Raw genomic sequence first — 70847 nt, 5'->3', positions numbered from 1 at the left:
GATGTGGGACTCGATCCCAGGACCCTGGGATCATGACCTGAGCCGAAGGCAGACGCTTAACGACTGAGCCACCCAGGCGCCCGACAGCATGCTTTCTTATCACCAGATATTTATTAATTTATTTTGTTAGTCATTTAGTCAAGTCAATAAAAATATATTGATTGCCTTCTCCATGCCAAGGTACTAGGTGGGGGATACTACTGCCTGGGCTTTGATCTGCTGCTAAATGAATGATAAGATATCATTTCAAAACAGACAGACCTCAGTCAACCTGTTAAGTGCCTGATTCTGAAAATCACCATTGCCTGGACAGTCCTGTTTTGCCCCAAATTGGATCTCTTAGAAATTGATACCATATGGAGTTTACTATACTCTTTGGACTATAACTTGAAAATCTGGTTGCCCATTTTAGGACCCTGTTCTGTAGCTAGGTTAGTCCCCCATAAATTCTGGCTTCCCCTCCTATCCTCATCTCCCCTTTGCCAAGGTCCTGGCAGACTTTTCATGTAAGCTTTCTTGGTTCTGACCTTCACAACATTTATAACTTACAAAAATATCTTCATATACCCTTTCTCATCCTAGTTTTAAGTCTCAAAATAGCTATTAGAGGTAGGAGGGAGGGTTTGTTACATTTCTGTTTCACTAAAGAGGAAATTAACTCTAAGAAGTCAAATGACATTGATATTTACATAGTTAATAATTGGCCTCCATAGATCTTGAACACAGACATTTTGTCTCTTATTTCAGTGGTTTTTCCATCTGATGGGGGCCAGAGATGACTAATCTCCACTTTGAATTGACCTTACAGTTCATCTCAGGAAGCAACGAACTTTCCAGTGTGAAAGATTAATATATCAGGCCTCCCAAATAGTTTAACCCCCAAATAGTTACTTAAAAGGTATCAATATCAGATACTGTATAGGTAGTAGGATATAAACCAGTGGATGTAAATGACATATCAGATAAAGGGCTAGTATCCAAAATCTATAAAGAGTGTGACCTTGTGGCACAATGGTAGCGCTTCTGACTCCAAAATCTATAAAGAACTTATCAAACTCAACACCCAAAGAACAAAGAATCCAATCAAGAAATGGGCAGAAGACATGAACAGACATTTTTCCAGAGAAGACGTCCAAATGGCCAACAGACACATGAAAAAGTGCTCAACATCCCTCGGCATCAGGGAAATACAAATTAAAACCACAATGAGATACCACCTCACACCAGTCAGGATGGCTAAATGGGATGTTAGCAGGATGCGGAGAAAGGAGAACCCTCGTACACTGTTGATGGGAATGTAAGCTGGTGCAGCCACTCTGGAAAACAGTACGGAGGTTCCTCAAAAAGTTGAAAATAGAGCTACCCTACGACCCAGCAATTGTACTATTGAGTATTTACCCCAAAGATACAAATGTAGTGATCTGAAGGGGCACCTGCAGCCCAATGTTTATAGTAGCAATTTCCAGAATAGCCAAACTATGGAAAGAATCCAGATGTCCACTGACAGATGAATGGATAAAGAAGATGTGGTATATATATACAATGGAATATTACACAGCCATCAAAAAATTGAAATCTTGCCATTTGCAACAACATGGATGGAACTAAAGGGTATTATGCTAAGCGAAATAAGTCAATCAGAGAAAGACAATTATCATATGATCTCACTGATATGTGGAATTTGAGAAACAAGGCAGAGGATCATAGGCGAAGAGAGAAAAAAAATGAAACAAGAAGAAACCAGAGAGGGAGACAAACTGTAAGAGACTCTGAATTTTACAAAACAAACTGAAGGTTGCTGGAGGGGAGGGGATGAGGAGATGGGGTAACTGGGTGATGGACATGGGGGAGGGTATGTGTGGTAATGAGCACTGGGTGTTATATAAGACTGATGAATCACAGACCTGTACCCCTGAAACAATTAATACATTACATTTTAACTAATTGAATTTAAATTAAAAAAAAAGATGAGAGAAATTAAAAAAAAAAAAAACAAAAAACAGTGGATGTTAAGGACCTTTGAGAAACATCCCTTAAATTTCTCCCAGTCTTTTGAATATAGGCTAGCTCCTATGTGAGAATACGGTTTTTATTGGCATACACCTATCAGGGGGAAAGTTCTGTACAGGATTCCTGCAGATCCAAGCTGACTTGGCTATCTCCAGAATAGAGAAGTTATCCTCTTATATGTAGTATATGGGAGGTGTGAGTTGCTACCATCTTTCCCAGCCCTTCCAGACTCCCCTTTCTAGGTCGGGGCTGAAGGGCTGGAAATTACATTTCCCAGGCTATCTTGCTAGCAAGAATTCTTGTTTAGAGTGGTCCTCTGAGAGGAACTCACCAGAAACTGAAAAGCAAAAGAAACTGTTATCCTGTGGTGACGAGGTAGGTAGTAGATATAGGCAGAATGGAAATGTAGTTCTTGCATTGCCCTACTTTTTGAAAACGAACAGCATTTTTTTCTGAGCTTCTCTCCCCCAACAATTCTGTTTTATTAGCATTGTGTTTCTTATATTAAATCCCTTCCTGCTTAGAATTTCTAGAGTGGTATCTTTTATTTCTTGACCTAATTTTGACCAATGAGAGCACTTTCCCCATGGTATTGTAATTTTGGTAATCATATTTGTTTCTTTCTCTGGATGTTTCTTTCTCTGGTCTCTCAAAGATATGGATGTGTCTTATTCATCTTTGTATCCCAATGCTTGCAATATAAAAGGCACTCAATAAATGTTGAAAGACCACACAAAGAATAAATTTGAGTAAGGAGAGGGTGAGGTGTTTGGGAGCAAGCCAAAAAATGTATAACCTAAGTAGGGAAACCAAAATCTTCAAAGTGTTAATCTTTAAATCCAGACTTGTTTTAGTTGGTCAACTAGTTGATACAATCAGCACTATCTTGCTGAAAGAAATTCTATGCAAATAAAGCCTCTTCCTAACCAAGTTGAACCTTTTGAGAAATCACAAAAATAATGTATTTTGTACATCATGCAAATTAGCATTGATGTTCTTGTTAGGGTTAAATTCAATGGTGACACGCCTTCTCACTGAAGTGCTATAAAAGAAAGTACATATATATTGTCCAGGTTGGAGGTAGAGAGGGTTGACCCTGAGCCAAACATGAAACTCTGATCCCTAATGAACATATTAGACATCAAATACTGTGTCAGCATTTGCTTCAGACAAAGTCTAAACTAAACTGTGTCAGACATTGGGTTAAGCATTTGGGACACAAAACAAGTAAATTTTTCTCTTCTAAGAAATTTACATTGATGATAAACAGGTTAACCAATAATTACAAAATAGTGATAGAAAGTGTACAATTTAATGGGAGCATGTAGGAAAAGCAGCCAACTCAGACTGAAGAGTGAGACAGAAGGTGTTTCTTAGATTAGGGGATTCTGCAGTTGAATCCTGAGGGCTCTATAGGAGTTGGCTAATGAATAAAAGTGGTGCGGAATAAAAGAGGGAATCGCAGAGGCAGGCTCCGGGCTGTGGGCTCACGGCATGCCTGGATTCTGTGTGGGTGTGCATATATGCAAAGAGCCACAGGCCCACATCACAAAGAGCCTTGTGGACCATGCTTAGGGGCTTGGATGTAGCTGAAAGTCTATGGAGGGACATTAAATATAGATCCTGTGTTTCAGTGAAATTCTGCTCAGTTCAGGGACCCCCACCTTCATTCAAGTCCTTGCCCCTGAAATCCTCCAATTCTAGGGTGTTCCATGGGTCCATAAGCCTGATTAGATGGACATTTAAAAAGATCCCACTGGGGCGCCTGGGTGGCTCAGTCGTTAAGCGTCTGCCTTCGGCTCAGGTCATGATCCCGGGGTCCCGGGATCGAGTCCCACATCGGGCTCCCTGCTCGGCAGGAAGCCTGCTTCTCCCTCTCCCACTCCCCCTGCTTGTGTTCCTGCTCTCGCTATCTCTCTCTGTCAAATAAATAAAATCTTTAAAAAAAAAAAAAAAGATCCCACTGGCTGCCGTGCAGAAAAGGGTTTGCAGGGATCATAATTGAGAGCATGATGACCAGTTAACAAGCTGGTATAGTGGTCCAGGTGAGAGGCAATCTGGTTGATGATATGGAAACCTAAAAGAGCTGATCAGTAGATTCCAAATGGACAGATTTAGACCCTTCTTATCCTCACTTCTTTAAAAACAATTTTTTTCATTGAAAAATTTTCTGGTTCATTTTATTTCATTTTCATTTGTATTAAATAATATTTTATAGTATGATTCTCTATTTACCTGATGGTTTGGAATATATCCCTACTATGTTATTATGACAACTGTTAGCAAATGCTCTGACAATCAGGTATGATCTTGAATGTGTGTTGGGAATGGAAGAGACATCAGTGGATTTACTTGGACCTGCAATACCAAGTTGTCCTTTCTTCAAAAGTACAAAATCCTACATAGACAACAAAAGAAGCATAAAGTCAGTTTAAGCAATATATTTCTAAACTCTGTGGTTAAAAATAATTGTGGTACATTTTCCATAGGCCCAAAACTATTCTGTTGCCCCTAGAGTTCCTGTGTAGTTTGTGTTGGGCCAACAGGGCTGATCCTTCTGTGGATCCAGAAGCTTCTCTGGAAACAATTTCCTTTCCACTCTGCAAAATAATTCCTGAATTTTTTTTCCCCTATAAAAAAGACTGTTCTTTTTTAATGTCCAATTATTAAATACCTTTTTTTTTTTTTTTTAACCAGCAGTAATTTTGCATACTTTGCCTTTAGTCTGTTTTGGCTATTAGAAAACTGGAGGTCTCAGTTTCAGATAAGAAAAGGTCAGTTGCCATTTTAGATATTCAAATGTTGAATATTTGAAATATTCACCACTTTGAATATGGTGTTTTAAACAAAATGTAATTTTGGACATGAGTTAGAAAATATAATACTTTGAAAACTGAGAAACAGCTAATAACATGACAATTATTTTTACTTTCAAGTGCCTGCTTTAAAACCCACAAACCTGATGTGTTTAAATCCTGAGGAAAATATAAAACAACCACTGGGCTTCTAGCTAGTCATTTTAAATTTTCTAAATCTTGAGTTTAAGTCATTTTCTGTTTAAATTTTCTAAAGATGAACATGGAAAGTGTGAAGTGCTAGCTAGCTACTTCCTAATTTCTGACTCATTATTCTACTGGAAAATCTAACTATAAAACTGGAATCCACAGAGAAGCATTATAGATTTGTGAAACATGTTCAACAGTCAACCAACATATTAGGTGATTTCACCTTCACAAAGCTTGTTGAGGGAGGACATAGGACACCCTGGACCTTGACGATCTGGGGAGCAAGGACTTGAATGAAGTCTGGGTCCCTAAGCCCTGAGCAGAATTGCACTGAATCATAGGACCAGAAGATAAAAAGATCAGTATTGTTTTATTTTTTTAATTTTATTTGTTTATTTATTTGGGAGAGAGAGAGAGCACAAATGGGGAGGAGGGGCAGAGGCAGAAGGAGAAGCAGACTCCCCACTGAGCAGGGAGCCTGACTTGGGACTCCATCCCAGGACCCTGGGATCATGACCTGAGCGGAAGGCAGGTGCTTAACTGACTGAGCCACCCAGGCTCCATCAGTATTGTTTTAAAAGCAAGAGGTAGGTAGGTGAGGGGTGGGGGTGGTTGAGGACAGCAAGAGAGGGATTTATTCCACTTCTCCCCTTAGTCATTTCAGGACTCCAAGTTTCTTAATATTAGCAAATTCATGGATGTGTTTGCTATGATTCCTCATGCTGTAAATAATGTCTTCTCTTACTTTGATTCCTGTGTAGACCGACAGCTGGATGTCATTTTAAATATGATAAAGTATTATTAGAGTAATATTTGAAAATATCATGTTAAATCTTATTCTAACGATCTCTAAGGATTTCCCAAGTTATTACCTGTAACTCAAGATTCTTAGGTATTAACTGGATGGGAGTTTAGCTCAGAAACAGGAATTTCCTCTGTGAGTTAAATAACAAACCAGTTCAGAAGTGTACAAAGTCACTGGAAGAGACAGACTGTGGCCTAACTGAAGGTGTTGACATGATTAGAGGAAAGTGGGCCAATCAGAAGTTGGGGTAGTGACACAAAGAACTGGCAGGGTCTCAAAAGCAGACATGGTCCATTGAAGTACCATGGGCAGGAGACAGCATCCTGGATTCCTGCTGTGTAAAGAAAGAAGACTTGACCATTGGGACCTAGAGATGGGCATATCCCAGTACACAGAAGAGTGCATCTGTCTCGTGAACTCAGACACTAGCTCCCCCTGATCTGATTCCAAGCTCACCAGGCATCCTAATAAGGATTCTCATGGAGTGAGCCTCTGAGGAGGGGGTGCACTGACCAGAGGGTGCAAGTGTTTCTACCTCTTTGGTAGTAAATCGTTCTCATGTAAATTACCAATACACTAGTATATCTCTGATCTTGGTTAATATGACATTGCCTCTGGAAGATGGAGCTTTTATGCTGAAAAATGCACATAGTGATAATCAATGCCACCTGTGGGGTTGCAGATGACAAGTTGGATCAACTGCAGATGGCACCACCTGAAAGAAGACACCTGCTTTCTTCAAATGCCCCAGGTGCACGGTGTAATTGTGTTCTCTTTCCTTTGTTGTGTCTGTGAAAATAGTGCTCTTTTGACTACTACTGATTCTAAATCCTGGCTGCATATTAGATTCATCTGAACTTAAAAAAAAAATCCAATACCCAAGAGTGCCATCTCAGACCAATTAAAAGTGGACATCTCTGGACATTGGCTTGGTTTAAAAGCCCTCTGGGTGACTCCAATATGTCCTCAGTGATGAGGACCATTAGCTCAGTTACTGACAGAGAAGAACATTTTCTGGTAGGATGAGTGGGGAGAAGTTCCCTAATACATTTTAGAAAACATTTAAGGAGCATTTTACAGTTGAGGAAGCTGAGACTCAGAGAGACAGGAGGTAACTTGCTCAAATTTAAATAATTAACAGGCAATGGAGCCAGAGTTTGAACCTAAAATTTCTTTTACAAAATATCAAGTTCTTTTTATGATATCTGGGAGAATGCAGGACATAAGGAAGGAATTCTGCCAGATTCTGGTGAAGGGAGAAGGGAGACGGGAAGGGAAGGTAGAAAAGGCATCCAGAAAGACATCCCAAGAAAAGGCAAAGAGGTATAGAAATTTGCAGGATGATCTCTACAGCTGTCTTCAAAGTGTGTGCATACGACTCACTGGGGCATGGCTAGGATATGGTAGAAGTTTTTTTTTTAAGATTTTATTTATTTATTTGAGAGAGAGACAGAGAGAGTGAGAGAGAACATGAGCGGGGTGAGGGGCAGAGGGAAAAGCAGGCTCCCTGCTGAGCAGGGAGTCCATTGCGGGGCTTGATCCTGGGACTCTGGGATCATGACCTGAGCCGAAGGCAGATGCTTCACCTACTGAGCCACTCAGGCGCTCCTTGTTTTGGTTTTCTATCTCTTTTTTTTTTGCATGTTTTACAAGGTTCAGGATCCATCGATATGGTAATATATGTATATAATTTATAAAGACATAAATACACATATAATGGAGTACATTCTCAAAAAATGTTTACTGGTAGGGACACACAGTCAAAAAAGCCTGGAGTCCATTGTTTAGAGAAGATCTTCTCCACTAGGGCTACGTGCAGGCCCCCGCCTGGCCATAGGCACTGAATTACTGGCCGCAGGCAGGGCACAGACACAAGACATTCTCAAAACATTCTGCAGGTGTTGCTGGTGTGGTGATGGCAACCTTGGGTTAAGAATCATTATTCTAGAGCAGAGGTTCTTAAAGTATTGTCTGGAGATTGCTAGGGGTCCTTATGACTTTGTCAGGGACTCCATGAGGTCAAAAATTATGTTCATAAAAATACTCCGGTGTTATTTACCTTTCCTGTTCTCAGACTCTCCTAAGTGTGCAGTGGAGTTTTCCAGAGGCTCCATGACATGTAACGATATCATCGTTTTGGAAGCGAATGGAATGTTTGCTTGTAAACTCTGTGCTTTGACATTATAGTAGATATAGTAAAATATATATATTCATGTATCAAATATTCGCCAAATGAACTCAGAGGTTTCCTACTTTCTTCCTGCACCTCCTGTTGCATGCAGCCAGCTTTGGGAAAGCCATCAGGGAGTTTTGGGTTTTTTTTAATCATTTTTTTTTTAAGATTTTATTTATTTATTTGAGAGAGAAAGAATGAGAGAGAGCACGTGAGAGGGGGGAGGGTCAGAGGGAGAAGCAGACTCCCTGCCGAGCAGGGAGCCCGATGCGGGACTCGATCCCGGGACTCCAGGATCATGACCTGAGCCGAAGGCAGTCGCCCAACCAACTGAGCCACCCAGGCGCCCCAACCATCAGGGAGTTTTAATTAGAGGAGACGCATCACCAGGTCTCTGGTTTACAAACATAGGTGAGCAGTAAAGTTACGTGAGAGAGTGGGCTGGAAAGGGGAGAGTGGAGCCAAAAAGACAGAAGGAGGCTAGGGCCCGTGCCAGAGTGACAGGATAGACTCGAGGAGTGAATGTGAGAGACACTTTGGAGATACACTTTGTGAAGTTTGGATGTGGGAGGAGGGGGAAAAAGTCTAGAGTGGCTGGGCAGATAATGCCCTTTTCTGAGCATGGGAAGAAGGGGGCAGGGATAGAATATTAGGAGTTCAATTTTGGATGATATGAACTTCCACCTTTGTGTGGTATGTGGGTGACATTCGCAGAACTGGAAGCAAAGATCAGTTCCTCCCAAGTCTTGTTTCTCAGCCTTCCTTATGCTGAGGTTCTTGGCCTTTTTGGAAAATCATCCATTTCTTTGAGACTCTGAAGAAGGCCACTGATTGGCTCCATTTCAGAAAAATAATGTACATACCCTGACATAAAATTATGCGTATGCTTTATAGGCACCCCCCATCCACAGAGGCCCATCCCCGATGCTCCCTTGCTGTCCTCCAAACCTGCCCTATCTCCCTATGTGCCATTCTTCTGAGTCAGAGATAATTTGCTAATTATAAGTCACTTCCTATTTTAGAAATCCTGATGACTTATGGTCAAATGCTTATGTTCATCATGCTGATTGAAGAATTGTCATTTTTAATGCTGGGTGACAGATGGGAGGAAGAATGGACAAAAAGGGAAGAGGTGAATTTGAGGCTTTATGATGTCTCTGGGTTGGCATTCATGTAGCTCCCACAGGTTGGGACTCGATGGGACACATGGCACCACCTGGGCATGACTCTTGTCTCATTGAACCAGAATTGAATCCAAAGTACATTATAGAAGAACAAGCTAAATGGCACCGTAAGAAAGCAGTCAGCCAAATACAGAATGTAGGCCCTTCTACAGAACAAATGACCCAATTGCCCCAACAAATTAATAGGATGAAAAATGAAAAAATGTTACAGAATAAAAGAGCCTTAAGCTCTTTTATTGCCAGCAACCCAAAGCAATAGGACTATGTCTGTATAGTGGACAACCCGAGAAGTTCGAGTACGTACTTAAGTATTGGATGACACTGTGAATCATTTAGCTAGGTGTAAAAAATGGTGGTTGTAAAAAAAAACAATGATCAGTTAGAGATGCACACTCATGTATTTGTGGGTGTGAGGACACATGTAGCTGGGATTTGCTTTGAAATCGTCCAGAAAAAAAAAGGGGGGGGGGGTGAAAGATGAAACAAATTTGGCAAAATGCTGATGGTTGTCCAAACCAGATAATGGATACATGGGGATTCATTATACTCTACTTTCTTGTGTGTTAACATTTCTCACAGTAACTTAACAAAGGATCACGAATGATTTGCTAAAGCACGGTTCTAAAATCCCGCCGATGATCAGAATCTCCTGGGGAGCTTTAAAAACAGTAGATTCCGGGAGCTGCAGTCCTCCTCAATCAATCTTCCGTGGGTGTGTTTGCATTGTGTAGAAGAATATGTCATTTTACAATTTCCTAGGACTTTGGTGCTGCCGGTCCTTGCAGCCACCATGGCCATCCGTCACCTCTTCTAAGGTCCGACCCAGGAAATCTTACACCAGGCTTCCCTCCTCCCCCCTATTTCTGTCTTTCCAGGCCTCTCTCTCCTCCTCTCTCCTGCTATCCTTTTCTGCACTGCATGATGGCTGAGAGCAGGAACCTTTGGAGGGCACAGGGACCTAATGTCTCCTGGGAATGGGACGGGTGGACCCTTCCCACTCCTATGTGGGCCTCGGTGTCCCCGCGGTTGAACGATGCCCTACCCTCATGTCGTTACAACGTTCGCAAAGTTCTCTTACTACACGGGGGTGGGGCACATGTCCACTGTCCAGGTGTACCTCGAAATGAAGCTGTTTGGGAGACATGGCCTTAGTATTTGGGTCCCCTTCTCTCACCATTTGTAAACAGAAGACATCAAAATCTGTTCTTAAATAATTTATTTTTTAATATTGACTTTTGTGAAAAGTTACACATACTTAGGAAAACTTGAGAGAATCCAACAGAGTAAACAGCTCTCTATTAGGGACAACTAAATGTGCAAATTTCAAATGCTTTCTATAATAAGTATAAATAATTCCATTTTTTCACATTAAGAATGAAAATATTGATACACACAAAATATTAAAATGTTGACTTTAGAATTACTGGATGAACACTGAAGTTTATTTGAGATCTTTAGAAAAAAATGAAGATTTATGTTCAGGAAATAGACTTAGGGCACTCGAGGTGTCAAACATGTCAGGTTAACACAGGTAAAGGCTGTGTAGAGTTACAGAGTGCTCATGTTTTCAGGTCATAAGTTCCAGACCCCAAAAAAAAAAAAAAAAAATGGCAGCCTTTACCTCTGGGGACAATGTGTTTCCCCCTTTTTTTCTAGAACAGGTAGGACAGCAACACAAAGCAAACAGAAACTGCAGGCTGAGGACAGAAAGAAATTTCCTTATGCTCATGGTCACAGGGTTTTGCTGTCCCAGCGCTAAGCTGCCACTGGTTGTGAGGTCACTGCCAGGACACAGCGTTAACACAGCAAATAAAACTGTCATTAAAGGTCACATCGTCCCGGTGACCTTCTCCAATCTCATCCCGATTCCTTCCCAATCTTATCTCTAAGGAGGTAGGATATTCAAGGCGTCTGTCGACCGTGGAGAGTTTTGTTTTTTTTTTCCCCGTCTGGCTAGCAAGAGGCTCTGACCCAAGTTTCATTAAGAAGCCTGAGCTTTTAATGAATACATCTTTGATGCAATTCCTTCTTTCTTAGGGAAGACAACCACAGTACATCGAAGAGACCAAATCCCCAAGGTACTCAGGAACTCGCCTGAAAGAGGACTCAATATGAATATATTATTTCAAGAAGACACTACAGCAAGCGCTTTACCCAGAGCAGAAGAAACGTCTTCATTTAAATACCCTTGAAGTTTGAAATAAAATAAATAAAGTGAATTACATAGACACAACAGGGAACTCACTTTAACAAGGCAGCTGGTTGAGTTCATGCAAGCTGTATACAGATGGCGCCCCAACAACAACCAGAAAATAGGTTATTATTCCGTCTTCTACTTAAATCTCTAGGGCGGCATTTCAACATAAAAAAAACCCCTCATACATAATATAAGGGTACATTATAAATGTACACACTTTTATGCACACCTCAGTTCAGGCTAACTTCTTTAGAAGTGAAGACAGTGATACCCAAAAGCGTCACACATATTCCTACTAGAATATTCTGATTTTTTCCAAGGTGCATACTGTAAAGAGCAGCTGGTTTGCTTTTCAGTGTGAACTGATTCGGTCTCAGCAGCCTCAGAACCACAGTCTGTGGATGGCTCCGTGGCTGCCGTGTCCGCGGGAAACGGACGAGGCGGGGAGGGAAAGACCATTCACCCCTGACACTCTGAATACGTCCTTCCGTCCGTTCTCCCTGAGCTTCCTGAACTTGCGGCCGACGGCCTGTGGGCGCGGCGGGTCAGCTCCCCGGCTCGGAGCCCGGCGGCGTGGGGCTGGGCGGGGGTACGGCTCCGGGGTTCCCAGCCCGCCTGACCCAGCGTCTTCTCCCTTTTCTCCCGAGATGATGAAGCAGTCCCGGCACACATTCCAAGTCCATGAAGTTCCTGGCCTTCCGTGGGAGGCGAGGAGGAGGAGCCCCGGGCTGGACCGGACGCCATCCGCGGCCAGTCACTGGCCTCGCTCTCGCTCCAAGGCCACCTGGGCAGGTTGGCGGCGACCGCGACCGCGACCGCGAGCTCCTCTTCGCTCCGCCGCTGCTCGAAGCCGCCCGCAGCTCCCCGCTGCGGCACTGCAGTATTTCGGGGCTAGCACCATGCCGGCTAAGGCTCGAGGGTCCCTGGGGCCGGGCCGGCCCGCCGCATCCGTCAGCCGTACAGCTGCTTGAACTGGAAGCACTCGTTGCAGTAGCCGCTACACTTGGCGTTGCCGAAGTGATCGCAGGCGGGGGCCCGGCAGCGCTGTTTGGGGGGCTCCTCGGGAGCCGGCTCACCCCGGCGGGCCCCCGCGCCCACTCGCTGCCCGAGGTGCTGGCACTCCATGCAGAGCTCCTCGCTGCGGCAGGCCAGGATGTTCTTGCAGGAGGCCCGGGCACACTTGGGCCTGGAGGCGCTCGCCGTGCTTCGAGGCGCGTCTCTGCGCTGGCTCGACCTCTGAATGGAAAGAGCAGAGGCAACTGTTGGCCCCTTTGGTCAGGGAGAGCACCAGGCAATCTCGTCTGATGGCGCGCGTGCTACCAAGAGCGCGGTGGGGGTGGAGAGCAGCCGCCTGACCCAGGGAACCAAAGCCCCACGGGCAGTCTGGGCCCGGGAGCTCACCAAGCACGAGTGCTCCCAGTCCCACGGAGGCCAAGCGCAACCACCGAGCGGAGCCTCACCCGGAGGCCTGCGATTGCTGGTCCCGCTCGCCTCCGCTTGCGTTAGTAAGTAATAAGCTGCCCTTCTCGAGATAGAATCCCCACCCTTCTGTAAACAACAGGAGAGGCACCCATCAGCCAAAGTTTGCTTTTCTTCTATGCCGCTGTGTGGATGCACCCGTCCTCCCCCTGTCTCCTGATAAAGGAGTACTTCCTGAAGTCTGCAGCTCGCTCAACCGCCTGTGTGGCTACCACCAATCACCCCGTCTCTGTTCGGCATCTGGCTTTTTGCAGACTTGAAGAGGTTTGATTTACTCTATGGCTGACGTGATTTACTTTTTAAATGAATTCTAAAGCACACTCAGGCCATGAAAATCAAGAGTAGCTACTGCACTTCCAGCCCCGGGGGGGCCACAGTGACTTCTCCCCCCCACCCCCCTCAGAGTCTTCCCCCGAACTTGGCAGGCAGGAGAGTCTATCAGAAGCAGGGGCTCCAGCAAGGAGGGCTGGCCCAACGGGGAGGGGAAGTACCTCAAGATGTCTCACCAATTGCTCTTCGGTCCTTTTTGCTTCGTGAAATCTCTGACTCTGAGCTTCGATGAAACACTTCTGACAGTATCCTTCAAACACCGTGCTTCCCAGGGTGCCACATTCCCTGCCCAGGCAGGGGACAGCGTTCTGGAACCTGGGGGCCGTGGGACTGGCTTTCGCGGAGGCAGTGACAAAATCTAAAAGAGAGGTGGAGCTCATCAGTGCCACGGGTGGTCTCCAAGCAGAGAGCAAGACACCGCCGTTAGAGAGACAGACAAGTTCTGGATACCGGTTAGGGCAGCCTGGGCCGTGCATCCGTGAGCACGGCCTTTTCTAAATTCAGCGAAAGAAAAAAACGATAATAATGCCATTATCGACACATCTTTGACTGGACAAAGGTCTCACTGTTGAACTTGCTGCACCAGCCAGATACAGTAACAGAACAAGCAGGGACATCAACTGCCTGTCCGTCCGTCCCTCTTTCAAGTGAGAGGTTTCTAAGACCACCTGTGTTTTCTCACAGTGTCAGCGGAAACTTCCCTCTCTCCAGCTACCGCCCTTCCGCTTTGGACTTTTCTCTGTTTACACCTACGTGTCCAAAGAAGTCTTGTTTAAACTCCGCCTCACAAATGCCGGACGCTGAACGACCTACAAACTCTATCTACGAAGGGCTGCAGGGCTTTGGAAGGTGGTTTTCCCTGTCTTTGGCCTCCAGGTGACCATCCCTCTGGGCCAGCCGCACTCTCCCCCACGGCCCAGAGGGGCTGCTTTCTTGCAGCTCTGGAGCAAGACCGCCCCTAGCCCAGGGGTTTAGAAACGGGGGTTAGGAAATCCATCGTTTCACTCACGTTTGTTTTCTCTGTACTCGATGAAACACAGCGTGCAGAAGCCTTTGTTTTCTGGAGTCCCAAAATACATGCAGCCGGCTTTTCTGCACTTGCTCGTCCCCATCCTGTCCCCTGGAGTCCGCGTGGCCTGAGAGAGGCAGCCGGAGGGAGCCTCGGTCCCGGCTCTGTGGCAAGAATGTGGGGAGAGGCTCTGGATGAGCTGCGAGGGGTCTGACTTGGACCGCTGGTGACAGGAAGGAGGGACGCTGGAGTTGAGGCCCGAGGAGGGCTCTGCCGTAGTCCTTTTGAAGCAAGTACTGCAGATTCCATTAAACGTCCTGGTGACATCCTGCAGGCAGGCTCGGCACTTACCGGGGTCCAAGTGCCTCGTGCTGTCCGAGGGGTGGCCCGCGTTCAGCTGCCGGGCGTTGTGGCAGCGCTCACAAAGTCCGTTGTGCTGCACGTTCAGCGTGAAAGGGCAGCCGGGGCTCCTGCACTTCATAGCAGTGGTCTCGCTGAACAGGAAGAGGCTGGGTGCCGTCGGAGGGGCCGAATGAGGCCCCCCAGCTGGCTCCTCGGGGCTCCAGCCCACGGGCTCATAGGCCTCACCCCGGGAGGCCCCAAGGGCCATGCCAGGGAGCACCTCGGGGCCTGGCTTGGAGTGCAGCTTTGAGGATTTGCTCTGGGTCTTTTGCCGCCTCTCTGAGCACTCGTGGCACAGCGGCTGCGTGTTCACCGACATGAAGAATGGACAGTTGGGGGTTTCACACTTTATGTCCATGAGAGAAAGCTGCGGAACGGAAGGTTCCAAAGGATTCTGAGCATGCATCTCTCTCCGCTCCTGCTCGTTGTTCTCCTGCCATTTCTTGTACTCGTGCTGAACAAGTTCAAAGTAATCATCTACCAGATTTATTTCTTTGGGTAAGTTGGCTTCATCTAGCCTAAAGACCAAAAGGAAAAATATGAGACCACACACAAACACGGACACACACAAACACAGACACACACACGATTTCACATCATTAGCTCACAGGGCAAACTTTTAGAATGTGGATTATGGCAATAACTTGATAACCACTCGTTGAAATACAGGCCTATGATAGAGAGTCTGCACCTCCAATATAGCACAGTCCGATACCGCTAAGAAGATTTCACTATTTCAAAAATCACAGTCTTATTTAATCAATCTTGGCCCACCCCAAATTACTGATAATTCTAAAGAGAGGGCTATTCTGGGGATGCCTCTACACTTGGATGACTCTATTCCTCTTTTAAAAAAGTCACTTTTACTTTTTAACTTCTCTGAGATCAAACTTCTAGTAAAGCATTACGTAGGCTGTTCATTTGGGACTAGTCTACGTTGCAGTTCAAACTACTTTGGGACCTTGTTGCCTGTATCTTGCCGTTATTAATCTCAAACTCGCGCCCGGTTGCTATCAGCATGGACTGCCCCGCGCGGTGACCGAGCAGCAGACGCACCCACAGGCGCTGCCCACTGACTTCTGAGCCTCTGGCACGTGTCCGCCTCCGCTTTGAGAAACTGATCCTCCTATGCCTCCGTGGTCCCCTCTGGTCTATTTCAAGTCCTTACGAGCAGGCATCTCTCCAACATAAAGCCAGTGTTTAAGATCTGGATAGCCGCACAATGCGCACTCTGGCTCTCTCCTCCACTTTCCACGTGGCAAAAATCATACGGCTGCCACATAAACACATTCTACAACCCCGACTGTGTCTGATGTGTCTGTCCTTTCCAAGAAGCCAAGAGAAAAAGGTTTTTGTTTCCAAGAATTTTCACTTGCTAGCCTAGTACTAGGGCAATTAAAACACAACAAAACTATCCTTGGTTTAATATACTTAAAAGCCACAATTCTGACTGTCAGCATCCAGATGTGCAGGAAGGTCACCATGGAGAAATTACTCGTTCCCACGTGAAACCCAAGTTAGTACGGCCCCCGATCATCCTTTCTGTCTGACTCACATACACCACTGTGAATTTGTTTTGCACTGGAGGAAACTGGCTTCAAATAACTTTATGGTTGAGCTCTGGGGTGGCATCAGCTTATGTGGCGGAAGTACAAGCAGTTGAAGACGACAAAGGACAGAGCTGAGGATAAACTCTTACTTTGCGGCATTGATCAAATGGGTGGTGCCATGGTCCCAGCCTTGGACAGGGATTTCAATCACCATCAAGTACTCTTTCAAGAGCTTTTCCTTCATCTCGTTTTCAGAATCCGTCAAAAAGTGAACTTTTAAGTCTTCAAATCTTCCTCGCTCTCTGTTCACTAGTGGAACAGCTCGGATTTCTGAGGGAAAGAAAGAACACATAAGCGACACATGATTCTACTAAATGAGATTATGTGTGAGGCCGCATATATAATGATCACATTTCGAAAACACAGGAAGAATACAATGAAAGGGTGGAAAAGTATCACCTAGCCGCCGTCAGACTCAGATGGGAAAACAAACTACACTAAACTCTAATATGAAATGCTTTGTTCTGGAAGCTCAGAGAATATTAGGCAGCCTGGAGGCAGTGGATCTCGCTGGGTAAATCGCCACACTTCAGAGCCAGACTGATATGAGTCTGAATTCTGACTTTGCCACTATCAAGCTCTGTGACATCGGGCAAGTTACTGAGCCTACCTCTCTGAGCTTCAAAGGTCTCATCTGTAAAACAAGACTCCCAGTGCTTACAGTCCACAGGGACGCCATGAGGATGAAATGAAATGCAATAACGTCCCGAGAGCACTTTGCACCCTGCCTCTTCCACTGGAAGCTATCATAATAATAGCTAACCTGACAAGACATTTTTAGCTGCTCCATGCCAGGGCTCTGCGCACCTTACTCGGTCATACAGCAAAGGGCGGTAGTCACATGTATGCACAGATCTCCTACTTGCAACTAAGCTGTGGAAAGTGCTTTCCAAGCCATACCCAGAGATGGTGGGCACAGGAATTACCGCCACTGCATTGCTGCTGCCAATCAAGCACGTGACAGAACACTGTAGTCACATAAAAACAAGTAATAAACATAAATGAGGCTATTGCCAGAAGAGCCCGATGTTCAGTGGGAACAGGGCGTCCCAGTATCTACCAGCAGTTACAAATGCGCATCCATGCTCAGTGTACTCACCAGGTCCGCTGTCCTTCAGGGTCACCAGGGGTACAAAGTGCTGGCTGTCGTAGCCGAGAATGATGGGGTATCGGTGGCACTCCTGAGCTGGCCAGTGGAGAGGCAGGTAAATCCCGCCCACCTTCAAGGGAGCAAAATTGGAACCCGATTCCAAACTTCTCAGCATTTTGTCTGCTCAGGGAAAGAACAAGAGCAATAAGGCCCTCAGGTGATTTTCATCAAATTCCCTTCAGCTACTATTGCCCGTGACTCGGGTAGCCTCGCTTTTTCCTAAGAGCTAAAAGCATGAAAGCCGACTAGCACTCAAATACAAATAAGCAATCTGCAGGCATCTCACCTGAAATGACAATGATTGGCCTTCTGAGGATGTTGCAAAGGACAAATACGTGTATTTCTTCCAGAGAGTTATACTGAAGTCCACCTCGGGCCATGGGTGTGTCTGTGGATGCCATTTTGACGAGGCTGTCCCATTCATCGGTCCAATTCTAAGGACAAGTGGGTAAAGGGAAAATCATGATTGAATGTACTATGCATTAAAAACTCAGTCTGACTTCGCTCTACAATTATTCATTTATATAACTCAGCTTACTTTTCCCCTTTCTGGAAATCATCATTCAAATGATCACCCTTTTTTCCCCATTTTGGTTTTCTTCCTTTACTTTATTCCCCACTATAAGGCCAACTTAAAAGTGGGGGAAGATGGGGACAGCACCTGCTTTCAAAAAAATCCCTGATGAGGCCTAACACCAAAGCCCCTTATCCAAACGCGCATAAAAATTCCAAGCCTGTGACTGAGAATGGTGAGCCCCATGTCTGAATTTGATTGGCAGGCTCAGTAAAGCATGCAAAGGGCAATCACACTGGAAAGCAACCAAAACATCACAGGAAAGGCCATGAGCAGAAGCCCTTCTGCTAAAAGGAAGAGATCCACAGCTGGGAAACTGCTGCCCGGAAACCTCGCAGCGGTGACAAAAGCCTCAGGTTCATCCCACAGGGAGGTTTCTGGTGTTTTCCATGGACTATGCTTTGCTTAGCCAAGTTCATGTGACCTAGTAAATCATATGCTCCTTGAGAGCAGGGGCTGGCCCGAGAGACCCTTTCCCCACCATGGAGCTCTAGCGACAGGCACTCAGTGGGGAACAAAACATACCCGAGTGTCGTAGCAAAGCCCCGTTTCCACAAATTCCTGAGACTTAAGAGACTCCAGCTGCCAGCGGAATTTAAAGTTGCGTGTATCCGTCTCCTTGAGAGTGCTGAAGAGTGCCTTCCTCAGGACCAGGTCTGTGTCCTGAACACCCCACATATACTGAGAAGCAGCATGCATTAGGCAGTTGCCATCACCTGAGGACAGAAGCCACACACATCAAAGGCCTCGCAAAGGTTTTTTAGAATGCACTAGCCCTGCTGCCTAGTACGGGGGACCCAAAGGGGCATGTGAGAGATACAAACGGTTTACTTTCTTAGTCCAACAGCCAACTGAGAACATTTCACAAGGTGATGACAGCTTTAAGGAAAAAAAAAAAAAACCACCACACTCTTTTCACTCTTATTTTTAATGACTGACAACAACAGAGCAAAGGGGCCAGGGACTGATTATCAGGGGACCTTGGTTCTAGCCTGGCTTGCCCTAACTGGTTTAGGTGTGACCTTGGGGGAAATTCCTCCGCTTCTGAGTGTTTTTTTTTCTCTTTGTGAAATGAGGGTATTGGATTATGATCTCTAAAGTCCATCCCGCTCTAGCATTCCTTGATGTTTTGCCCAAGACACTGGCCCTATCCCTCTGTGGCTCTAGAGGGAACACACGGGGTAACATGCATAAGCCAGGAAGCTGGCTTGCTCCATTTACTAGACAGGGACGGTCTCTGGCTATGACTCAGTGGTAAATGACTTGACCATTCCACTGAGGCCTCTGGGACCTGGGAGTTTCCTCTCCTGGTTTATAAAGTGGGATCGAGAACACCACATTACCTCCTCAGCCTGCCTTTGAGCATTGGGAGAAACAGGTCTAATTTTACTCCATTAATTTGTTACTTTTACAGGTTAAAACCCACAATTCAAGAGACTGCCTTTTTTCCAACCCCCAAACAATAAACATTTGGGGGGAATGTTTGATACCAAAAAAGTCAACTCCTTAATATCTTGTGGCCAAGTGCACCACTGTTTTTATAAAGAGTTCAACTGTTTTCTTACATTACTCTACAAGTAGGGTTCATCAACATTTTTTGAAATTTCTTATCAACTCTTCAGAGTCAAACTGTAAAAAAAAAAACAAAAACAAAAACAAAACAACAAAGAAAACCCCTCAAGCATTTATATCCACAGCTCATATCCCTGCAATTCAAACATATGGAAAGATGAGCTAAGTAAGTATTCACAAGAATGAACAAAAAAAAGATCGCTCAGCCTTTTGTGTTGGCAGAAGTGTGGCAACGATTGCATTCTGTTGAAATTTCCCCTTTGCAAAATCTAGAGCAAAGATAAGGCTTTTTTTTCTTCTTCTGGTGCTTACTTTCAGTTCTTTATTGAGATGCACCAGTACAAAATTCCCTAAGCAACATCTGGAATTCCCCAGCGCTAAGTTATTTGACTAGCAATTGAGCAACAGCTATTGTACTTTTTGTTCTGGTGTGTAGACATTTAAACTGCTAAGGGCGCCCTGGACTTTCCAAGTGGGTGTGGTCAGGCTGAGCTGGAATAGGGCTACTCATTATACAAGTGAAATCGCGGCAGCCAATAGACGCTGGAATTTTTCACATCAAGTTTCAATTTTATGCCACCTACTCCCTTCCTCATTCACCGCAGTCTCATATCCTCAAATGCAAACTTGTGAATCACCCCCTGCCCAAACAGACCACTGACTTTGTAGAACCCTCCTAGAGGAGAAGGGTTAAAAAAAAAAAAAAAAAAAGTGCTTAATAAAAGCCAGAGAGTAAAAGTCCCTTTTCTATCCCCCCTCCCCGAAATATCTTTTTTTTTTTCCTTTTCCAGAATTTTAAGGAATTTTCTTGAAAGGGGGGACATAAAGAGGAGCTGAGCCCCCACATTTCTATATCCCAGAAAATGTTATCAAGATGCACTTGCTTTTGTAGCTTTATTTGTAGCATGAATCTTTGTTGACTTTAATGACATGTCTTTGCAAAACAAGTGTTTACTATTTATAGCCATTGTTTTCTTAAAGGAGTAGTTCAACCTAAAATGTCAGTTAATTCTGTTAATGATAAGAAGGTTTTCCTCTTCCTACCACATCTCTAGTTTGGCAGAATCTCTCTGTTTCCAACTCTCCCAGAGTTCACTCCGTTTCTTTTTTGTAACAAAATGGGAGACAGTTAAAACCACAACTGTCAGGAATATAAACCTCTTGATGATGACTTAACATAATTACCCACTTCTACGCATCACTTGATTTAAGGCCAAGAAAAATATAAACACTAGCTCTCCCCAGTTTTCATTCTACCTTTGTTTCTAAGAATCTGTGCTTCAAAAGTAGAGGCAAGACGTTGAAGTAATGCTCAAGACACCCCCCACCCCCAGGAACACCGCAAAATACGTATCTCCAATCACTCCACACTACCCAACTCAAAAATGGCCAAGGTTAATGTACCAACTAAGTTAATTAATACTCTTATCCTCTCTTTGTCAACAAGGATTTCTGTGCTTGGATGTATTATTTTGATCGAGGTGGTCTTAAGGAAGAACTGTTACTTATGTAAGAACCTGATTCCTGCCCTCATCTCGACTATAAGCATTTAATTGATCGTGGACAATCTACTTGCTTCTTGTAATAATTAGCAACATTAGAATGTAGGATTTTGTATCTGCATGAAATAGTGTGCTTGGATGTGGCCATGATACACACACTCTTGCTCAAAGGAAATAGTCAAAAACACAAAACAGTAAAGTTTAAAACAGGAAATAGCTACTAGTGGTAAAGGGCCATTGGGCAGATACAGAGAGATAGCAAGAAATTCAGAACCAGGGATTCCTAAAAATAATGAAGTAGAGGTCTAAAGTCTGTGCTAAAAATCTCAAGTATCTTTCTACTTCATGTCACTGGACCCAACCCAACAGAAGCTAGGTAAGGGGAAGGCAGACAAGAGCCATTCACTGGCTAAGCCCTAAAATGCCATCAATGCAAGATGTGTAAGGTCATCATTAGGAGCATTTTCTAATGACAGTGGGAAACAATAATAATACTAGTTTTCACACCACGCTCTCCTTTTGAACTTAAAGCCTTTTAATGTTTCCATTACTGGCCAGGAACGGGTATTTTACAAATGATTACACAAACAGCCACAAAAATTAGATACGTAAGTCCTCCAATGGGAGGCACGGTGTTTAGAAATGCATTCCTCAAGCCTCAGGCGGCTCTCCTCTCTAATACGCACAATTGCGAAATATCCTTCCTAAAAATACTGGCAAAACAAGCTTGCTTTTATCACATGCCTTCTATAGAGTATTCTATACTAAGGGATCTATGCTCTCAAGAGACTTGAGTCTGGGCCAGCGCTATTACTATTTAATGAATGGGGACCCAGCACCGTGGGGGCCAAGCCTTAGACAAAAGCTTCTTACCATTCGTTTTCAGTGCCACCAGCTTCCTGACTTCTCGACACCAGTTGAGCTTCTTCTGGCTTTCGAGGGAGGCCTGGATGTTTCTGTCAATGAGAGCTTTGTGGATGATCTCCCGAAATTGTGGGCAAAACTGGCAAGTTCTGAACATTTCTAGTGTGTATCGGTGCATGGATTTAAAATGGTGAATGATCCCATTGGTAGGCTTAAATATGTCTTCTGGAGTTCTCTCTCGTATCTTCACAGCTTTCCGCATGTTGCTCAAATACAAAGCCTGGGGAAGGAGTTGTTCAGCCATTGTGCTCTGCAACACCTGAAGAGGAGGGGAGAAAAACCCATTCCGTTAGCCCGGCTTTGATACCACTCCTATACACCTGCCTGCAGGAAACCCCAGTGTTTGATCTTGTCATTACCCTAATCTGTAGGCAAAAGATCTTAGTCACCTCTACTCCCAGGATACGAGCTGGCCCCCAAGATTAACTCACACTGGACTGTTGTAAGTTACATCATTTTTAAAGATTAGTCTAAACAAGAGAAGGAAGGCGGGGGGGTGGGTACTGAGGAGGAGGGGAATAACCCGTGTTTTCAGTAACGTTTGTCAGGGAGCCAAGCCTATCTGTCAGCACCAGGTACTGCACCTCATAACCAACAAACTCCCATCTGGTTCTCATGCCCCCCTGACACCGCCACTGGGTCTTAGGAGCTCTGAATGCCAGTGACGGCCACAAGGCAGCCCTGACAAGTCTGTAGGCTCCTCCCCTAAGACCACTGCTCAGCAACCCTTGCTCTCAGGCAAAGCCTTGATTTATCTCTTCTAAGCCCTCCCTCACTTCCTATACTGCAAAGTAAATGTTTTGCGAAAAATCTGGCGATTTTATGTTGTCACCTAGGCTGCTGCTTAGAGTTTCCTCTTTAGCCCCAAAGAGAAATATTTATAAAGAGCTCCTTTATAAAATGTATTATAATACTTAAAAAGGTTAAAACTGAATATGTTATAGCCAATGAAAAAGTGTATTTCCAGTAAGATGCTTTGCAATTTTAAGAGCAAACAATAAGTCTTTTGGAACCTCTCCATTGAACTTCACAACATCAGAATGAGAAATAGAATTATAACAATAACAGAAGAATAAATTTTACACTTCCAAGAGCAGGCATCAGAGTTCCATTATTCCAACTCAACTGCCAACCACATTTATTACCATCCTCCAGATACCAACATCAGATGCATTTCCCACCCTGTCTTCACCCTGAGATATTCAAGCATAATCCACTGGTGGAAGGAAATAAAAGTCTGGAAGCAGGCAAGGAAAGATGGCCAGGGGGACACTCAGGACAAATGAAGGAAGCAGGGGACAAAACACGGCATCTCCAACCCATGCCAACAGCCTGGGATGTTGTGAATTGACGCAACACGGGATCCTTGCAGTGTGGAGATGTGTGGAAAGCCAGCTGTCGTTCACAAGCCTTCGCAGGGTGCCTCACTATACATCTTGGTTTCCAAGATGAAGACAAAGATGGCTTCAGAGCACGAAGATATTCCCTAGGAAGTTTCATGGCGATTGTTAATCTCACTCCTGTATCACACTATTCGCCAGGGCAAGCTTTTAGTTGAGGAAGACCTTAAACCTATGCAAGAGTGAGAAGAGACCTAGATTTTTAGGGAAGCCACTGCTGGGTGGGTCTAGGGTCTCTTAAAGCCATTGATGAAGTGGTTTAAATTCTTGCGATGCACTCAAAGTAGAGAGGTTGGACTAGATGACCCCAAGGTTGCTTTCTGGTGACAGTTTTGGATCAGGACTCCTAATCTGCTTGCCAGTGAGGCCTGGGGGAAGTAATTCTCTGGGTCAGTTGGTAATTTTTCCTCTGCCGTCAGACATTCCCTGAAGGTGGAACTGGGCAAAATTAGAGCAGGACCACAAGCACAACGAGGGGATAAAAACAATACACCCATTTCCACTTTGTGGCATGGCCAGCGTCTCGCAATGTCACCCATTCATCTGTCCATCACTCAAAAAGCACGGCCTGACCAACCTACTGAAGGTTGAGGGCCATGCTTGACGCTGGGGCTAAAAATCCAAGATGACCTTATTCCCCGTCTGCAGCCAAGACAACAGAAGTACAGGTCCTGCTCAGGTTCCACGCCATCCTGGGCAGACAGCTTTGCCCAGACGCCAGATCTCCCAACACCTGCCCCTCGCTATTCCCACAACATCACCCCTGTGGCCGCTGGGCTTGCTGCTCTCAGACGGGAAGAGGCGGGAAGTTAAAAGATTTGAAACAAGCGAGGTGTTGCTTTTTTGTTTTTCTGAGTCTCCTATTATTCTCTTCTCACTTAAAGATCTTTCAGCCAAGACCTCAAATGGTGAGAGTTGTAAGCCCTAGGCAAGACATGCAAATGTCAGTACCAGATAGCCCAGGGTTATCTCCTTCATAGGTTTAGCCTTGCACAGATTGCAGAACCGTCTCCTTAAAAGAATCAAAACCCACCCTCCAAATTCCCAGTTCTCGTTAAGATTAAAGAATAAATGTTCCTGACCTATGACTGTAACATCCTTATAGGTACAGACATTTGCTACCACCCTTAACATTTCCTTTACATTTTTTACCTCACTGACTTTATCAGCAAATGCCTCATCGCAGTTTTGGAAGGTATCCCTTCGAAATTTCGAAAATTGTACAAAGAATCGCAAAAATCAAAGAAGCACCTTAGACAATGAGAATGGAGCAGTAACCAGCTGCTCAATAATTGGGGACACTCAGGCTATGGTCCAGAGGACTGCTGAATGAACAGCGGTGCTCCCCACATGCTGCCCTGAGACCCTTGACCAGACACCAGCTTTCCAAGGAAAGAAGATCAGACGCAGGGAGAACTGAAAACAAAGCGGTCTCAAAAGAGCTGAGCTCCTTCCTTACTTAATACCACTGCTTTCCTGAGAGGCCAGGTGGCAGGATGTGGGACGCCCCGGGGGGCTGACAAAGACTGTCAGACTGTGGGGTAGGGGCTGGGGCAGGGGCCTGCAGATCACTGTAAACTGGAGCACCCGAAAAGCAGGCCGACGACCCACTTTAACGTGCACACTTCTTCTCTTCCACTGCAGCGACTGAAGATCAGCACTGTCCCTCGACCCCACCCACCTCCCTGCACTTCACTCCCAGCGTCTGAAAGCTGACCCTGGACAGGCTGGCTGGCGGAGTCCCCCACCCGCGCCGGGTTTTGTGCCCTCCACGACATGCCACCGGCGGTGGGCTGCTGCTGCACAATCTGGGAAGAAGCCACAGCGGTTCTGCAAGGTCTACGTGTCCAACAGCATCCAGAGCTCGATTTAAAAATACAAAAGGCACGAAAAGGAGCGAAACCCCAAGGACCACCCGACCTAGGAGTCCGGAGGCTCCTCGCCAGCAGTCTGCTGCAGCTTAAGTTCTTGACAGGATTTAAAAGGAACAGCTGGCTGGAGGATTCCAGAGCTGTCACCCGAACATCTGGCGCGGCGACCGCGACTCCTAGCATTTCAAAACCTACAGTGGGCACCGACGGCCAACAAACTCCCCTCCAGGACCGCTGCAAAACCCAGGCCAGGTAGACGGGGCTAGCCCGCGAGTCGCCGCCAATTACGCATCCGCAGCCCTGGCCCCGCGGGAGCCCGTGGCAGACGGCAAGGGGACGCGGCGGTTACCTGTCCCGGCCGCGCGATCCTCCTCCGAAGTCCTCAGTCCAAGTCAGGGCAGGCGCGCGCCGCAGGCGGGGGTAGGGGCCGCGCAGAGGAGGCGCCCCATGGACGCCGGGGCTCGGCGCTCGCTCGCTGGCCCGGCCGGCCGGGGGTGTGGATCGCGCCCGCTGACGCCCGCCGCCGCCGCCGCCGCACTTGTCCCGGCGGCTGCTGTCACCGCTCCGCCCCCACGGGCTCCGAGCTCGCTGCACTTGGCCCGCTGCGAAGACTGCAGACTGCCAGTTCTCTTTTTCCCTTTCTGTTTTACCGCCGGCGGAGAGCGGGGATTTCCACCCAGGGACTTTCCAGTCACGTGACGCCGGGCCCGGCGCCGAGAGCCGCGGGCCGCCGGCCGCCAGGGGGCGCAGGGGGGGCGCGGGAGGCGCGGGAGGCTCAGGAGGCGAATGGCGCCCCGCCCCGTCCCGCTCCGCCCCGCCCCGCCCCGTCCAGCTCCGCCCCGCCCCGCCCCACTCCGCTCCGCCCCGCCCCCCGCGCGAGAAACTCCTGAGCCCCGCCCCCGGGTGTCCCCGCGTGAGTCACCTGGGCATTTCGGAAGCTAGCCCAACGTCACGTCCATGTGGAAATCGCGGTGATGGGAACTGGAAATGAAATAGGTTCTTTTTTCTCAGCCGTTTTTCTGCAGAAAATCACCAACTGTGGAGAACAAGAAGGGAAATAATAAAGAAAGAAAACCCTAAAAACCACCCGGGCGTCCGGGACCACAGGCTTGGGGTCGGGTTTGAGAAGCTGGGGCTGTGCACGTGATGAACTCTTAGGGGAGCGTACTACTCTGGACCCTGGTGGGGATTTCGAGAAAAAAAAAGCGGTCACGGCCCTCGGTCCCCACCCCTGCGTTCCTGCCACCCAGAACCCAGGCTGGTGCGGGTGACATCCTGAGGCTCCGCAGCCTTGAAGTTTGCAGGGGCAAAACCAGTCTTAGGTTTTGAAGTCTGACTGTGGGGTAGGGGCTGGGACAGGGGCCCAGTTAAGAATCAGAGCAACTATCAACCCTATCCTGCACTTAATTGATTTCCCCTTCTCCATTTCTGCATACCAGGTGCCCAGGTGACACCATGTTCCGGTAGCATTTCAGTTTAGAAATCTAGTCCATTACTCTCCTTGCCATGTCTCCCTAAGACCCTATTAGGAGTTCTTTTATTTATTTTTTAGTTTTTTAAGAAAGATTTTATTTATTTATTTGACAGAGAGAAAGAGAGAGAGAGAGGCAGGCAGAGGGAGAGGGAGAAGCAGGCTCCTCGCTGAGCAGAGAGCCAGATGTGGGGCTCCATCCCAGGACCCTGAGATCCTGACCTGGGCCGAAGGCAGACGCTTAACCGACTGAACCACCCAGGTGCCCCTAGGAGTTCTTTTAGATGACCTGACAATTGGTTCACTCCAAGGTGCCAAAGGCTGATCATACTCCTTACCCACCCGCCACCCCCACCCCCTATTAAATAGTGCGGTAACCCACTATCTTTACCCAAAGGACGTCCTGTGGAAATAGGTGTCAGCCACCTGGGCAGTAGAGGTGCATGAATTGCAGAGGGACAGGCAGGCCCTTTTACTGTCTAGCAGGCCCCCTAGGCCCATTTCTCAGAAAAGCTAAACTAGAACCAGATTGAAATACTCTGTGCATTGTCCCCTTCTAGACTTAACTATACTTGTCAGGCCTTGTACCTCAGTTTTGAATTAGAAAAATATTCTTCCCTCTCCAGTAGGGACCTGCAGAGACTGGGATGGGGGCTGGGTGGAGGGTGGCACTTTTTTGGCAAAGCGAGACTTAGAGCAGAGAGTCGGAAGTGGTCAAGTTTCCAAGGCCGGTGCTGGCCATGAAACCGATAGCTGGGACTTCTGACAACTCCAGACCTCCTGGTATTTCTTCTTATCCCTGCTGGTATAAGCTTCTCATTCACAAGTGTATATGGCTGCCAACTCTCAAACAATGGATAGTGAATGTGATAATAATAATGTTTATTAAGTCCTTACTATATGCCACTCTCCAGGCTAAGTGTTTGAAATGCACTCTGCCATTTAAACCTCAAAACAGCTCCACTTTGAAGCTGAAGAAATTGAAGTGTAAGAAGCTTAAGCCATTTGCCCAAAGCCTACACAGTCAGAGGCAGAACTGTGATTGGAACTGGGCCTGTTCACTCCAAGCAATGTAAATGCTGTTAAGTCTTAACTATTACTCTCAGAAAAGATCCTCCAAGATTTAGAATCTCAATGCTCCTGTTTCTACCCTGGCCCCCAGCCTCACAAACACACGACACTCACTTAGTCAAATGTGGATGCTGGGCAGTGGCAGAATGTGGGTTTGAGAGTCAGAGAGGCCTTGGTTCCATCCTCGGGAAACTTTCTGGTCTAACTGAGATGATAAAAGATGGTGTAAGTGAACGAACAGCCTCAGACCACTCTCCTCTTGTGCTCCTTTGGAAACAGAATTTGCCTTCTCTGTCTCCTGTCTGGCTCTGGCCCCCCAGCCCCTCCAGTAGCTTCCATTCCCTCTGGGTTTACATCTGCTGCTTGGTTTGATGAGCTGGGAATGCAATAGCAGGAGTAACAAGCCTGAAAGACCATGACCACCTCTGCCACTTCCAAGTGTCCCAAGGTCGCTGCTATACCATCTTGCCTGCCAGATTTGTGACGAGTTAATAGCGGTCAGATGCAGGAGTGGTCTGCAACCCTCGGTTTTGCTCTCTCTGCATTTTCCCACAGTTCTTCTGCTGGAGCAACTGTTTTGTTGAGGAGGCATCCTCAATCCTGTCCTCTCCTAGTGTTTACTGTCCTTTTCTGTCTTCTAAGACAAGGCTCTGGCCATACACGTTTCCCTTTCTAAAACTTAACATGTGGGCAAAACCAATGAGGATTTTCTCGGTGGTAAATCAGAGGGAAGAGTGGACAAGGAACAGAGAGACTCGTATGGGCGTATGGGAAAGGAAATATAAAATTTGGGGAGATTGGTGGAATGCATTGAAACTAAAGAGAGACAGAGTACCCCAAAGCCCAGCAAGGCACTCTAATTTCCGTGATAATCTTTAGCAAGATGAACAGAACTCTGCAAAGAGGAAGCTGTGCTTATTAACATCTAGTGGACACATAGGAGGAAAAAAACCTGTTTTCTTATGAGAGGAAAATTGAATTCTGATTATATGGAATGTTTCGGAGAATTCCTGAATTATGTGCCATTTTCACTGTGGTGCCAACGTTCACATGTCACAAACCACATAAAGTGAGCACACGTGACCTCTTGGAGTGTGTCTGGAGGACTGTGTGGGCAGCCTGTATGGGTATACCACGTAATGAAAAAGATGTGCATCTCGAGTGAGTGGGTTGGGGGTGAGGGCAGGGAGCAGGAGAAGCCAGATTACGGAGAGGCAGATATGACAATTGGGAAGGGGACCTGAATCCGACTCAGCACTAACTGTAGTTCATGAGTCTTTCCTAATCGAGATACAGCCGTGTGTTTTTCTGAGAGTGTATGGAATTCCAGGGCACGGCAACCACGGGTCAAACTAAAATCGGACATCTCGTATCTGTCGTACCATTCTTCCTTTTTTGCCCCCAGCATGTGCTCTGTTGCGAAGGAAGGTCCCTATTAAACTTATTTTGAAATAGCCTTTTGTAAGTATGGCAGTTTAGTTATTGCAGGGTAGCTTTGAAGCCTGCTTCAAATTTTAATAACCCTTGGCTGGGCTTTGAGATTACTAGTGGTGTTTGTACTCTCAAAGGCTAGTGCTAAGAAGCAACACAAGCTCTCTGTGGTCTCTAACTACAAGGAGAACTGCGATAAATGCTGTCATAGATTTCATTAGATATGAATGCCAACTTCTCCTGAAATACGGCTTATCTAGGAACCTCAGATCTTTTGTAGGTATTATCTGGGGGTGTGGAGAAACAAAGACCCACCGTGGTAAAGGGACGTAACTGAGGTAATCCAATGAGTCACTAGTAACAGGAACAAAGACCTTCCAGTGGAAGGAAGGGAACTGGTCTCCTGCCAAGAACAGCTCCTCTTACGTCCATTTTGCCTGAAAATATGGGATGCTGAAATCTAAAACTTGTCAGAAAATTCATTTCCCCATGAATTCTGGCTGAATTTCCTGTCAATACTTGGCTGCGACACTTGGCAAAATAATTTTATTTTACATTATAAATAAATGTTCAATTCTTGGTTTCATTTCTGTTTCTATGGAGGCTGCTGTAGATGACCAAATATGAACAATGACAGATCTGAAGTGAGTGCTGCTAGCAACCAAACGATATGCAGTGTTGGGCTCAGCTGTAAGCAAGCTGTTAACTGGAATGCATTTGTTTTTATTTGGAAGAGTGCGGCCATTGTGAAAATTGGCCTTTGATACTCCCCTTTTCTCTTCGTTTGTGCCTGAACTCCCTCAGTCCAGTTTGGGATGCCCATAATTTTTGTCTCCTTGCCAATCTTGCCTCCTCTCCCATCCCACCCCTCCACCACCACCACCCCCATCTCCATAAAAAAGGATTTTGGCTTTCACTTTTTGAGGGGCCTGTTTTCTGGGACTGGCTAATCTAGTAAGGTAAATCATGTTCATTTTCCAAAAAAGATTTCAATTGTTATTGTGCTATATTTCTTGGGAAACATTCCTATTGAGACTGGAACTTCCTAGAGCTTTAATGGCGGAAATTCTAAGGACCGTAGCAGGCTGGAGAAGAAGCTGTTATATTTCCGTGTGGGAGTCCATAGTTATAAGACACCTCATAGACTTAATAATGTGGGAGAATCAACTTCATAATATTATATGTACACACATCCCTTCTTTTACTCACTGACAATGGGCTACATTCATCGATGTCATCACGTTCCTCCTTCTGCTCTGTGTGGGGAAGGAAAGACTTTTCCTCTTCTCTCCTAGATTCTATAGCTGGGTCTATGAAATAAACTGACAGCAGGCAGATTAACAGAAGAAAATGTATACAAATTTGTTAATTTTTAATATTATGTTCATGAGGGCGTCATAGGAAAACCGTGTATTGTACCCCAAACAGTGGTGAGGTTTGACAGTTTATGTAGGGGACGGGAGGGAGAGATGTAGGCATTATAGGGGAAAGTAAATGGTTTTTAGGGAAAATGAATGGGCCCTTAGAAGAACAGATAAGAGAGGTGACAGTTTGTGACAAAGTTTGGGCGTGGTGTCAATGTCTATTCACTTCTGTGATGAGTCAATCTCTGGTTAATGAAGGTCCTGGGTAGGGGATATATGACAATTGAGTCAGTTTGGAGGACCTGGCCTTAGGTGGGTAAGGGAAGTTCGGAGAAAACCTATTCCTGCATGTTCTGTTTTTCAAGTGCCTTTAGCTCGAAAGATTCAATATACCAAAGTGCAAATTTTGGGGTGGCATGTTCTGAACTTCATCAGCAACAACCAGCAAAATTCACCACTGTGGTATTGTGTTTCCAGCTCAGCGAGAAGCTCAACTTAAATTTGGATTCCTGTTAGTTAAATAAAATATCTTTGAAAGATATGTTATGATTTTTGTATTGAAGGTAAAAGAGAAAAACACAGAACAAAAGCACATGAAAATATTCTAAGAGAAGCAAGGGCTCATCATTAGAGAGATAATTGCTCTCTGGTTGTCTCTGGTAAAGCAGAAACCGGTGGCCTTTTGGGACCTTAAAGGAAAGGTCCCCACATAGAGATAAAGCTGTTTAAATGTGTTATGGAGATACAGACCATGCCTTGACAGTGAAGACTTAGACAATGCCAAATTCCTCCCCAAAGTTAGAATAGGTACCCATCACCGAACAGAGTCTCTTAAAGGACTAACTCTCAGTTTCTTGCTGATCTTCAAGAGAAGTTTAAAGGAATATAATTTCATGGTCAATGCTAAAGTTCTAAAGAGGCCAGTAGAGGAACCGGGTTACTGGAAGCAGCCTGTCTTAGCACTTTTCAACGCACAGCTGTCAAGGGCCCAAACTCCAAGGAGCCTGAGATCCAAACATGGGTGGTGACAGGTGAAGGAATTCAACGCATGTCAATCCCCAAATAGGTACTTTGTAATGTTGATTATTTGGGGCTGAAACACTTAGAAAAACAAGTGCCTGGGGTTGCCTGGGTTTTCCACACTTGAAATAAATCTGCTGACTCTGTCTTGAGACATGTTCAGTTCTCTAGAGAAAACAATTACACAGGCATCGTACTTCATCTCCAGAATGAAATGTAATTTTCTACCAAAACAAGTGACTTTCATGGTATCTTAAGGAAGTACTCCCCAGAACTCAACTCATTACATCTCAGCTCTGAAATAAATGCTTAAGAAGAAATGCCTTGATTCTTCAGGCTCTCATGGTTGGTTCTTGGCTTCTCAGGCTGAATGGAACACTTATCATTTGGTTGGGTCTCAATGATGCCTGACACCCAAACTTGAACAAATGAGATTAAACATAGTTTTTTTTATAATGAAAGAACTTAATTCATATGTACATTCCTGGCTTTGAACTTCAGGAAAATTACTGTACTGCTTGGGTGGTTGAAAAATTCTTGGCCCTGGGCATTTTAACAATAATCGCTCAGAAACGTACAACCTGTTATGTCTTATTCCCTAACTATGGGAGGGTTTTTTTGTTTTTGTTTTTGTGTGGGGGTTTTTTTTTTTTTTTTGGTTTGGTGGTTTTAGTTTTGTTTTTGTTTTTTGTTTTTTTTTTTGATAATTGAACTATCCATGCAGAACTCTTGTTTTCAAAGTGCCTTCTAGAGCTAAATCAGATGATTTGAATGGAAAACTTACCAGGACAAAATGTAAACAGTCTCCTAAGTTAATAATCATTTATTCTAAGTTTTAAAGCTTCTATTTTTCTGATGTTTTCTGAGTTAATACTTGTTTTACTTTTTTAAAAGCAATGTGAGTTCTTTAAGCTGAAAATTCTGATAGAAATCATTTTGAAAAACTTCAAGGAAATTAGTAGAACTTTCAGCTGAGCCAAGATATTATTTTTTCTTCTTTAAATTGGTTTTACTTATCAAACGAAAGATTTGGAATACACTGGTCCCCCAGAGTCATTCCAACTCTAACATGTTATCCTTCTATGCTTCTATCAAGAAAATTGTATTTGGATTACTACTCCAGCGGGCTACATTTAATACAGAAATCTGACTACAGGGTCTAAATCACATTGCTAGGTTCAAAGCTCAGCTCTGCCACTTACTAGCTAACTGAACTTGGGCAAGTCACTTCAGTTCTCTGCTTTTAGTTCTGTTTGAAAAATGGAGCTGATATTAGGACCTAGGGTTATTAGGAGGATTAAATAAATTGATACATGTGATGTGCTTTGAGCAGTGATTGACACATGGTAATGTGAATTATTATTATTTGTTCATTTTAGTGACAGGGCAAATCCTTTTTTTCCAAGGTTTGCTTGGCATTAATCATACAAGGCATTCCATGATTATTTTCCATATTATTGGGTAAGTATCACCTTTATATTGCAAGGGAGTTCAGGAATTCCTTTATGCATTTACTTCTTTTTTTTATAAATATAGAATTATAGAACTATGGAATGTTAGCATGTGATGGGGCTTTAGAAACTGTGAAGACCGATGATTCTTTTTCTTTTCTTCTTTTTTCTTTATGACAGTATTTTAGTTCTTTAAATAAACATTTTCCTGGGTGGCTCAGTCAGTTAAGTGGCTGCCTTCGGCTCAGGTCGTGATCCCAGGGTCCTGGGATCAAGCCCCACGTTGGGCTCCTTGCTCAGTGGGGAGCCTGCTTCTCCCTCTACCTCTGCCTCTCTCTCTGTCTCTCATGAATAAATAAATAAAATCTTTAAAAAATAAATAAATAAATAAATAAATAAACATTTTCCCCAGCTTTATTGAAGAATAATTGACAAATAAAAATTGTATACATTTAAGGTATACAATGTGGTGATTTGATATATGTACACATTGTGCAATGATTAACATACCAATCTAATCAACACACCCATTGTCTCACATAGTTACCATATTGTATGTGTGCGGGGAGAACACTTAAGACGCACTCTTAGCAAATTTCAAGTATCCAATAAAGTATTATCATTTTTCATTAAACATTTGAATTTTGGGGTCCATTAAAAAAATAGCAAAGCAAACCAATTTTAGGTCATATATGCTTATTTTTAATTCACTGAATGTATTCTTATCAGAATCAATTATTATTTTTTTTTAAAGATTTTATTTATTTATTTGAGAGAGAGAGAATGAGAGAACACAGGAGAGGGGATAGGGTCAGAGGGCAAAGCAGACTCCCTGCCGAGCAGGGAGCCCAATGCGGGACTCGATCCAGGGACTCTAGGATCATGACCTGAGCCGAAGGCAGTCGCTTAACCAACTGAGCCACCCAGGCGCCCCAGAATCAATTATTTTAATGTAAGTGACCTGATTTCTTGTCCACATCACAATTTGCATTTTAAAAACATAAGAATTATATACAGTTAAGGTATACAACATGATGTTTTGGTATACATCTACATAGTAAAATGTTTACTACAGTTGACATACCCATCTCCTCACATATTTACCATTTGTGTGTGTGTGTGCGTGTGTGTGTGTGTGTGTGTGGTGAGAGCACCTGAAATCTACTCTTTTAGCAAATTTCCAGTATGTGATACAGTATTATAAACTATGGTCATCATGTTGTACATTAGATCTCTAGACCAATTCATCCTATATAATTGCAGCTTTGAACTTTTTGACCATAATCTAATTTTCCTTACCTCCTGGCCCCATTGGTCACCATGCTAATCATTAGATCCCCAGAACTTATTAACCTTATAACTACAAGTTAGTACATTTGACCAAGATCTCCCATACCCAGGGATCCCTGAGTTCCTTGGAAATGATATGAAGGTCATCCTCAAAGCCATGTAGGATGGGTGTGGAAGGATGGGCCTCCATGGTCTCTCTTCGAATTCGACCAGAATGGCTTTGCTTCCAGCTACTTTATGTAGTTGCAATTCCTGGTAAAAATTTTCTGATTTAACACAAATTTCCGATTTAACACATTTTACAGATGAAGAAACTGAGCCTCAGTGAAGCGCACTGATATGCCCAGGGACACATAGCAGGTGAATAGCAGAACAGAAATAAAAGCCAGACTTCTGACTGCCCAACTGACCACATTCTACACCATGTTACCATGGAAACTTTCAAACAGATTAAAGTAAAAACAAACAGACCCACAAACAACAACAACCAAAAAACCCCAGAACATCTCTCTTGCGTTTTTGCCTAGTGGGGTTTATTCTACTTGATGAAAGCAATGAAGACTAAATCAAGGGAACTAGAATTTAGAAGTTAAATAAGATGCCAGAGATTGGGCCTCCAGATTGTTTAATAAGATCTTCAGCACCTAAATTTGATTTTCTATAGAGAAATGAATAATTACTTTTTAAATGAAGCAAACCAAGGAACAAATAACTCATATGTGTCAAGCACCATGGGATTCAGGGATGAAAAATTCCCTACAGCTGGAAGGCAAGCATTATAATTTGAAATTTCCTGACAGTTTTTGCAAGAAAAGACATACTAACCTTTCTTTTCCAGGCCAAATACCAAACTAGGTAATTACCCTTTGCCCACTTTCTTTCCCCAAGCTGTTTTAATTAGGTAAGAATTCTGCCTTCACTTCCTCTCGTGGACTGAATTGTGATGTTGGCACATGTCTTTTCAATAACTATTAATGCCCTAGTTTGCTGAATGCCTTTCCCTTCAGAATGGAAGAAAGTTTTGTCATAAGTACCTTGGGCTTTCTTTTGGGTACAAAAAGCTTCCCAAGGAGCAGAGGGATTAGGGAGCAAATTTTTATGTTTCCCAGAACTAGATCTCCCAGCTTCAAGTCTGCTCCAGACACTCAGGGAAGAATCAATAAGCCCTACCTTTCCTGCTAGTCCTGGATATGTGTGAGAGATATTAAGGGGAAAGCTATTGACCAGATCAAAGTCTTACAGTTCACCCTCCACCCCATACCCTGTGCCCCACTTCTTGAAAAACTGCCTAAAGAAACAATGAGTCCGTAGAGTTACAGACGACATGCAGTCCATTGACCCTCCCCATCTTCTCAGCACCATGACTTTCCCACAGGAGCAGAACAGCAGTGCCCAATACCCATTCAAGCAGGGCTTTATACTCAGAAAGAGCGGAGTTCTACCACAAACCACCCTACTTAACGGCAAGGTTACTTTAGGTAAGTTATTCAACTTCTTGAAGACTCTTCCTCAGGCTTCCGTATTTTTTCACTTAAAAAATGTCTCGGAGCTGTCCCGTATCGGCACATGTGATCTACTTTGTTATTTTTTTTAATGACTGCACAACATTCCATTGTATAGCTGTACTATTATTCCACTACTGATGGACATTAGGCTGCTTCCAGTCTTTTGCTCTAAGAGGCAATGCTGCCAAGTGGGTGGGTCATTGCACACATGGGAAGACATCTCTGTGAGGTAGACCCTTGTAAGTAGAATTGCTGGGTGAAAGAAAATCTTTGTATTTGAAAGTTGCAGGGCGTCTGGGTGACTCAGTCAGTTGAACATCTGCCTTCGGCTCCGGTCATGATCCCAGGATCCTGGGATCCCTGGAATGGAGCCCTGCATCGGGCTCGCCGCTCAGCGGGGCATCTGCTTTTCCCTCTTCCTCTCCCTCTGACCCTCCCCTCCACCTGTGCTCTCTCTCGTGTGTTCTCTCTCTCAAATAAATAAATAAATAAAATCTTAAAAAAAAAAAAGTCGGTAGACAGTGTGAAATGGCCCTGCATTGTGGTTATCTCTTCATATTCTTGCCAGCCATGCGCTCATGTTCACTGGAAAAGGCATCTCGTTGTAGTTTACTGAGCGCTGCTGTTGTCTTGAGGAAGAGTGAGCATCCTTTCATGTTGTAAAGAGGTATTCTTACTTTTCGTTCTGTAACTGCTCACGTCTGGTGTGCATTTTTTCCTTGAATGTTGGACTTTTTCTTACCAAAGTCTAAGAACTGTTTATGTGCATGGAAATTAGCTTTTTTGTTGTATGAATTACAAACACACACACACACACACACACACACGAACACAAACCCATATATTTTTGTCTTTTTAACTTTGTTTAGTTTTTCAAGCAGAATTTTTAGGAACTGTTTGATGGCTTCTGGGTTTTTATCATCTATGAAAAGTTCTTTCTCAGTCTGAAATAAAAAAGTTAAAATCTCCAAATTTTTTTCTTTTCCCTTCCTTTCCTTTCCTTTCCTTTCCTTTCCTTTCCTTTCCTTTCCTTCCCTTCCCTTCCCTTCCCTTCCCTTCCCTTTCTCTTCTCTTCTCTTCTCTTCTCTTCTCTTCTCTTCCCTTCTCTTCTCTTTTTTCCAGATGGCCACCTAGTTGTTCCAATGCCATTTATTGAATAATACATCCATCTCCCACTGAATTTATAATATTCTGAATTTCTGTGCATATTTTAATATATTGTTAGGCTTTCTGCACTGTTCTACTGATTTTTTAATCTGTTCTTATGCAAAGAAAATATTGTTTTGATAATTTGAATGTTAAAATATACTTTCAAATCTGATAAAGTATCATCTAATTTTTTCAAGACATTTCCTGGCTTATCTTGCTTGTTTACTTTTTCATATGAAAAATTCCCTTATCTAGTCACCTCCCCCCCCAAAAATTGACCAGTATTTTTGGGGGGAGTGCATTAAATTTATAATTTTTAAGGAAGACTATATATTTATGATGTTGAACGTTTTTATTCAAGAATATGATATGCCTCGGGGTGCCTGGGTGGCTCAGTTGGTTAAGTGTCCAAATCTTGATTTCAGCTCAGGTCATGATCTCTGGGTTGTGAGATCGAGCCCCTAGTCGGGCTCTGCACTGGGCATGAAGCCTGCTTAAGATTCTCTCTCTCCTTCTCCCTCTGATCCTCCCCCTGCATGCTCAATCTCTTTCTCTCAAATAAATAAATAAATCTTTAAAAAAAGAGAATATGATATACCTCATTTTCATTTAACTATCTTTGTGTTCCTCGGTAGAAGTTTGCATATACAGATATTATAAAATGGAGATAAGGACACCTGGATGGCTCAGCTGGTTGAGCGACTGACTCCTGGTTTCGACTCAGTCATGATGTTATGGGATGTGAGATCAAGCGCCAAGTCTGGCTCTGTGCTCCGTGTGGAGACTGCTTGAAGATTCTCTCCCTCTCCTTCTGCCCCTTACCCCACGCATGCGTTCATGTGTTCTCTCTCTCTTTTTCTCTCTCTTTAAAATAAATAAATAAATCTTTAAAAAGATAAAGTGGAGATACTATGAAGAGGGATAAAAACAGTACTTATCTCAAAGAGTCATGGTAAGAATTAAATGAAGATAATGTATAGAACCTGGCCTTTAGCCATGCTCAAAGAACATAATGTGTATAATGTGTGACAAACGCACACTTTACTGCTGTATCCTGAAGTATATGTGACTAACCCAAGAAGACAAATCAGTCTCTCAATAATCTGAAATCTCCAAGATTGTGACTCATACTTGGCTCTACCCTGAAATAGAAACTATTTTCCTCTCTTTGCCACTCTTCCCTATGCCCTACTCACATCGGTGACAGGTGCAACAAGGAGACCGGAAGTGCCACCAGGGGCATGAATGGCATCCTTGTTGGATGTGAGAGTTTAACAGGTTATGGCTGCCCTGCCTATCCAAGGAGGGTATCAGCAGCACCCGGGAAGAGGAAACTGAATGGGCCTCATACTTCAAATCTCTTGAAAACTGTGCACAGAATGAAGAAAATATTGCCAGATTCTTTATAAATTTTAAAGCTATTTTATTTCTGTTTTGAAGGTAGAGAATCTCCCTCTATAGGATAGTGAGGGGTTTGATTAAGATGGCTCAGTTGTCGATCAAATGGAGAGTCTGGATTATCATCTTCTGAGACTCAGGGCCCTGTATCCATATATTTTATACACCCTTAGAGCACACTCACTGCATGCTCAGTATTGAACTAAATGTTTTATTTGCTTTCTCACATTTAATCTTCGCCAAGAAGTATCATTATCCCATTTTACAGATAAAATAACTGAGGGTTAAGGTCACAGATCTAGAAGCTGACAAAACCTCTCCTGGAGATTGGCTTGTCTCTAAAGTCTGTGATACTAACCACAATGCTTAAGTTAGCAGATGTTAAACACGTTAAATAATATCAACTGTAAAAAAGTTAAAATATTATTTGACTGTATGTTGGAGCATGCTCCTTCATCTGGAATGGTAGCATTGTCGTGCTAGGTATTGCTAGATAAGTATTCTTTTTGTTACTAAAGTCATACCTCCACTGAGGGCTACGGTTCCTGGTCCTTCTTGAAAATCAACCTGAAAAATCCTAGGGAAATTAATTATCTTTTCAGCTGCATTTGCTTTCAGGGAACAAGATTTATATTTTCATGTGATCTGAATGTACCATAGCCACAATACCAGAGGAATGCTCCACTTGTTTTATTTTTTTAATGCTTTCATTTGATAGAAAACTTACTTGTGTCACACCTCCATTTGGCCTTTCCCAGGTAACTTATCCAAACTCAGAAATATTTCAGCAAATATGGAGGGTGATCCAGTGAATTACTTACTCCCCAGGGGAAAAAGCATGTGGCCAATGAATCAGGGGAAACTGCCCAGGGAAGAGCACACTCAAGGCATTTCAGTGTGAGTCACAAAACATAAGGACTATCCCATGATCAAAAAAGGTGAATGAACAAAGCCAGAGTTCCTTTTATAGTTTCCATTCTTGCACTTAGCTTGGGCTTGTTTCCACGCGGGCTGGTGAGGCCTGTCATGCTAAGGAATAAAGGATTGTCACTAAAGCACCCAAAGAGATGCTCTGTCACAGAGAAGGCTCCGATCAGCTGTGGAGGGACCTGGGAGCCACCAATGAGAGAGCAGACAGGCATGTGGAAGGTCAGCACCCAGTTTCTGAATAGGACATGTGGGGCGAGCAGGTCCCTGAATGGGGCTGACTTGATGTTGAGTCACCAAACACTGACTAAGGTCCTGGTTATCCCAGAGCCCAGGGTGGGGCTGAACCTGCAGGTGGCGATCAAGGGCCCAGGTGGAGGAAATTAGGAGGATGAGCAGTAGGCAGGTAGTTCCTTCTCATTCTTGGACAGCTTTACATATTATTGGGTCTTCACTTTGGTCACACACACTTTGTCTTAGCCCATTCAGGCTGCTATAACAAAGGTACCGAGGACTGGGTGGCCTATAAACAACAGAAATTTATTTCTTACAGTTCCAGAGGCTGGAAAGTCCAAGATAAAGTTGCTGGCAGATTGGGTATTTGGTGAGACCTCGCTTCTGTTTCACAGATGGCCATCTTTTTACCGTGTTCTCAAATGGGGGGAGAAGGTGAGGGAGCTCTCTGGGGTCTCCTTTGTAAGGGCACAAATCCCATTCAGGGGAGCTCCACCTTCACAACCTAACCACATTCCGAAGCCCTGCTTCCAAATACCACCACTTGGGGGGATTAGGTTCAACATGTGAATTTGGTGGGGACACATTCAATCAAACACTCTAAAAAGTTTTGCCAGTTTCCTCAGTTTCTATGGACCCCAAATGGTAGACTCTTTTTTTTCCCCCCAAGATTTATTTATTTGAGAGAGAGAGAAAGAGAGAGAGAGAGAACGATGTGAGCAGGGGGAGGGGCAGAGGGTGAGGAGAGAGAAATCCCCAAGCAGACTCCCCGCTGAGGGCGGAGCCCACCTCTGGGCTCTAACCCAGGCCTGAGTGGAAATCAAGAGTTGGATGCTTAACCGACTGAGCCACCCAGGTGTCCCCCAAATGGTAGAGTCTTAATTAGAAAGATCACATGCCCCAAATGCCCATCTTTGGCGCTACCATTCAGTTTCAGTGTTTTAAATTTGGCTGTCACTGCAATAGGTCCACTGTAGATAGTATCCCTATTCTTCCAAGTAATCCTTAAAGGTAGATGTTTTTGATTGTACTTTACAGATTAGAAACCTGAGGATCAAGTTCAATGTTATATGTAGGGCTACATAGACAGGAAATGTTGGAGCCGACACTCATAGCACTTACCGTGTGCTTGGGAATGTTCTAGTGTTTTATAAGCAGTGATCTGTTTCATCCTCACGATCACTTTATAAAGTAGGCACTGTTATTATCCCTATTAGACAGATAAGGAAACTGAGGGTATCATGCCCAAGGCCACCCTTTCCTTAAGTGGCAGCATAGTTTGGCTCTAGCGTTCTTGTTCTTAATCACCACAATGGAATTTTCCACCTCAGGCTCCCTAGACTCTCTGGATAAATTATTCTGGCTGGCCATGGGGACTGTAGGGTGGGGGATCTTCCCTCTGGGAGCAAATGGGGCCCTGGGTACTTGCAATTCTTTTATGCCACTCAGTTATGAGAGATAGCAAATCTGATTCAAATGGAAATGGAAATAGCTCTCTTTGTCTTTGTCTTTCACATTTACTAACCACTCAAAACCCTAATTCATACAGCACACAGTGCGAGTTCAGACTATAGTCTGTGTCTTGAGGTAGATTCATTTTCAGAAGCAGGTGGGGGTAGCATGCATATTTCTGTCTTCTTTCTGTGTGGGTGATGACCTTGGCCTCATATGTGGACCGTGCACAGGCAATATGAAACAGAAAGATGCCCGTTATGGATCAGAAGGAAATGTCACTTGAACAGGTCTCCCGAAATTAGTGCCTCTGATTACTTGGATCCTATGAGTCTATAGAAAACTTTGGGTGATTCCCCACATCGTGACTATTGTTTTTCCCATCAGCCATATTCTAATAATTGAGCAGATCATTTTAAATTAAATTTGGAAAAGGAATTTTTAATAAGGGTATTCCCAACCCAATACACCTCAGAGAATTTGCACTGGAAAATTATCTCACTGAGTGTGCCCATATTGGGTAGTTTCCTCATTAGTGAGATCAGATTTCCTGGATATTCCAGAATTGCCTCTACCACTTTTTTTTTTTTTTAATTTGTGAGAGGAACACTGAACCTAGAAATGGATCTCAAAGGATAAAAAAAGATACATGAACTTTCTATCATTATGGTTATAAAAAACTGTATTCATAAGCTTTGAGCATTATCTAGTGTCAGCTTTTACAGTTAAGGAAAACAATCTCAAATTCTCTAAATTCTTTAAGGAATCCTTCCAGTTGATTAGTCATTGTGTGCTTTTGCATTGTTTCCAATAGAGTAACAGATATGTCTTGGATTCTAGCCCTGCACATAATTAATATTTTATTAATAGAACATAATAGGTAATAATAATACTTTATTAATATAATGATAGGCATTAATATAAGGACTTCACACAGACACATAACTCATTGGCATTTGTAATGTAAACTTATTTTCAGTTTTCTTTTTTATTGACTTAATACTTAAAGTTTTTGAGTGGAACTTATTTGAGTTTTTTAAGAAATACGTTTTCCATGGCTAAAGGGCAAAGCTTGCCTAATCTCTATGAGATATACAGCCAAGAAAATGATTACAAAGAGTTGTTTAGTTAAACGAGACTCATAGAGAAAGTCCTGAATTGCTGTAAACATGTCTTGTAGCAATTTCTTAATGTGTTATGAGAGCCAGTGGAATCAATTAGAAAACTACATGGAATCCCAGGAATTCCTATCCCTACCCCAGCCTCACTCATAAATATGGTATGACCTTTAGTAAGTGACTGGAGACAGATCCTTATGGCAGTACAGTGTTGATTTTGTGTTCTAGAAAGAGATTGTTCATAATTCAACCCCTAGATGTCCCATTAATTACTACTTGCTTACATGAGATTAGGGGGAAAAGAGAAAAAGTGTTGCTAAAATACATTTTCTAAGACCGTTTAAATTTGAAAATAAATTTTTGAGGCAATAAATAGATAACCTGACCAGCATCATAGTTCGGGAGAGTACAAAGGTGATAATAGTTTATTTTGAGCTTTGGTTCCCTTTGGTTAAATGAGGAATTTATTATCGCTTAGGAGATATTGAGATATGTGCAACTCTCAAGAACCTATACTGAGCAATTTAGGACAATAGACAATTCAGTTCTATTTTATGGTTCCAGTGGTCAAATGTTGTTGGAATTTATGTATCAACAAGGTGAGACATGGCCAGAGCTTGAAGGTCCGTGGAGGAACTGAGAGTGGAGACGGGTCTTAAATGACAGGGACAATGTCAGATGGGTTCTGGAGAAAGGCAAGGGCCTTCCAGGAGAGGGAAGTTAGGAGAGCTGAGTCACAGAGGTGGGAAATGAGCCCAGCAAGTTAGTGGGAGAGTGAAATAATTTGCCTGCCTTGAGTAAAAAAGACTGGGCTTGGAAGCATTGGAGGGACCCCTGCAAGTCACCAAAGGACGTTAGCTTTGCCAAAGGAAAAGGGAGACCCCGAAAACTTTCAGCAGGGAAATGCTGGGATAAAAATGCTGCTTAAAGAAGACTGATGTGGCAGGAGGGTACTCCACTCGAGACTGAGAGGTAGTCAGTCCTTTGGGTGGAAGCTTCTTATATGTTGATACACTATAGTCTTAATTCAGGAGTTTAGCTATTTCGCCAACCCATGAACAGTCTACCTTCACATTCATTTAGACATTTTATCTAATGTTTTAATCTTATGTAATATAATATTGTTTTAATATTTTGTATAGAAAGACTCCTTGCCAATTGCCCTGTCCCATGTCCAGTCCTCTGGACCAAGGGTAAGTAAAAATACGTAAATGGGTACTCTGTTAGGGACAGAGTTTTCTCAGTAGACAAAGCAGATAGGTTTTGCCCTCAGAAAGCTTATCCATCGAGAGAGATTGGCTGTAAACAAATCATTCCAAAAAGAGTCAGGTTACAACTGCGGTACATACTAAGACATTGTAGGTAGTATGTGGAAGTCTAACAGAAGGCTCTAATGCAAACTTAAAGCCTGAAGATTTGGGGAAAGTCTCTCTGGGGAAGTGGCATTCACAGTGAAATCTGGTTGGAGTGGAGGAAGGGAGAGTGGAAGCCGAAGGGTTAGAAATTCTAAGAAGAGGAAATTACATTCGCAAGGGCCCTGAGGTGAAACAGAGTCCACAGCATTCAAGGAACTGAAAGAAGGCCAGCTGGGCTGGAGTGGCAGGGCACGGTCTGAGCAGTATGGGGAGGAACTGGGGGGGGACAGATGGCCCTGGGCCTTGTAAGCTACTTCTCCACCTTCCAGAGTGTGCCCCCCACCCTTCCCCTGACAAAAGTCACGGTGACTTCAACATCCACACCTAACATCAATCCTCATACGAACTGCATCACAGCAGTGCAGGTAAGCTGCAGCTGAGCTAGGCCACACCTTAGGCTTTAGAGTCAACCAAAGGCACTCCATCTATATGATCCTAAATGCTGGAATTCTCCATGTGACCACAGCCACTTATCCCTCCAGCACCCCTTGAACTGCTCTTTGACCTCAGAGCACCTTCTGCTCTCTTCCCTGTTCCTGAGCTCCTAGCTCCCTCACTAGGCTCCTCTCTGACTTTGCACATCAGACTGCCCGGCACAGAGCTCAAGCTCAAGCACCTTCAACCGAGGACTTGTTGAAGCACCTGCGTGCTTTCTTTCTGCCTGGCCTGCTGCCTTCCTCATATTCCCACCCTTCCCTCCAGAGTACAGATGCGCCTCTTTTCCCTGCTCCTCTCTTGAGTTTGCTGGGAAACTCAGCTTTACTTTACTACAGATTTTGCTACTAATTCATGCTGCTTCCACTTGACCCTCATGCCACTTAATAACTATTTTTAGTTGATTGCTTATTTCACTCCTCCTAACCGCTTTCAAACTTCCAAATTCCAACGATCGGTTTTCTTGCCTCTCATCTGGAATTCTTCCATTGTTCCACCACAAGGCCTCAGACCTAAAATCTAACCTTGTCACTGCTTTATAGAAAACTCTCCAGTAACTCCCATTATCTACAAGAGGAAAGCCCAACCTCCTTATGTACAAAACAGGGCCCTCTGTGGCCTGGCCTCTGCCCACCTCACCCACCTTTCTGCTCAGGTATGCCGTCTCCTTCTCCTGCCCCATTCCACTTTGTGAACCTTATAGTCTATCCATTCAAACTTGCCCTTCTTCCTGGAAGCCGCCATGCTATTGCATATGCCTCTGGACATGGTGCTCCTCTGTCCGGATAGCTTTCCCCACCCAGGTTACTTCCCACATACTTGATATCTTTTGAGATTCAGCTCACAAGTTACAGGACCCTTTTCTGAACCCCTCTCTTTCCCTCCTCCAGCAGTCCTGATCCGTCCTTCCACCATGCTCCCACTCCACCTCGTGCATCTTCTGTCAGAGGACTTACCATACAACCGAAATAATCTGTTTTCAAATCTCTAACCTTCTCGATGCTTCGAAGCTCTGTGGAGACGGGAATGACACATTGCCCCACTCTGCATGCTGAGCGCCCAGCACAGTGCCTGTCTTACGATGGTAACCCAGAGGAGGTCACCACACACTGGAGGACAACCTCTCTGTCTTGGCAAACAAGTTTACAGTCTCCCTGACTGAGATGAACTTCTTGCATGGGACCCTTCAATCTCCTTCTTCTTCCTTCTTTCCAGAGGAAATTCTTGATGTCCCCTCTCTTTCCTCGATCCTGTTTTGAGGAAGAAGTATTCCTGATCCTTTCCAAGGTTTACCACCACCCTGGTGCCTTGGATGGAACACAATCCCATTTCTCCTGTACTTTGCTCCATAAATGATTCCTCCTCCATTTTCCACTTTTGTTTCGTTTGCACTTTGATTTTTCCTACTAGCCTACAAATGTGTGGTCTCTCCTACTCAAACAAAACAGACCCACTTCCCTCAACCCTTGCCCGTATCATCCTGTCTATAGGTGTTTTTCCCTTTACACTCACCCCTGACCTCACTCGCTCATGCTTAAGTATTTTCTTAATTGCACTTATTACAATTGTATTATTTTATTTTTCTAACTCATTTTTTTGTTTTGTTTTGTTTTCATTAGAATAAGGGCTGGGATCTATTCCAAATGTCTAGCACAGTGCCTTCTGCACAGGCCCATTTTATTTATCTGTTGGGTACATTAATGCATGAGTGAATAAGTGAATGAATAAATGAATCAATGGAATGAAAGTCTTCACTGCCAAACCACTTTGAGTTCTGCACTTCCAATGGTCTTTCCAACCCATTCTGGTTCCTAGTCCACTGCTCTACTGAATTTGCTCTTTCAGAGTTTGTCAATGACCCCTTCATTACCAAATCCTGTGGCCTTGGCATTTCTGTGGCATTTGATAAACTTTACTTGAAATTCTCTTCATTATTGATTTCTGGGAGAAAATACTAACCTGATTTTTCTACTAGACCTCTGGCCATTCCTTCTTTGTCTCTTTCTCTGGTCCTTCTTCCTTTACTCAATTTCTTATTTGTTTACTGAGAAGTAAATTACTCTATCACTGAGTAACAGTAGTATCACAATAGAGTGGTATGTATTAAATAGACTATCCTGGGAAAGCTAACAACCTTTAATAATATTGTTTTTATAGGAAAACACATTTCAAGTTTCAAACAGCCAAATGTATGCAAACTTTTGGAACACACAACTGTTGATGTTATGATTTTGACTTTCCAATTATATATTCTAATGTATGTATATCATATATACATAAATATAAATATAATTTTACACATACATGTTATTATTCTCGTATATGTGTATATTATAATATATGCATATTATGCATACATAAGTATATATAATATGCATATATATTTACATATGGATGAAGCTGGATGTGAACATAGCAAAAGAGAAATTGTTAACGTGCAAAGTGGTGGGAAAAAAAGTTCTCCTTAAAATTGTTTTGTTATTACACAATTAAAGAATAGCCTTAGCAATAGAAAACTGTAAAAGAAATGATCATCATAGGGTTAAGCGTCCAACTCTTGACTTTGGCTTAGGTCATGGTCTCAGGGTGGTGGGATCGAGCCCCACCTCAGGCTCTGCACTGGGCATGGAGGCTGCTTTAGTTAAGGATGAGGATTATCTCTTAGCCGTCAAAGAGTGGTACATGGCACAGAGTGGTAGGCCTTTGAATTTTGTCAGTTACTGAATAAATGAAAACTGAATGGATACGCAAGTTTTTTCCCATGATCCCACACTAATGGGAGCGACACATTCACATAGTTATCAGTTATGATCCGAATACATGAGTATCATCTCCAATATCTGAAAACTTTGGTCAAAGCAGAACGTGATCTCCTCTGAAGTAGGAATGTGTAAATAAATTGTAAGTGAGTCTGGAGGAAATGTGAACAAGAGATTTGGGGCTTTGTTCCTTTGGTATATTTCCTGACTTCAGGCCTCAGACATTTTCAGTTCCTCAAGTTTTTGGCCTTTTTTTTTTTTTCTCCAATTTTTCCTGAAGTCCATCAAATGATAAAAATTGTTTCGTTTCTCAAAGGTTCTAAAAGTTCTTGAAATGCACATGTATTGCTCTGACCATTAGGATTCTAACGAAGTATTATCAGTGAGGACTATTTAGGTGGGAGTTGACTAGATATCCAGGCTGGGGATATAGATGGGGATCAGGCTGCATGGCCACCATTTAAGGGAGTAGATGAAACTCCAGGAGAGGAAAATGCAGAAAAGCAGGAGTGAGGACTAACGAAAGGACCGTTGAAATGCCTGTGATGATAAAAAAGAAAAAACAAATGATCAAAAACCCTCAGACAAATGAAATATTATAAACAGAGAGGGATGAATCAATTAGCTTGATATTTTCTACAAGTGCTAAATAACAAGAATCACCAGGAGCTACCTGTTAACAATGGAGGGTTTTGTCCTCTCACATCAGAGTGTCCAGGACAGAGGCCTGGAAATCAGCACCTTCAACACATGGGTCCTGGTGATTCTTATAAGCAGGCAAGTTTCGAAAACATTGCATTGGAGTTCATTTTAATTTTCAGATGTGGAATTTAGAAGGCCAAATCCACAAATCCTCACACCCATACACCCACAGGTACATCTGCGCCTATAAAAGCGCTCAGTGATTGATTCATTTGTTTGTTCTTTCATTCGAAAGGCATATTCACTAAATACAAATGTCTGTGATGGAAATGAGACTCCGCTCATCACCATCAAACTCTACATGCCATTACTTGATGTGATTTACAAATTCAAAACTTTCGTGGGTGTTTTGAGTATATTACCCAACTACATAATTGGGCTGGTTTTGTGTGTGTGTGTGTGTGTGTGTGTTTTGTTTGTTTGCTTTTTAAACACTCACTGAATGAAGTCGGATAGTCAAGCTGAGTCATTTACTCCCTTAAAAAAGTCCCTAATTCCTCTTCCACTTGGGAATTTTGGATCTGGAGAGCTGAAGTATTTTATGTATGATATATTCTTTTTAGAAAACTATTTGCACAAATCCCTACACCCTTTCAGTCTGTGCAAACAGTGTATTGTCACCCAAGGCACAATGGGGAAATCTTGGGCTTACATTAACTATAACTTTGGCCCTCTGGTGATTTTTCTACCACACCCTTCTAATTTTCAGATAGGCTCCTCTTTGATTCCAATCCATCTCTTACTTTTTGAGAGTTAAGCTTCTGGGCTCTGAACATAAGGACGTTCTATTTTCTGGGATGCACACAATGTACTTATAGTATTATTGATAAATGAGTATGTCTCTATCTGAAATGATTAAGAGAAAAAAAGTATAAAACCACAAGTGGAAGTCTGTAGTCAGGAGGTAAATTGAACTTTGATTGTGGGAGGCCTTCACATGTCTCTGGGTCCTCTCGTTTATTCATACTGAGGACAGAGCAAAGCGCTTAGCGGGTAGCAGTACCTAATAACTCTGATAATAAGTATTAAAAAGTGTGTGGCTATAGTATGTCCTCCTCCACTGGATAGTGAGCTCCTGGAAGGGAAAGACCTTGCATTATGAACTCCCCAGTGCCTGTTAACACAGGGTGGCACAAAGTAGGCATTTGCAAATGTTGATCAGACTTGAATTGGATTAAGGAGGGCCTAGGAATGATTGCTTTCTCTGTCTGATCTGAAAAAGTGGGGTAATCAGTCTCAGTATGTAGGTTATAACTTACCCTCTTTATTCCTCTCTAATGATTTAACCGGTGAAAAACAATAACAACAATAAGTTTTTTGTAAAATTAATCCAGTCTACTTCTTAAGAAGCTTTTGTCTGTCTCCCATACATCTTTTCCTAATATGGTAAATAGTGGCTTTCAGAGAGAGTTTTCTTGACTTGGTTTTATGATTACTTAATACTCCTAAAATGTCCCGTTTTCACTATCAGAAGTTGCTCATTTCTTGTTGGGAGCTGTGGTTTTTGAGGAAGGGGAGTTCCTTGAAGACTAGCAGCACTTTGGAATCCCCAGGGATGGTCCATGACAAAAGAGATTAGAATTCTGACGGGATCCCCTTCAGACCACAACTAGTGAGTCTATCATCTGAGTCATAGTTGTCAACCAGGTCAGACTGAACACACAAAGGGGAAAAAAAAGGACAAAATCCTCATAAAAGTACAGTATACCTAGTAGAAAATTATTCAGTCATGCTTTAAAATTTTGAGATCTAACCCATTGAAATATTTCCAAATTGAAAATTCCAAAGAGGCTGCCACATCAAGTATCTGCCATAAACTTTCTTACACTATGTTAAGTATTGTTATCTTTATATATTTTGTTGAACACATGTTCCTTAAATTGGTTCATAATACATTCCTTGGTGTTTTTCTTTGAAGGAGATTTTTGCTAACATCCTAAACTTCAAATTAATTAAGGAATGTCTACAACTCCAACATAATAGAAAGAATTGAATTTACTTGAAAAACATAAGCCATCATCTGACAGAGGCTATCCAGGTAAGCGATAGGGCCGAACGGACACACAGATGACTGCCATGCACTTTAGTCGCTGAAGAGTTTCTAGAAGAGGATCTCATGTTGTCATAGGGAGCAAAGGAAATCAAGGGATAATCAAATTAAGTCATTCTCCTTAGGAATTAGTGTTTCTGAACATAGCTGAGTATTTCTGGCCATTACCTAGGAGGGCCTTCTCCTCTCCATTCCACACTATAGCCCAGTCTTGGCATGGACAAGTCACCAAACCATGGTTGTGTCCATTTTTAGCTGCTGTCACTGCCAGCTGTTCTAAAGTTAGCTTTCACTTTTTTGGTATTATTTTTTGCTCTCACAAGCAAAAGTCCTAAACACGTAAGGAATATAGAGTATTACACAGAATTCAGGTTTTGTGAGCCTGGCGTTCTATGCCAACTCTGTAGCTTCCTGGAAGTTGGATTTGGGCAAGTTACTTAACAGTCTCCCTCTCTTTCCAGCCCTTCCTTATGAGGTCATTCTCATCTGTAAAATGCAGGTTGTAAGACTTGCCTTCCAGAGCTGTAAAGGATAGGTAGGGAAACATACTGCTAAATTCCTACCATGATGTTGGCACAGAATAAACTAACAAATGTTAATGTCCTAGGAGAAAAAACAGGGGAGGGGTTTCCCAAAACCCATCCTGAAATCCTGACTCCAGTGTCTGCTGGATGCCACCTTGGGAATTCTCCTAACCCCCTCCCCTCAGCCTCAGTTTCCTTATTTGTAAAGTGGGCAGGATATTCTTTAACTTTCCTCACTGAGTTAAGTAGCTTAAAGGAAACCATTTTTGGGAAATCACCTTATAAAAACTGTAACATATTAAAGTGTTATTAATATGATTATTAATATTAATAGTAATACAATTACAAAGTTTTTGGGAATTAACTTTATTCCTATTTGGGAACAGTATTTTTTCAACTGGAGCTCAATGGTTCTTTCCTGCTGAAGGTTGTGGCTTTTTTTTTTCTCGAATGACTTATGGCACTTGTTATGAGCTATCTTGAAGGTTTTTGTTTTTCTTCTTCCTCTTCTTCTTCCCCCCCTTCTCCTCCTTCTTCTTTTTCCTCTTCTTCTCTTTCCTCTCTAGCCTCTCCTTCTTCTTCTTTTTCTTCTCCTTCCTCTCTGTCCTCTCCTTCCTCTCCTTCTTCTTCATCTTCTTCTTCTTTCCTGTCACCTCAACTCTGTTCTAATCTCTTCAAGAGCAAGGACTCAATTTTAAGCCTGTGGGCTGCAGTGCTCAGAGCTTACAGCAGAGACTGAGGGGGAATCCCCTCCAGGACACCACAGGAGTGTGTGAAGGGCCGGGGCCCAGAAGTGGAGCAGACATGGTCTTCTGTGACAAGACAGAAGAACAAGAACCTTGATGATATGGAGAAATTCTGAGTTAAAAAGGAACACTGAAGGGCTTCCATTGACTTGCGCTGATCTTTTTTTTTTTTTTAAAGATTTTATTTATTTATTTGAGAGAGAGAGAATGAGAGACAGAGAGCACGAGAGGGAAGAGGGCAGAGGGAGAAGCAGACCCCCTGCCGAGCAGGGAGCCTGATGTGGGACTCGATCTCGGGACTCCAGGATCATGACCTGAGCCGAAGGCAGTCGCTTAACCAACTGAGCCACCCAGGCGCCCGACTTGCGCTGATCTTAATAAGGAAGGAAGGGCCATGAGATGAGGGAAAACAAGAGGGAGGGAGGGAGCTGGGATCTTCAGAGGGTATGTGTCAAAGTGCTGTGTCAACTTTAAAGCATTCCATACCTCTTTCTCCCTGTGTGATGAAAAAGACTAAGTTTTATTAATTTTTCAAAATCCCAGTGCCTCTCACAATAATGCATATAATTAGCACTTAAAAGTGTTTTGTGACTCTGAGATGAATAGAAAATAACCTTATGTCCATTGTTTTATTTAATATTCAGAACAACCTGTTCAGGTAAATGCTATGATTATCCCCATTTTAGCAATGAGATAACTGATGCTCTGGAAGAAATTTCTGAGACACTGTTGTGGAGTATAGGGTACCAAGTTAAGTAAGAAAACATAAAATATATATAGGAGGGTAATAGAGGCTCCAACTGAAGGTGGACTATGTGAGTCCAAGATGAAACTCAGCACGATTGCTGTGTTTGCCCCAGCAGTGCTCTGCAGCCCCGAAACAGCAGGTGGAGTTGACCTCAGTCTTAGAATCCATGTGGACATCATTCCTTCTGTGTTTCCTTGGACCTCATGGCTGTGAGTCATCTGATAAAGAGGGGACAAGTTAATGAAAGGAGATAGAAACAACTAAAACGTGTTCTTCAGCCTAGAGGAGACAAGTAATTATCATTGGCTCTTGAGACGTTGAGATACTTCAAAGCTTCATCTAGGTGTGTTTCACCCCACCCTCTTCAGCAAAACTGCTTGGCTCCTGGCCTATACGATCTTAACTTCATTCAGGAAATACTGGTTAAGAAGATTCAGGAAGAGCCACTGGGAGGCTGGTGAACTTGACAACCTAGGCAGCCTGTGTTTTTGTGCAGCTCAATTGTTTGCTGACTAATAGGTGTAGGGGGTAGAGGAGGAGAGAGGAATTCTCACCAAACAAAGAACTGGGCCGTTTGGGTGGAGTTGCTTGGGTCATTCATCAAAAACCATCATATAGTCCATCTCTCATAGAACCAGGGCAGGGCAAAGACACGAGCTGTGAAGGTAAAGGCTGCTCCCTTTGACCAAAAGCCAAGGCTGTTTAGAAAAAGGTAGGGTTTCTATGATCTTTTCTATACAGGGGAAGGGGAAACAGGTGAGTAGGTACTTAAATGGTTGGGGCATGAAATAATAGATACCTTTTATTTTAATTACCTGGGACAAGGAAGAATGTGGTATTATACCAGCTCAGCACTTACAGTTTTTGCATCCAGTCTACAAAAACAGCTTGTTCAAATTGTGCTGTTATGACTTGTGTCGGGATCTGGACAACGGAACATTCTGAAAAGAAAGCAGAGCAGGTGGTGAGAAGGATCAATATGGTGTTACCTAGGGAGCAGGTAGAAGAGGTCTTGCGTTTGCCTGGGCAAGGGAGACTCTGGCTTGCTCTCAGCTTGCTCTCTGCATACTGACTCTGCCGGTGACACTTTGAAAAATCCCTCTCCCTAGTCACACCCAAAGAGATACCGAATTATTGATTTGGAAGGCAATTTGGACATCAGAAGTCTTAAAAGCTCTGCAGGTGATACTAATGCACAGTCAAGCTGAGACCCCCTGTTTGGGGGGCAGCAGGTCTCAGGGTGAAATGAGAAGAGGTCTCGAAGGGGAAAGGCTGTTGGTGTACTCGTGAGTGCCAAACAGAGACCTAGTACCAGTGGCAGGAAGGGATAAGGAGGCGGTTGGGCTAAAAGGAAAGGAGAATGAAGGCTTTGAGCTGTCCTGAAGGTGGACGTGGCTTGGCGGTAAGGGAGCTTTGATGACTGGAGGTGATAAAGGAGAAGTCCACCCAGGGACTGGGAATGGTGAACAAGGCCAGCGATGAGCCAGCTGTACCTGGGCAACCAGCAGCCTGTCAAGCCCCTCACCCCTCACTCAGAGCAGCTCTGCTTTCCCTCTTTTTCTATATTGGGCTTCCCCATAAGATTTCCTTTGAAAGAGAGCTGCTCAAAAGAAAAAAAAAGGTTTTAAAACCACTTAACTAGTTGACCTTTATGGCTATTACAACTCTGAAATTCTATAGTATGAAATCCTGTTTGATGTTTCTAAGAAATCAGGCTACTGATTGATGCATTCTTCCGAAGTCTGGGGAGGAAGGAAGGGGAGCATGAGAAGCATGGAAAGTGTGAGTAGAAGAGGAAGGGCTTCTCTTAGCTAGGGGCCAGATGCAGGAGCCCTCACCTGTCCAGGCTGAGAATTACCTGGGAGCTTTTTAATAAAATCCCCTCCCAAACCAATTACATCGGAGTCTCTGGGGATGGTGTCTGGTGATAGGTATGTCTACAGTGGAGCCAGGTTGACAGCCACTGGTTAATGGGTGACAATGTTCTGTGTATACGAGTACGCATTAGACAAACTCCCACACTTGAGGTGCATCAGAATCACCTGGAAGATTTGTTAAAACACAGACCGCTGAGCCCCACCCCCAGATTTTCTGATTCAGTGGGTCTGTGACCCTCAGGCCCCAAATTTGCATTTTTAACAAGTTCCAGGTGATGCTGATACTGCTGACCTGGGGCCACACTTTGAGAACCATTGCTCTAAGAAAAGGTATTTACTTTATTTTTATTTTTTTATTTTTTTTAAGCAAAAAGTATTTACTTTAGACATTAAAAAGAACCTGCTGACAGCGATAAGTCAATTCACAGTATGCACCCTTGATACAAAACAACAGTACTTTCCCTCTGTGGTCCTCCTTGCACGAGTACATTAGCCTAGTCTGATCAAGAGAGAAACATCAGACAAATGCCAATTGAGGGACATCCTACAACATATCTGACCAGTAACCCTCCAAACTGTCAAGGTCATCAAAAAGAAGGAAAGTCTGAGAAAGTGTCACAGCCCAGAGAAACGTAAGTAGACATGGCTCCTAAATGTAATGTGGTATCTCAGATGGGATTTGGGGACGGAAAAAAAGACATTGGGGAGCAACTGAGAAAGGAATGTATCAATATGGGTTCATTGGTTGTGGCAAATGTAGCATACTTAGGTAATATGATAACAAGTGGGGAAACAGGTTGTGGTGTAGATGGGAATTCTCTATAATATTACTGTGCTAATTACAACAGTTCTGTAAATCTAAAACTGCTCTAAGATAAACAGAGTTTATTAAAGCAGGGCAGGGAGGGGAGGGGCTTCCTGGCTGTTATAATGCAAACTATTCCTGATGGCATTTGTAGAGTTGTTTCCTTTGAGAGCACCAAGGAAAAATAATCAAATAATTGTATTTTCAGTTTGAATGAATCCTTGTTCTGAATAAATTACATAAAATATCTTTAATTCCTTTTATTTGTAGTTGTGTGACTTTAAAATGATTCTTAGAGCTGTACTTTAAATATATATGTATATACATATATAATACACACACATCTCAGCACATTTACAGCTAAAAGACAAGGCAGCTGACTCCTCTTCACTATACTGCAGTCATGCAGTGGGACTACAATCCTAGATAAGAAAGGCACCTGTTGCAATGATTTAAAATCTCAGTAGAAATTTTCAGCTTTTTGGATATAGCTATCTGGAAACCGTTTCAATGATTCTCTCTCCCTCTTCCTCTTTTTGGCTGTCCTTAGAGAATCTGCTCAAGGTGGTCTGGATAAAGCAGAATCCTCCAGGCAATATTTTGTGGCTGGTTTGTAGTTACGGATTACCTTTGTCACTGGCTTCAAGAGTGAACCTTATTGAAATTCCCATCTATTCATTTAAGTTTTAAGGTGTCCTTGGAACACTGTGGGCTCACAGTGTGTGTGTGTGTGTGTGTGTGTGTGTGCCCGGGGGAATAACCCAACCACTCTCTGGTTATGTGTGTATATTAATTATCCAGTATTGATTTTATTCCTCCAACTTGACTTTAGGTCCTCTCAGCCTTTATTATTGGTTGTTCATAGTCCCTGTCATAGTACCTGGCAAGGTTCAAAATAGTAAGTAGCAATCGAACCTGGAAAGGAGATAATAATCCAAGGCCAAACTAAATGCCCCATGTGCAGTTACAGTGGTTTGGACCTAGCAGACACCATTTATCTTTTAGTGCCAAGTCTGAACCATTTAGCTTTCCTTTTTTTTTTTTTTTTAAGATTTATTTATTTATTTTAGAGAGAAAGGCATGTGTGCAAATGGGGGGGGAGGGGCAGAGGGAGAGAGAAATAGAGAATCTCAAGCAGACTCCTTGTGATCTCACAATCCTGAGACCATGACTTGAGCCAAAATCAAGAGCCTGATGCTCAACCAGATGAGCCACCCAGCACCCCACACTTATCTTTTCGTATCAAGTGGCTTAACTATACATTTGTAGACGTTAAATGAGGAAATCAGAAGCACTCTTAGAGATTGGCGGTGGTCTAAATACCTGCTTTAAGGTGAGAGCTCAGATACCTGATTCATCTTCCAACCAGGCAGGGACTCCTAGGGGATAAGACTGCAAAGTTAAATGTGAAGCTCAAAATTTGAGGCAAAAGATTCTCATCTCCTGGATTTTCCTCTTCCTATACTGAGCAGCAATACTGGAAATAGTGATAGCTAAAATGTAGAGAGCTTTTCTGGGGGTACAAGGCACCATTCTAATGAGCTCATTTCATCCTCACAAAGACACAGAGAAGGTAAGCAAGTTGCAAGCACTCACACAGCTTTGGAGTAAAGCCAGGATCCCAATTTTGGTTGTTTGGCTTCAAAGCCCATGCTCTAAAAACAATTGGCTCTCCTACCTCTCTTGGAGAGGACACCAGAAGTCCCACTCTTGACTAGCCTGGCTAGAGGTCTCTTCCAGGGTCTAGACTGGAACTGCCCAGGGACCTCCACACTGCGTAAGGCCTAGAAAGAGAATGTCCCATCACCTCTACCCATCCTGCTTCTTACACGACCACCACCCCCATCACCACCAGCAACTGGTAAATACTGATGGAGTTTCTGTTCTGTGCTAGGTACTATGGATATAAAAATGAAAAGGAGACTGTAATTCTGCCCTTAGGAACTATGGAGGAGATAGACATCTGAGCAAACAAGCTGACAAAGTCCCAAACAGCCTCTGGTAAAGGGCCAAAAGAAAGAGCTATGGGAGCCCAGAGGGGCAGGGACCCACCTTGCCTTGATTCACAGCGCCATGACTCCCTTCCTCTCTCAGTTAGTTTTCCCTCTGTTACTTCCTTGATTTCTTCTATTTACAACTCACAAGCCTAAATGGCAGAGATCTGAAGTTCTCTCCATAAGGTGTTGGGCTGTTCAGAAGGAAGATGTTCTGTCCATCTGATAAATAACTTACAGAGGAATAGAGGCTCCAACTCAGCATATGCTTATCTGCTTTCTTCCCCCCAAGAAATAGAGAACATTTCTATCTAAGTTCCTCCTATCCGAGGTTTGCTTTCCAGGATTTCCGTGACCCCAGTCAACTGTGGTCTGGAAGCAGATGATCCTCCTTCTGACGTATGGTAGCCTAATGCTACGTTACAATTCCTAGAAAAAAAAAAAAAATTTATTTACATACATTACATTCACCTCATTTTGTCTGGTCATGTAGGCATTTTATCATTTCACATCATCAAGTGAAGAAGAAAGGTGAGGACAGTACAATATTTCGAGAGACAGAGAGACAACATTCACATAACTTTTATTACAAAACATTGTTATAATTACCCTATTTTATTGTTGGTTTTTGTTGTTAATCTCTTCCTGTGCCTAATTTGTAAATTAAACCCTATTGGAGGTATATGTTTAGAGGGAAAAACATAGTAGATGGAGGGCTCAGTACTGTCCATGATTTCAGACATCCGCTGGGGGTCTTGGAACATAATCCCCACAGACGAGGGGAATGGCTGTAGTCTGTTCCTTCTTCCAGGGCAGGAATCTTCTGTTCCACATGCAACTTATGCTGGCAGCCTTGCCCTCTCTTTGTATCCCTGTCTACCACAAAAACAAACAGTGTTGCTGAGGCGTTGTTGTTGTTACCTTTAAAAAACACCCTCTCGTCATGGGATAAGCCTCTTCCTGACGATGGATCATCGTTATCTGGCCTGACGAGCGGCCCTGTTGCCATGGAGAGCCGATGGGGTCAGGTGTGTTTTTCGCCTGCATCACTCCCACCCGGGGAGACGAGCGCTCTTCTGTACGTCATGCGTGGCTGGTCTGTGGCAGCCTGCGGCCAGGCTTTTCCTGCGGGTCAAACCTAATCAACTCATCAGCTGCAGATAATATCAAGACCTCTGTTTGATATGTTAATAGTGACAGACAGGCTTCCACAGTTAATAGCACAGAGCCCCTTTGACAGCAAAGTTGTTGTGGGTGCAGAAAACACTCTAGTCACCAGGTATGGGATGAGAGGGCTTGTGTTCACATAAACACAACATCACGTCACTACCTGTCACCGCAAACTGTTTTGTTCTCGAAGACAGTCTGTGCTCACCCTCTCATCTTGATTTCCTACATAACAACATTCTCGGTTTATATGCCCTTTGGCAAGTGCAGCAAACACTGTTTCCTGTTTCTAAACTTGTAGACAACCATTCATATATCTCGCAGTTGTCAGTTTTAACCAGACAACAGCGGCCCCTTCTTGCTGCTCTTTTATCGTTAGCTTAGGTTTAAGAGGACTCTAGAAGTAAAGCTGTTGATTTTATTTGCTAGAATCTTCTTCATTAATTTAACTAAATTTCCATAAGACTTGTAATTTTCAAAAGGTAGTGAGGAGAAATACATGCCCCCATTGGTAAGGCCTAAAACAACAAGTGATAACAAGACTAACGATTTGAAAGTGTTAAAGCAATACATGCTTAAGTGTTTCTTCTCTGTTTGTCAAGGGTGAAGGCAAGAAGGAATCATCAATGTAATTTTAACTGGCAGACAACCAGCCAAACGAGAGAACTCTAAGTACAGCAAGTAGGTCAGGGGTCAGAATCGGAAAGGCCTGTGCACACTTTGTGGGTCAAAAACATTTTAGCACTTCTCACAACCTGTGTACACTCTTGCAGTTAAGTTGATTGACTTCATTCACTGATGAATGTTCCTGATGTCATGCTACTAGGTGCTAGATACCAAGCTAGGCTTTTTCTCTTCAGATGCTAATATTCTGAAACCATTGCAATGTATAAGAAGCATTGATAAGAGTAAAATATGCTTATCCAACAATTGAAAAATGCGCTAAAGCAGAGGAAAAACTGTCACTCAGGGGTAACCACCATTAACAGGGTGGAGCGTGTTCTTGCTTTTTGTTAACTATGCTTGTGTGTGTCTTTTAAGCAAGGCTGCCAGTATACCATTTAGACGGTTGCTCATTTACTTTTTCTTTGCTTAGTTTTTGTTTTTACAAACTCTTCATAAATAAACATATTACTGGTTATATAATGTTTATCTTCTTTGTGACAAATATTCTCTTTTTTTCCATGAACATGCTGCAGAGGTCACAGATTTCTTCATTTCTAAGTCAAAAGTTTGTCTTGACCACGCTAAGTTTCTTTGGAAAAGTTAACCTCACTTGTGTTTTGGGATGGCTCTGCAATTCTCTTGGAGATATAAATACACACACACACACACACACACACACACATCCTGGAGTCTGACACTGACTAAAACTAGAGACCTGGGCTCTTCTGGTCTTCAGTCAGACTTGACCGCCATGCCCCATGCTCCCCGCCATGCCCCATGCTCCCCGCCATGCCCTTGTGGTACATTCAGAAGTGTGTGTGGGGGGGATATCCTCCTGATGAGAGAGGCTTTCATGTCTTTGCTGGTGAATTCAAGACATGGTACCTAATATTTAACTTCCCTTAGCACCTTCACAGCCATTCTTCCATCTGGGAAGACTGGCTTTCTCCCCAGTGCAGGGCGGGAGGAGGAGTGGAGATGGGGGAGGGCAGGGACACTGGACACTTCCTAACATCTCCCCTCTCCCAGAAAGGCAACTCCAATTTGGTGCCTCCTAGGTCCTTATCTTCCAAATAGAGGCTTGGACTCTCTTCGGTGCCACTCACAAATACAAAGAGCCTCTTACCTGAGTTGGGAAGGGTTGGAATTGCCTAAGCAGGGCTAGAAAGCAAAGCCTGGGTCTGTAGGCTTCCATGTCCTTGAGTAAGTAAAGAAAGCAAAATGACCTTTTTTATTCTTTTGAGTATCCTCAGATGATAGAACAAAATAGAAACTATTCTAATTGCTTGTATTTTCATGTAATGGATGTGGCCTAATTTGTCAAATCATTGCCCTCAGGACAAAATCTGAACTTCTGACATGATATACATGCCTGTCCCCATTTGGCTCTATCTCAACTTGCACCCCTGCTCCATCCCTGCTGAACTTACAGGTTCTCCAGCCAATATTTATCTCCAGGTCTTTGCATGTACTGCTCCCTTTTGCTGGAACACTCTTCCCTACTGATTAACTTTTTCACATTTTAGTTTAAATGTCACTTCCTTTGATTAGGTTCCCTCTGCCATGAGCTTCTGTAGCAAATGACATAATTACTTCATTAACTGCTTATCTTCTCCCGAACTGTAGGTTCTACCAGGATAAGGACCATGTGTGTATTGTATTTGGCTTCTGTTTGAGCTCAGTGTTTGACACATTTTAGATACTCAATGAAATACTGAAATGATTAGTGGACATCTAGGATGCATCCGGTTTTTCTTTTATAAGCAATGCTGAAATGAGCAATTTTTATACATGATTATTTGTCCATGATTTGGAACTTTTAAATTACTTTCTGATGATAAATTCTTGGAAATAGGATTAGTAGGTCAAAGGATATAAACATCTTTGAGGCCCCTTGAGAAACAACAGATTGCTTTCCAGAAAGTTTTACACTCCTACCAGCAGTGAATGAGATTTCCTGTTTCATTGTATTCTCATCAGCACTATTAGAAAAAGAAATTATTTTTGCTAACTTGATAATAGGAAAGCTTCCCTTCCGCTTGTTTCAATTTTGCTGTGGTTAAGTAGTAAGATGGATGGTTTTCATTTATTTTATATTTGCTCTATGATAAATTATCAGGTGTCTCTTGTCCATTCTCATTCTGAAATTTTCATGTTTTTTTAATCAATTTTTATAAGCTCTCTATGTTTTAAAGATGTTAGATTATTATCATTATATTCATTGTAGATCTACCTCTCTATTTAGATGTTTATATTTCTATCTCATGTCCTTAAGTTCAATGTCTTTATGCGGTCAGGTCTCTCATCATTTCCCTTGGGATTTCTTTGTGACTTACACTTAGGGTGCCTGTCACCATCAGTGAACAAATAAATATTCAGCTATTTTTTTCTTGGTCTGTATACAGTTAGATGCCTTTGCCTGTGTGTGTGTGTGTGTGTGTGTACTTGTGTGTGTGCATTTCTGTGCATGTATTTTGGGGTCTCAGTCATTGAGAATTTAATGGGAGGGGGGGGATGGATCTTCTTTTGCCAAAAGGACTGACCAAGTGTCTCGGCAACCTTTTCTCTCCTAATGATTTAAGGTGTCTCTTTTCACTCATTTAAAAACAATTTTATTTAGGTTTATTATATCTTCCTGGAGGGGCCAGTTCTGTTTTCATCATTCGAGGTTTTAGGGAGAGACTTTGAGTGGGTAAGGTAGTCTTCTTCTGCATTTGTTCTCTTCTGGCTCTGCTGTTCTCTCTGATCTGCCTACTGGATGCAGACTCACTGAGGCTAAACTCCAAGGCATCAAGGAAAGTTGGAACTCAAGATCTGAAACTGGTCAAAGCACAGTGCATTTGCATGAAAATCTACCAGGCTAATCTAGTCTTATTAATAAATGTCTTTCTGACATCATCAGAGCATAGCTTTAGTTTGTCTGCCACTAGATCTAAAAACACACAGCTGATGAACAGATGCCCACTAAGAAGTAAGTGCTATGACAAGGACAGAATATCTGCCACCAGTCCTAGTATTCAAGAGACCCGAGTCTCTATGGTGATGGTGTCTTCCTTTACAGAACATTGCACAGTTGTACAAAGGGGGGAATGCCAGTCTTAACTAAGACAAGAGTCGACAAAATGTTTCCTTTACAGGAAGCCACTAGCCACACACTTAGATAGGTGGGTGGGAGTAGACATCTCTATACTAAGTTAATTTGCTCTTTCTCTTTCATTCTTTCTTCCTTACTTTTTTTGCTCCCTACCTTCCTTGCTTGTTGCCTTTCGACTTAGTTATAGAATATCATAGTTCTTACCAGTTGGTCCCTGAAAAATGAGTCAATATCACTTTTCAGCATTTTCCATAAATGGAACATTGGAAATAGAGACAAGTGATTATTTTTAAATTTCAAGAAGCAATAGGAGGGAAAGAGTCTTACTGCTTCAGGAAAGTATTGTAGTTTATATCAAAATGCTATAGGATTTAAATGGAGGCATTTTATTTTATTTTATTTTATTTTTTTTAAAGATTTTATTTATTTATTTGACAGAGAGAGACACAGCGAGAGAGGGAACACAAGCAGGGGGAGTAGGAGAGGGAGAAGCAGGCTTCCCGCGGAGCAGGGAGCCCGATGCGGGGCTCGATCCCAGGACCCTGGGATCATGACCTGAGCCGAAGGCAGACGCTTAACGACTGAGCCACCCAGGCACCCCAAAATGGAGGCATTTTAAAAGTCTCCTCAAACCCTGCCCAAAAATGTGGATCTGTGTTTTAAAATAAATTAGTTCAATCTTTATCCCGAATCCAAATACAACATTTTTTCTCCTCATGAATCTTAGATAAAGCTAATTAACATTCCTTTTCTTTGTTACTTATTTATTTATTTTAGTCTATTATAATTTCTGCTTCTGGATGTATGTTTGGATGGGGTTGGGGGTGTTACAAATACTGAAAATGTTCTAAAGTGTTGTAATTTCATTTGCAAGTAATAGACAGCAAGTAACAGAGAGACTAACTCACACCAGCTTAAACCTGTTCCTCAGCTTCTACTCCCCCATCCTCTACCTTCTTTACCTGGTATTTCCTTTTCCTTTTTCCCATAGCATTTATCACCCTCTAACATACTACCATTTTACTTGTTATACTTATTGTCTATTGTTTGTCTCCTTCTCCCTAAGGACAGGGATCTATGTCTGTTTCATGCATTAATGCATTCTAAGTGCCAGATACCATATCTGGCACATAAGTAGAGACTCAATAAATATTCATTGAACTCAATTTTATCAACTGACATCCCTGAAAAGTCCAGGTTTCTGCTGAAGTGGGGTCTTGATGTCATCCAGGACCTGGTTTTTCATTGTTTTCATTGTTTACTTTGTTTTCCTTAGTGTTGACTCTGTCCTAGGTCAGGCTCCTCTTATGGTCTACAGATGACTCTAACCCCAGGGCTTCTCATTCAAATATAGCAGGGGGGACATAGAGGGTTTATCTTGCACTCTCAGGAAAAGTCCAGAGAGTCACTCTGAAGTAACTGGCTTAGGTCACTGTTACTGTGACCACGAGAATGGATGTGCTGATGGCGTAGCCTAGGCTACGCGTTCCCTCTTTACCAGCAAGATGGGAAAGGATTAGCTTTTCAGGAATCACGTGGTTTCCCAAACAGAACTTGAGGGGCTGCTCCAAAAAGGAAAGTGGAGAATGGAGGTCCACGCACTCAGCAAGAAGCGCACTAACCAATAAGGATTTACCATTACAAGCAAACAGAATTTGGGAAATCCCCTCTCTGTTCTTCCTAGTTTATGTGACCAGAGCTGAGATTAGACTCAGTGTATGTGGTTAGATTGAGTTTGGTTTTTCATTTTTTGGCGAGTTTGAGATTTTCTAAAAGTTGAAGGAATCCTCTAATGGGATTCAGGAGGGCAAACAAACAACAAGTTGACTTTAAGGACTTAAAACAATTGTTGCTTCTTCATTCTTCCCATTGATAGAACTTGCCAGAGTTGTAAGAAAAGCAGTCACTTCACCCCTTTTCATTCTTATTCTGCATTGGTTCACCAGATGCTGGTACTTCTTCATCTCCAACTTAGACTTCTTGTCCAAGTCAGGTAGCATAGGCAGAGGCTCCAAGCTTGTAGCCAGTGGCCATGAAAAGGGTGTTACCTTGAGCTGCTCCTGGCAAGGCAGAGCTCATTGCTGCCTGGAGAAGGCCAACTCACAGTGAAAATGGCTCCTTCCTTACCCTTCCTCGTCCCTATATTTATTTAGTTTTTAAAATTTTTTTAAAGATTTATTTATTTTTATTTTTATCTATTTTTAAAAAAAGAATTTTATTTATTTATTTGACTGAGAGAGACAAAGTGAGAGAAGGAACACAAGTAGGCAGTGTGGCAGGCAGGAGAGGGAGAAGCAGGCTTCCCGATGAGCAGAGAGCCCTACACGGGGCTCGATCCCAGGACCCCGGGATCATGACCTGAGCCGAAGGCAGACACTTAACAACTGAGCCACCCAGGCTCCCCTATTTATTTATTTTTAGAGAGAGAGAGTGTGCACATGGGTGGGGGGAAGGGCAGAGGGAGAGAATCTTCAAGCAGACTCCCCGCTGAGCATGGAGCTAAAGGTAGGACTCGATCCCACGTGAGATCATGCCCTGAGCAGAAACCAAGAGTCCTATGCTCAACCAACTGAGCCACCAAGGTGCCCTGTCCCTATATTTATTAACTCAGTATTCAAACCCATGTACAATGGTGTTTAAATTGGCTATCTGCAATTTTATCATACAGGGACGGGTTACTATAGGTAAGTACTGGAAATGGTGCTGTTTCTTAAGTTATATATCAAGTCAGCATATGTGCCAGAAGGTGTAATTCAGACTCCAGGATCTTGGTCTCCTGTCTTATTCATAAGGGAAACACTTTCATTTTCTCATACGTCAGCCTACAGAAATAATATAAGTGATGATTATTTTCATTACTCCAGCTGGCTCCTCAGTACAATATTGTTCCTTTGGAGTAGTGTTAATCAAGCACGAATTACTCTGGGAAAGGAAATATGACCACATACCCATGCACGGTCCAGTCCATGCCTGCCTCCACGACTCCATCTCAGGATGATTTCCCCTTTTGTCTTTCTATTTCAAACACATTAGCCTTTAAGTTACTGAAAGAATCTAAAATCTTTCCTTCCTGAGGGTCTTAAACTGCCTGAATTCAAGTTCTGCCTTCACCACCTGTGTAACAAAGGTGTTATTTATCCTGTCTGTGTTTCATTTTACTCATCCGCGAAGGGGGCTAGCAAATAGTTCTACTTCACAGACTCTGTGTTAGCAGTAAAGGATATATGTGAAGTTCTTAGAGTGTTCCTAGTTCATAGTAATTAAAATATTAGCTCCTGGGGTGCCTGGGTGGCTCAGTCAGTTAAGCGTCTGCCTTCGGCTCAGGTCATGAGCCCGGGGTCCTGGGGTCGAGACCCGCATCGGGCTCCCTGCTCAGCGGGGAGTCTGCTTCTCCCTCTGTCCCTCTCCCCCATCATGCTCTCTCTCACTTGCTCTCTCAAGTAAATAAATAAAACCAAAAAAAAAAAAGTTAGCTCCTCCCCCTCCTTCTGTTCTTTCCCCCCTCCTTCCCTCATTTCCTCCCTACTTGAAGAAGCTCCTAACTTTCCTCTTTCCAAGTCTGGATTTTTTTTTTTATTTTATTGAAATATAGTTGACACCCAATGGTACAGTAGTTTCAGGTGTACAACGTAGCAATTCAACAAGCTCACAGGTCACAGCAAGTACAGCTACCATCTGTTACCATATGACACTATTATAATACCATTGAATGTCTTCCCTATGCTGTCTTAGTTGGTATATAAACTGTCACTAGAGGCCTTTTCAGAGCACCCTACCTGAAGTAGCTCCTTTGCTATTTTCTCTCACACCTTTCGCTTCCCTGCACTGCACTATTTCAATGTGCAGTTATATATTTATTTGCTTTGATTTACTTGTCCATTATCTTTCTCCATGAATAGACTCAAAATTCCATGGTAGCAGGGTCCTTGGCTGTTTCATTCATTACCATATATATTACATGTGCCTGCACACAGCAGGGAGTCATTAAATATTTAGGAATGAAAGCCTCAGTCCCCTGAACAGTAGGGGAACTGCAAGGGGAAACTGAAATTCTGAATCATTAGTAATTCTGTAATATACTGGGCCAGAAGCCACACCGCTGGGTGCCTTCACTGGGGTTGGGCATGGAGTTGGGGGAAGGGAGCATCTGTCCTATCTAAAAGAGAATGTTGTGCAACCTGAACATCTCCAATTTCCAGGGCCTCAACTGCAGAAGTGGAGGGAAGTGCCAAGAAGGAGATGGTGGTGGCCATTGAATGGCTGGGAGAGACTTCAGACTAGCTTCATGCAGGGATCTGATTCAGTAACATGTGGATGATACCTTCTAGGGACCTCCAGGAATATTTGGAAAACACCTTTCAGGGAGGGTTGAAGATCTGCTGTTCCTAGGCTATGAAAGAACCAGGGAAACCTGAGTTGGTGTTCTCATCTCTACAGTTGGGTAAGGCCAGAGGAAACTTGAATTACAGTATTAGTATTATCATGGCCAGGACCCATCCCCATGTGCAGTTTCAGAGAGAGAAATAGTCCAGCAAAGGTCCATTGCTTGTTCACTGAGGAATGTCACAGTAAGGGAAGAAAGAGCACAGTTTTATCAAAACTTCCATATCATCACCCATGTGAGCTTAACAGGCTGTAGAGTGTATTGATGAGGAAAATGGATCATTTTCTATTGTACTGAAAGCTGTAAAAAAATCACATTTCCAACATTACCCAACAGAAGAGAATGTGGAATATGTTTATCTTATATTATCTGGACCATTGGGAAAGGGGCAAGCTGATAAGCACATTTAGTAAGCTGGGGAAATGTTCACACTGACACTTCTAATGGAGAGGGTGATCACCTGGGAGGAAGTTACACCCATGCTCTTTTTACCCCTTCCTAGTTCCGTTTTAAAAACTTGTAATAGCAGTGTATAACAGAAAATGTGAACAGCCCTCATCCCCTGTTGTTTAGCCAATCCTATTCCTTAGAGGCAACCGTTATTTTTTTTTAAAGATTTATCTATTCATTTGAGAGAGATAGAGAAAGGTCAGAGAGAGAGAATCTTCAAGCAGACTCCCCGCTGAGCACAGAGTCTGACATGGGACTCAATCTCAAGACCCATCAGACCATGACCTGAAACCAAGCAGACATTTAATCAACTGAACAACCCAGGTGCCCCTAGAAGCAACCACTAGTAAGTCAGGCTTGTGGGCATTCTCTCATTCTTTCCACATATGCTTGCACTCACACATACTCCCATCACTTTGTATGATCAGCTTTTGATTGATAGACATCCTCTTATTGAAAGGCTGTTTCCAGTATTTCTTGACTACAGATAATGTTGCAATGTGAGCACTTGTACAAATGTCTTTGTAGATATTTTAGGGTATCTATAAACTAAACTCTTAGCTGTGTAATAGCTGGGTCAAAGTTATATGCGTTGAGAATTTCTGATCGCATATCTGCTTGTGAATGTTGATGTGGGCCCCCCAACTCCTTTGGTCTGAGTTTGAACTAGATCTTTAACAGCCCTTCTGGCTCTTACCATGGGTTAAGTCTGAGGTTCTCAGGCTCCTCTAGATGATGGCTGCTTTACCCTGACTTCTAGGCTGTGATTTTGAGAATGATTCTTGATTCTAGAAGCAAGTGAGAGAGAGGAGAAAGATGAAAAGCAAATGAACAAATGTGGCTGAAAATGAACATGTATTTTCCATAAACATCCAAAGAAGACAGAATTGATCCAGTGTGGGCTAAATAGCCTTAGCTATCCACAATAGGATAGAGCTAAAAGTAGGGCTTTTACCATGAGCAGAGAACATAGATGCTCGAGCTAAGTAAGAGTCTTGATATTTAAAGAGATTTCTTTGTACCGAATGGAGAGCATCATACCGGGGTTGGCACTAGCCCAATCCATACCCTCTGAGCTGTAGTCCTGTGACTGTGTCATCAGCTGGTTTCATAAGAGAACTTGGCTAAACCTGCCCAATCCTTGGCTGAGGACCCTTTTAGGAAAATCCGGGGTGCTGCTGAAGTGTTGTAGGTGACTCAGGCAGTAGAATTCTGCCTTTGAGTCAGGACAGAATTTTACCTTTTCCCTGGTGTGGGGGTTTACTCACTGGAGCTAGGCTCTAAAGTCATATTTAAGGATCTATAAACATTTCTTACAGTATTCACTATCTTGAAAAGGCAGTCTCATTTTAATGGAAAGATTTGTCAACTATTTCCTAAAGATTCTACTTCAAGTGTAGTTGAAGATGTTGTTACTCATTTCCTTTCTAGGAATAGTAGGTTTGACCCTGGAGAATGATCACCATGTTTCCATCTGTAACTCAGATAAAACTAAGATATCTGAACCCTATGACAGAGGTTTTAGAGTGTTCCTAAATAAAAACCAATAGTCAATCTTACAGCAATTCTCTCTGGATAACTGGTAAAGCTTCTCCTTATTACAATTTTGAACTTTTTCCAATTTAATTCAGTAGTACCTGATCCTCAATCTATATTATTGAAATTTCCTAAATTTTATGAAATGGACAATTGAGGAGTGCTCACAAATCACTAGATTTTATGGGAAGGAATACAGAAAATGGAAATAATTTCTTAAACAAGACATGTAAACATGCATAGAAGTACAGGTTGGAATTTCTCTGAAATAGCATGCCAAGAATAACTTCAATGAATGCCCTAAAGATGAAACCCTGACCTGCACACATGCTTTTCTCTTTGGGGCTTAAATAGGCTGACCCAAGATATTAATAGCTACATTTATTTCTTTAACATAAATCTATATTGTGGCCAATCAAGAAATGTTGGGATAAAGAAGTAGATATGCACATGATATTATAGAGCTGATAGAAGGCTATGTCCTGTCTAGAATTCCCAAGTGATCCATAAATTATTATATTGAATGTAAAGGGCTATTTCTGTTTCCAGCCAAACTTTCATCCCAATGTGATGACTTTACTAGCACATTACATGGAAGTGTGAGAGCCTGTTTAAGTGATATATCATACTTTTTGGTTCCATGGCCGAGACAGCAAATTACCCTCCATATCTAGCTTTTCTCCTTCCTCAGTGACAGACTTTTGGCTAGGTCCATGGCTGTGCAGAAAAAAGAATGCATTTCTTAGCTCCCTTGCAGCGAGGTGTGTCTGAGTGATGAACTTCTGACTAATGGGATAGAAGGGGAAGTGCCACGTGGGTAATAGCTTCTGGGAACTTTCCCTAACAGACCAATGACATCTGCACTCCAGGCCCTATAGACTTCTTCTTTCCCCTCTCTTGCTACTTGTAATGTAGGTCTGATGGTGAGACCTCCCTTTTGGACCAGAGCCTTAGAACCATAGCTTTGGGACAGCAGAAGAGAAAGCTGGATGGAACCTGGATCCCTGAAAAATCTGGGGATCAGAGCTGCCATACTAGACCCAGGTTCCTACCTCCAGACTTTTATATGAGGAAAGAGACTTCTATCTTTTCTTAAACCACTGTAAATTTATAGCCAATTCTTACTATTCATCACCTATTCCTTTGATGGACATTAGCCTGTTTTTCCTTGATTAAAAAAACCCAACACATTTTTTTTTTCTTCCCCCTGAAATCAGTATCAGGCTTGGTCCAGCAAATAGACAAGAATGTTTCCAGTTTGGATGACATTGAAAAAAAATTCAGAATGGAACCTTGCCATACGTTTAACTTACACATATGTCAATAGTTTGGGAGGTTGCATATGGTTAAAATGGTTGTAGGTAACTTAATCCATAGTGATACTGAAATATGTAGAATGCTGTGGAATATTCTAATGGGAGTGGCTCACAGATGTTCCCTTACCTTTACTATGTCAGGGTCTACTTTGGATCTCAAAGGGCTTTGACTGTGCAATTCCTCCCCATCCCCCACCAAACATACCTCTTATTAGGAGCTGTGAGAGCATACATTTACTCTTCTACCCACATATCCAATTTACCTGCTTTTTTTTTTCTTTTCCAAATAATTTTCATGCCAACAATCTTTAGAAGAAAGAAAAAAAGAAACAAAAAGAGCAAGGCAATATCCTGGCACTGCTAATGAGCCATATAGATGGATAAATCAGAGGTGATAACATTGTAACTGGATTATTGTTTTGCTGGTCTCATTAGGAAAAGTGCATGTTTAATTTATTTACATTTTAATGTATTTACATTATTATACCACAACAGTATTTTGTTGGCTTTTTCCTAAAGTATCAGATGAGGTAGGTTACTGTCACTGCTTTCTTATCCTCTTTTAATGAAAAGGACTTTATTTTTTATTTTATTTATTTATTTTTTAAAGAGAAGGACTTTAAACCCAAGTAGCTAAAGAATAAGCAAGATATTTGCAGAAGGCAGATGTCGTCTCCAAATTCCTCTAACTTTCTATAGATTATTCTTATTCTTGAGCCCCCAACTTCCCCATGATTTTCCTCCAATGGCTTCCACAACCTGGGAAGCTTTCTTGTTTGTATTTCACATCCTCCCTATCTACCCTCATAGCTACTTTCCTGTAATTTTGAAATTCCTTTTGAATTCTACTTGCATCATTTCAAATCCCAGAACAAATGCTTCTGTCATTGTCATTTGCCTCACTGAAGACATCCCCGAAATGTGGCTCAAAGGAAGGATCCCCTTGGAGAATGGGGTTGCCCGACAAATGATTCATTCACTTCAGAGGTGGATTTTTTAAAGTGTCATTTTCATTCTGGAACGTGGGAAACTGGTTTTCCTGTCTTTTGAAGGATCACCACAAAACCAGAAGCTGAAGAGCAGAGCTTATCATGCTGGAAATTTTCAATGAACAAGGAAAAAATGTGATCCCAGAGGTTTGAGACCTGAGAAGAAGGTCCCATAGCTCACGCCTATCCTTCTCTTTCCCAGCTAGCCAAAGAGCTGAAGCAGCGTCTCTAACTAATGTGCAGCCGTGAAGTGACTCACGGTCAGCTGACAGAGCAGGAAGTCACCTCAAGCTTCACAGACGGACGGGAAAGTCCAGAGTAGATTGAACGTACTTTTTAAGAAAAGGAAATAAGGCACTTTGTAGCTGATGGACTGTGTCACGAGGTTAGAAAGCCCGATTACATTTGATAGTACCATGCAAGGCATAGCCTGGGAATGCATTGATCTGTATATAAAGTCATTACTATAATATTTGCAAGCCACACTTGTATGTTTTAGTCATTAAATACAGACCAGAGCTCTTGTTGGAAGAATGAAATCACCCAGTCTTTACTGGGATGGATTAAATAATGAATTAATTGCTGGGGTTGGCAGGGTGGTGGTAAGCAAAATTGTGAAGCTGGATGTTGTCCCTTTGTGTGGTTGCCTGCGTTTGGAGCTCTTCTCTTGTCCCAGGGGTCCAGAAATCTCAGGGGACCCTTTTTCTTTTGAATGAGAGGAAGCAAACTATTTTGTCAATCAACGACTCTGGAAATACGTGCAGACCTGTGGTGTGCCAAGTACTCTGCAAGGGAGTATGGAAAAACCATAGAAAATATAGGAAAAGATCTTTCAGGAGCTCTCTCTAGTTGGGGCAACAAGCTGTAAACATATTGATAGATGAGTAGCAGTGTAAGAGGTGTCTCAAGGAAGAAGATGATGAATTACCAAATAGCAATGTCAAGAGGACAGACGTGCTGTGGGCGTTAAGAGGAAGGTGAGGTCAGTGTGGACAAGGTTGGCCAGGGAAGTCTTTGTGCCAATGGTGGATGTAGAACTCTACTCCACTTTAAAGCTATAAGTAAGTGCCAACGATCAAATCAGTTATCCCCAAATGGCAAAAGCCCAAGTA

General features: G+C 43.0%; 1 protein-coding gene across 2 annotated transcripts; it reads right to left on the bottom strand.

Annotated features, from left to right (window-relative positions):
- Nucleotides 1–10376: 10376 nt before the first annotated feature.
- TNFAIP3 (TNF alpha induced protein 3) lies at nucleotides 10377–25812 on the bottom strand. Of its 2 annotated transcripts, XM_031029847.2 has the most exons (9): nucleotides 25547–25812; nucleotides 21876–22185; nucleotides 18454–18644; nucleotides 17641–17788; nucleotides 17304–17474; nucleotides 16294–16474; nucleotides 14193–15112; nucleotides 13345–13541; nucleotides 10377–12610 (listed from the first exon to the last, which is right to left on the bottom strand). In XM_031029847.2, the coding sequence occupies exons 2-9, from the start codon at nucleotides 22168–22170 to the stop codon at nucleotides 12326–12328; spliced, it is 2388 nt and encodes a 795-aa protein (XP_030885707.1). In that variant the 5' UTR covers nucleotides 22171–22185; nucleotides 25547–25812; the 3' UTR covers nucleotides 10377–12325. The 2 variants fall into 2 exon arrangements, with proteins under 2 accessions (XP_030885707.1, XP_081685205.1); XM_081829079.1 differs by lacking the exon at nucleotides 25547–25812 and having other exon boundaries at nucleotides 13360–13541; nucleotides 21876–22205.
- Nucleotides 25813–70847: the final 45035 nt, after the last annotated feature.

This window comes from Leptonychotes weddellii, chromosome 8 (genome assembly GCF_054177405.1).
Source record: "Leptonychotes weddellii isolate Sample4059 chromosome 8, ASM5417740v2, whole genome shotgun sequence".
In the NCBI taxonomy this organism is placed as follows: domain Eukaryota; kingdom Metazoa; phylum Chordata; class Mammalia; order Carnivora; family Phocidae; genus Leptonychotes; species Leptonychotes weddellii.
Note: the sequence above shows the minus strand (reverse complement) of the source record. Positions and strands in the feature narration are given on the sequence as shown.

What these genes read in the sequence shown, in the direction of transcription:
- TNFAIP3 (XM_031029847.2), bottom strand. Translation starts at nt 22,170, where the DNA reads ATGGCTGAACAACTCCTTCCCCAGGCTTTGTATTTGAGCAACATGCGG. An exon ending in GCCAATCATTGTCATTTCAG is followed by an intron (nt 17,475 to 17,640) that starts GTGAGATGCCTG and finishes TTCCCTGAGCAG; the next exon opens with ACAAAATGCTGAGAAGTTTG. An exon ending in CCTGAAGGACAGCGGACCTG is followed by an intron (nt 16,475 to 17,303) that starts GTGAGTACACTG and finishes TCTTTCCCTCAG; the next exon opens with AAATCCGAGCTGTTCCACTA.